Source organism: Perca fluviatilis, chromosome 5, assembly GCF_010015445.1.
Source record: "Perca fluviatilis chromosome 5, GENO_Pfluv_1.0, whole genome shotgun sequence".
Lineage (NCBI taxonomy): Eukaryota > Metazoa > Chordata > Actinopteri > Perciformes > Percidae > Perca > Perca fluviatilis.
Genome location: NC_053116.1, coordinates 2182259 through 2254347, shown reverse-complemented (window position 1 = coordinate 2254347; position 72089 = coordinate 2182259). Strand labels below are relative to the sequence as shown.

Sequence of the window (72089 nt, the reverse complement as noted above, 5' to 3'; positions counted from 1 at the left end):
AAGGCATTTTTTTCCTTTTCATGGTCAAAAGGGGATGGGAGAAATTAAAAATATGCTGTGATTTTCATTTTCTATTTCATATAACAAAAATAAAATCACTCGGAAACAGAAATGAAAAAAAGGCTTGTTTTTTTGTTTTTTTTTCATATTCAGAGACCGGATGTTGTCATTTCCAAGGCAACAGCGCCAGCCTAGCCTACCAGTGTTCAGCCCAGGCTGAAATTACTTTGGAAACCTACACTGTAAATAATTTTCCTGTAAAATAACAGTAAAGAGCTGGCATTTCAGGCGACTACGTCATGAAGCTCATTGAGAGAACACCAAGGGTAAACCAATGAGCTTCATGAGGTAGTCGCCTGAAATGGTTTTCACTTCACAGGTGTGCTTTGTCAGGGTTAATTTGAGGAAGTTTTTCCCTTATTAATAAAAAAGCAAAGGGTGGCTACTTTGAAGAATCTAAAATATAAGACATGTTTTCAGTTATTTCACACTTTTTTGTTAAGTACATAATTCCATATGTGTTCATTCATAGTTTTGATGCCTTCAGTGAGAATCTACAATGTAAATAGTCATGAAAATAAAAAGGAAACGCATTGAATGAGAAGGTGTGTCCAAACTTTTGGCCTGTACTGTACATCAATAAAAACATTTAGGGATGAAACTGTAACATCTTAAAATTGTCCTGTGAGGTAGGCTTGTATTTTTACCTCTTAAAATCGTCCTGTGAGGTAAGTTTGTGTTTTTACGTCTTAGTTCTTGTGGATCCAGGAGAGATGACCATCACTTTAGTAGCCGATGTTCATGTCTGTAGCATTATTCCAGTGTTGCCACTGTCAAACAACAACAATCATAATCATAACTAAACAATCAGGAATGTACAGTATACACTCCAAGCTAATGCTTATAAAGTTAATAATACCAGTTCTCTAGTTGCTCCAGAGGCGTGCGACCTCTGACATACAGTATATAGCAATTGGAGCAAAAGTTGCTTCGGATAAAAGTGTCAGCTAAATGACATGTAATGTAATGTAATGTAATGTAATGTGGCAATGCCAGACTGTCAAAACAAAGAGAGCGAGATTAAAGAGCTCACCGATCTATATGAAGTTCCATTCAAAGTCAAGGAGATTCTTCAGTAGCATGGCAACGTGTGTATTGACTGCAGAAGACTTCTTCTGGACGATCACACCTTTCTTCTTGGAGACAACCTTGCCCCTTTTGGCCTTTGTCCCTCTCTCTGGATTTATACCAATGAAGCGCCTGAAATCAAAATAGTCTTAGATCAGAGTGAGGTTGCAACAACATACTGTTTTGTCTACATTCAATTAAATGCAATGAATTGTTTTTTTGTCTTTCGTCATTGCACAAATAGAATGGACTTGAATGACATTTAGAAGTGACATTAAATGGAATTATAATAAATCCTATAGTCCAACAAAATACCCAGTGTGTGTGTGTGTGTGTGTGTGTGTGTGTGTGTGTGTGTGTGTGTGTGTGTGTGTGTGTGTGTGTGTTGTGGCTTGAAATATACAGTACTAATACCATTTTATGCAAAAAAAATACAAACACATTAATTTAATTGTATATATCCATATAATGATGACAAGGAATGAAAGGGTTTTACCTCTGAATGAATTCCAGAGTGCAGGCTGCCTCATCTTGATACTGAAGGTTGAATATGTAGTAGATTGCAAACACAGCAGCAAGTCCCGTTGCAAATGTTGGTGTGATGCCCTCAGAGATTACACGGCCCTCAAAGGTGATCATCCAACCTCTAATTGTTACTTGCCCTGTTGCACCTGAAACTTAAAGTCATAGCAACATGGGAATGCATGTTACCTTGTGTAAACATTTGTAAACTCAAGATGAATGGCCGATATGATATATACTGTGTCTATCAATGAATCTAAATGAAATCTATACCAGGCAGTATCAGGCGAGGACTTGCAGGAAGACTGAGAGTTGTCTCAACGTCAGCTGCAGTGGCAGACACCTGTAGGGAACAAATGCATTATGCTTACGATAATAAGATTTTTAAGAAGAAAAATTATAAAAAGGTCAATAATTAGTAAACACTAGGTGAGAGTAACCTAGAGGCGAATAATGTAGGCTTATACAGTCAAACTGCTATAATAGATTTGGCATTCAAAATTTAAAGGGTAACAGTTTTATTTGTACAGGTCTTGGGGAGACCCTTTTGTGGCTCCAGAGGAAACTGCACATAATCTGATAAATTGCCTCCAGGGATGACACTCAGTGGTCAAGTTGCATTGTGGATAATGTAGGCACCAGGTTTTGAAAAGGAGGAAGAATATGTGGAATAAAAAAGGTAATATTTCTGTTTCTGCTGTGTTGATTTGATCATTTGCTTTTAAAACGTTCAACAGTGTCATAGTAGGGCAAAGAAGACAAGTGAAATACTTTTTAAAACCTTGCACCAACCATACCCATAATTGCATAGCAACTATGTGACAACATGGAGGTAATTTATCAGCTTACATGCAGCTTCCTCTGAGCCATAAAATAATTTACACTACTGTTTTCACATATGTAGTAGTACTCCCCAAAACTAGTACACACATTAGGTATCTGGACACTTAAGACTGGTGGAGTCACCCTTTAAAACACAGGGGTTAAAAATAAAAATAAAACTTACATCTGTAAGAAGGATCAGCCCGTTTAGGTCCTCTCCAAAGTGTGCCATGAGCAGCTGAACAACACGGCGCGCCATCTCATTATCTTCACCATTAGAGAGGATATCCTTGACATCTTTGTTGGTAGGTTTTCCCCTGAAGTATTCTGTGATGGCTCTTCCACATTCCTCCATACTGAGTTCCACGCTACGAAGCACATTGATGTCTGTGAGCAACTCAAAATGTGCGTATATATACCTTGGCGTGAAAAGAAAAGGCCATTTGGTTTTCAAATCTTCAATGTCAGGTGGTGGAAGTGTATTTATATGGCGACGTTGTAGAGAGAATGTGAGCTCCATTAGATTTTTAACTTCTGCTCTTTCTGCTCCACCTGCACCCTCCTGTCTGTAAATCTCCTCCAGTCTCTGGCGGTGCTGCTCCACAGTGTCATCAGTTTCTTCTGGGGGTAGCTGTGGCTGAAATCGTGTACATCCATATGTGTCACTTGGACCCCTCTTGTCTGTAGAGGATCGGTGGTGTAAGAAGCTTCCGTCACGGTTCACATTCTCAATGCGGTTTTTCACTTGAATCAAAAGTGATGTATAACCTCCACCTAGAAGTGACCCATCTGGTGCAATATCAGCAAAACTCTTTGGGTACTGCCTGATGATATTTCGAACCACAGATAGGCACTGTGCGCGAGTGGGGTTAGCTTCATACCTTCTCATTTCATCCGCGAGTACTCGTACCATCTGGCGTCGCTCCACTGGTTTAGGTCTCTTGCCATCTGCAATTGCAGAACGAATTTCCTGTGGCATTTGTTCCCAAGGGACCTGGAATGTTTCTGGCCATGTTTTCAGTATCTGAGATGTGGAAGGTCTGTTGCTTGGTTCGCTGTTTCTTGCCTGGCTTGCACATGATGAAATGGGCGATAGCTGTGATGAGCTAGAATTATGCGGAGTGCATAATGTTGGTGATGAAGACCCAGACACCGAGCAATCACTACTCAGTGATGACGAAGATGGAATGACTTGAAAATCCAATGTAACTGTCTCGGTTTCTAAAAAACAAACAAACAAACAAATAGAATTAGGGCAGAAAACTAATATCAGACAATAAAATTGATTTATTTTGTCTTACTGAAACCTGGCTGGGCCATGAAGACTATGTTAGTCTAAATGAAGCCACTCCTCCCAGCCATATTAATACTCAAATTCCTAGAGGCTCAGGCCGAGGAGGGGGAGTTGCAGCCATCTTTGATGCAAGCCTGCTAATTACTCCTAAACCTAAATTACATTATAACTCATTTGAAAGTCTTGTTCTTAATCTTCAACATCCAAAATGGAAAACATTACAGCCAATTATATTCGTTGTTATTTACAGGGCTCCAGGTCCGTATTCTGAATTTTTATCTGAATTCTCAGAGTTTTTATCATGTTTAGTCCTTAAATCAGACCAAGTACTTCTTGTAGGTGATTTTAATATCCATGTGGACGTTGACAATGACAGCCTTAGTACTGCTTTCAACTCATTACTGGATTCAATCGGTTTCAGTCAGAGTGTGCACAAGGCGACGCACTGTTTTAACCACAACCTCGACCTTGTGCTGGCATATGGTATTGAAATTGAGGATTTAATAATATTTTCGCAGAATTCGGTATTATCACATCATTATTTAATCACTTTCGAATTCTTACTACCTGATTATATTAAATTAGATAAAAGCTCCTACACCAGATGCTTATCTGACAGTGCTATAGCTAAATTTAAAGAAGATATTCCAACAGCATTCGACTCTATGTCATGCCTTAACATAACAGAGGACCTGTATGTTAACCTCAGTCCCTCTCAAATTGATGCATTTGTAGACGGTGTTACGATATCGCCTACGGGACTATCTTAGACTCCGCGTCCCGAAAAAGAAGATGATGAAGCAAAGGAAACTAGCACCTTGGTATAACTCCCAAACTCGCAGAATTAAAACAAATCTCGCAAAACCTCGAATGTAAGTGGCGTTCCACCAAGGTGGAAGAATCTCGTTTGGATTGGCAAGAAAGTCTCAAAACCTATAGGAAGGCCCTAAGAAAGGCCAGATCAGACTATTACTCATCACTAATAGAAGAAAACAAGAACAACCGGCGGTTTCTTTTCAGCACTGTAGCCAGGCTGACAGATAGCCACAGCTCTACTGAGCCATCTATTCCTCTAGCTCTGAGTAGTGATGACTTCATGAGCGCCTTTCAATGATAAAATTACAACAATTAGAGATAAAATTCATCACCTTTTACACTCAACTTCTAACGGTTCACCTTTAAACGCAGAGTCGTTAGAAATAAAGACTAGTCTCGACATATACTTAGACTGCTTTTATCCTATAGATCTTCAACAATTAATGTTAAAGATATCCTCAGCTAAGCCATCTACCTGTCTCTTGGACCCCATCCCAACGAGACTACTCAAAGAAGCATTACCTGTGGTTAACACCTCATTACTAGATATGATCAATATGTCTCTATTAACAGGTTATGTACCACAGTCATTTAAAGTAGCTGTGATAAAACCTCTTCTGAAAAAACCCACCCTGGATCCTGAGGTCTTAGCAAACTATAGACCTATATCTAACCTTCCTTTTCTATCCAAGATCCTTGAGAAGGTGGTTGCTAATCAGTTATGTGATTTTCTACATAGCAACAGTTTATTTGATGACTTTCAATCAGGATTTAGAAAGAATCATAGCACAGAGACGGCACTGGTGAAAAATACAAACGACCTTTTAACTGCTGCAGACAAAGGCCTTGTCTCCATTCTTGTTTTATTAGATCTTAGTGCTGCATTTGACACAATTGACCATTCAATCCTGTTACGACATCGGAACACTTGGTTGGCATTAAAGGAATTGCTCTGATTTGGTTTAGGTCCTATTTCTCTGATCGATCTCAATTTGTGAATGTTAATGATAAATCCTCCAAGGCTAAAGTTAGCCATGGGGTTCCTCAAGGCTCAGTGCTTGGACCAATTCTATTCTCCTTATATATGCTTCCTCTAGGCAATATTATTAGAAAACACTCAATTAACTTTCACTGTTATGCGGATGACACCCAATTATACTTGTCAATCAAACCAGACGAAACCAGTCAGCTAGCAAAATTTCAAGAGTGCATTAAGGATATAAAATCCTGGATGACCTATAATTTTCTGATGTTAAACCCTAACAAAACTGAAGTTATTGTGCTGGGCCCTAAACACCTCAGAACTTCATTATCTAGAGATATAGCTACTCTGGATGGTGTTGCCCTGGCCTCCAGCACCACTGTTAGAAATTTAGGAGTTATCTTTGATCAGGATATATCCTTTAATGCCAATCTAAAACAAACCTCAAGAACAGCCTTTTTTCATCTTTGTAACATTGCCAAAATTAGGAATATCCTGTCTCAAAACGACGGCTGAAAAACTAGTCCATGCATTTGTTACTTCCAGGCTGGACTATTGTAATTCCCTACTGTCAGGTTGCTCAAATAAGTCTCTTAAGACTCTCCAGCTGATCCAGAATGCTGCAGCGCGTGTTCTCACAAGAACTAAGAAAAGAGATCATATTTCTCCTGTATTAGCTTCTCTGCATTGGCTTCCTGTTGAATCCAGGATTGAGTTTAAAGTCCTTCTCTTGACCTACAAAGCTCTAAATGGTCTAGCACCATCGTATCTAGAAGAGCCCCTAATACCCTATTGTCCTACTAGAGCACTGCGCTCCCAGAATGCAGAGTTACTGGTGGTACCTAGAGTCTCTAAAAGTAGAATGGGAGCTAGAGCCTTCAGTTATCAGGCTCCTCTCTCCCTACGGAACCAGCGCTTCGATCTGGGTTCGGGGGCGAAAACTGTCACCTCATTCAAGAATGAACTTAAAACTCTCCTATTTGATAAAGCTTATAGTTAGGGAGTGAGGAGTTGCAGTGTTCACCTAACTGGCCCAACTGCTTCTCTTCATAATTGTTAGATTAATAATACATAACAAAGTAGAGGGAGGCAGGCCAGCCAAGCCAGATCCGGCAGGGGGAGAGTTCTAAGCCCGAAAAAGCTACCTCTCCTTATGACCTGTCTCTCTTAGTTACCTGTTATAGTTACGCTGTTATAGTCCTAGACTGCCGGGGGACTTCCTTCCTTTGACACACTGAGCTGCTCTCTCCTCTCCCTTTCTATTACTGTTTCTATTACTGTTACTATTACTATTACTATTTGTGTGCAGCCCGTCCCAGAAATGCTTGTTACTAATCCTAGCTTCTGGGGAGTTTACTCCCCGGAGTCCTTATGCTTTTTTTTCCCCCAGCGTATTTCCTTGGAGAACGTTGGCACCAAGACCCTGGTTGCAGCTGTCGCCGTGGTCCTGCTGCACTCCCTGCTGAGCTCAGCGATGCCCTGCAATGTCATGCTGCGTCCTGCTGAACCCTGCAGCTTCCCACTACATCCAGTCACTGTTCCATTATTAATGTGACTACTATCGCCACTGTTCATCACACCCCCAACCGGCTCGTCAGACACCGCCTACCAAGAGCCTGGGTCTGTCCGAGGTTTCTTCCCAAGAGGGAGTTTTTCCTCGCCACTGTCGCACTGCTTGCTCTTGAGGGAATTACTGGAATTGTTGGAATTGTTGGGGCTTTGTAAATTATAGAGTGTGGTCTAGACCTACTCTATCTGTAAAGTGTCTCGAGATAACTTATGTTATGATTTGATACTATAAATAAAATTGAATTGAATTGAATTGAATTAATAAGCTATATCAGAGTCACTGCAGACATTTGGCCACACGTCTACTTAACTCTCCTTATATTAGGCATATTTGAAAAGTTTAAAGGTGCATTATGTAGTTTTAGAAAAAAGAAATTCCCCAACTGAGTAAACAAGAGAATATAACAAGAGAATGCCACACTAAATTAACCATACATTACCTAATTTGAATGCATCCAGGAGTTTTCGGCGCTGGATAACAGGTAACAGATCAGCAATATCCTCCTGTTGTACATATTTTAAGTCTTCTTTTGACTCCAAGCCGGAGCTCTGAAGTTTCGATATTATTTGCCACTGGGTCTCTTCAGACAGATTTGGCAAGGTCTTGCAGATGATCTCTTTGATTTCTTCACTCATGTTCGCCATCATTCTGGACTACAGGGAAAGAATGGTGAAGAATTATCAGTGGTGTGCCATGGACAGTGTACTCAGGCAAGGGATAGTAATCTATCAGATTCTCCTGATTAATACAACAGTAGCTTCTCTGCATCAGTGTGAGGCTGTAAACACCCATGTCAGGAATACGCAGGGCATGATACTTTTCAGCAATAAAATATACTGCTGAATCCTTATGAATGAGAACCACTTTGATTTTTCCAGTAACAAGCCCCTCATCATCATCATCAATCGCAATAAGCATGTTTTTTCTGTATTTTGTCCCCTTCACAGTCACTTCATTGGCTATCAGAGTATTTGTGGACTCAAAATTGTGATGTGCAACTGCTTCTCTGATTACATCATTGTAGTCATCTGAGAAAAATGGTGCCCCTCCCCCCACCCCCCCGCGGGAAAAAAGGCCCCCCCCCCCCAAAACCCCCCCCAAACTTTTTTTTTTTTTGCAAGAGTAGAACAAAAAAGAGAACATGGATTCTTAAAGTTAGCGCAATTTTCTCAAACACTGCTTAAAATATGTGTGTTTGCTCTCAAATCTTAAAGTCCATAGGCGAATAAGTGGCCCAAACTGGATAATGAGCTCAGGATAATGACTGACATAATGATGTTTGGGCTTCAGTGGGTTGTCAGGAAAGGTTTGCATTCGGCATTGCAAATATTCATCAATCAGAACTCTTAGGTAGGCTATCTGGCCATTTGAAATTGCAGGTGCACAAATGAGGTCCACAACTTCTCTAAGTTGCAAAACCAACTGCCATACTTTGTTGTCACCTGGATTTTTTACTTTGTCTCCGATCAAAACGGGCAACATCCTCAGCAAACACCAATTCTGCACAGCATGTCCCCCAAGTTTTCCACCCTCTGGATTAAACTCACATGGTTTTTCATTTGCATCCCTACAGAGATACTTGAACTGATTTATTCGTCGATTCAACTCAAGATAGCTAAACATTTTATCCACCTTAACAAGATGGTTAATGCATATTGCCAGATCAGAGGATACAATACCTTCAAAAAGATCGTGGCCAAGACATGGAGGCAATCCTGGCTGACATACATGGAAGTATTTGAGCGTATTAAACACAGAGTCAAATTTAACACCTCCACTAGATGTAGACTGTCCTTCACTGCTCTGAGCATGACCACTGTATGACTGCACTGTGCGTTTTGTGCCCCGGATAAGAGGATCTGCATGGAATGCTTCTCTGCTGATATCACAATATCTGCAGAAGTGTGAACTCCTGCTGAAGTTCTCCACAAAGCCCCCTATGTTATGTGAGCCTAGGTTGTCGCCTGCAATGGCAAACAATGTTCTCTTGTAGACCTTTCCATCAGACAGGGTAACACCATTGAGCTCAAGATCTTTAAGGTCATTGACGAGTGTGCCCATAACCAAGTCTTGACCAAAATACTTAAAATCGTGTTCTTTACAGAGAAGAACAAGTTGCATTTGATCAGTGCTGGATCTGTTGTGTGGCATTAAATCTGCAAGAGTTAGATACACTGCAAGTATCTTATGCTTTTTCTTTCCAGATCCCAGTGGGTTTACCACTTCAAATGCATCCTGATACAGGATCAAGCTCAGTGATGAGCTCTCCGTCTGGAAGAGCACATTCTCAGCCATATTTTTGCCATCCCAGAAATCCTTAAGAATATCCTTAGAACCAATACTGGAGTGTACTTGCTTGTATTGTTCCTGCACTGATTGGCAATGGAATAGAGAATCAATTGTCTGTTTAATAGGAACATACTGGGCAAAACACTCTTTGCCTGCCTCATTCTTACCTAGACAGATCTGAACTGGCTCAACATAGTTGAAGCTGTTCTTGAAAACAGTTTTTCTTTTCTGATCAGTTTTCAGTGGCTGAGTGTTGCAGGTCCTAAAGAGATCCTCAGTTTTCATGACTTCAATCACATTGTTTGTGTCAGCTTCAGAAATCCCAAGTGTAATCAACTTCTCTTTTAGTTTGAAAAGCAAATGTGACTGGCTTATATCATGTATTTCCTGAAAGTCTTCAATAATTGTTTGGATGACAGAGGATGGAAGCAAACACTTTGCTTGCAATTTCAAATAAAAAAGGGCTAAATTATTAAAGAACTGTGATTCATCAGCAATTTCTGGGTAAATCTCTTGTTCATCACCTGCATCACTGGGAGGATCAATCTGCATATCAGAGTGATCTTGTTCACGCTCATGGGAAACACAAGGATTTTCAACAGACTCAGCCAAATTTTCCTCAGCACCATTTTTATGTTTCCGACTCATGTGTGATGTGAATGTTGATAAAACTGTAAAGCTCTTGCTACAGTGTCTATAAGGACAAGTGACTGTTTTCCCCTCTCTAATGTGTGTTTTCAAATGAGAGTAAAATGCCGTCAAAGTCTCACACCTTGCACTGCAGAAATCAACATGACATGTTAGTTCAACACCAGACAAAGTAGGCCTAACTAAGTGTGACACTTGAACGTTGAAAAGTTTTGAAAAGTCTGACTGCAATCTGGCAAAACACACTTAAAAGTTAAATTAGGTGTATTTTTAATGAATTCTCATATGCCTTACGTATGTCAATATTGTGGCACAGTTATGACAACAGATCTGACAGGGGAACATTTTGTTACTGCCCGATGGTAAGTTCCTTTTCATCAACAAACATGCATTAGTCTGCTGGCTGCTTTTTAATGACACCGTATCAGTCTTCACGCAAAAATGTTTAACCTTAACCGAGTTGCAATGTTAAGATTGTGAAAGAAAAGCCACAGATGAAGCAAAACGGTTTGACAAACCCTATACTCTAAACAGTTGGGAGAAGTAGGCTGTTTGAGATACGCAGCGACAGATAAACAAAATGCATTCACAAAGCGTCCAGAAAGGCACTATTTTCACACCAATTTTCCGTTTTAAACAGAAAAATACAAAGCCTTGAGGATTCAAGTGTCTCTCTTTAACCGAACTAATTAGCTTACTTTTCTTGTTAACTGTTGGTAAAACACACTTCGTTAAAAGCCGACACAAAAAAAATAAAATTCACCAGACCCTCGGTTATCCGATGTTCCAATAATCCTATGGTTTGGTTGAAATAAATCCTTAATCACCGGGCAAATTGTAATTATTCCAGTAGCCTAATACTATTTTCCTGCTGCCTCCATCTGCCGATTGGCCTCATACCGGTTAACAAGTGTTGTTCCTCGGATGCAGACGTTCGGCTAATGTTACCAAAATTAAACAAAAAAACACCCACAAGTTATATTGTTTTGGCAATTCAAATCTAAGCCTCACTGATAAATAACATGTTCAAATGTTAATAAGATTTTAATTACCGTTTATTTGTAGATGCAAGACCCGATGGATGTTGATGAAGAACACTCGATGTGTAGCACATGTCATCTAAATGTTACGTCCTCTTCTGAACGTGCTCCAAATTCCCAAGTCAACAATCAGTTTCCAAAAAATACTGTAGTATCCTGTAATTTAAAACATCATCATACTGTTTAGGGCCTCTTTCATGTTGCTCCAAGTTAAGCAGCCCACAATGCATTGCTAATTACAGTACTAAACTGTTTAACATGAAAACAGTATTTTAGTGTTGAAAATTGGCTGTAATTTTACAGCAATTGCTTACAGTGTAGCTATACTCTTGATAATCCTTGGGGGGAATTTTATTTCATAATGTCACATGTATTTATTACCCTCTCTCCCTGCCTCCATGTCTCTACCCGCCGCAGACAACTTCGCCCGAAGAGAGTCGAACCAGCGGAGCAAATAGACTTTCGGTTCACGGCTGTAACGTTACCGTTACGCCACCGTTAACAATCCCAGCAAACGTTCTGTTGCTGCCGTTAAGCTTGCTGATCTGGCAGAGAGTCACCGGGGGTTCGGGATCAGATCATGGGGATCAGACCTCCGGTGCTGGGTCTAATATTCTAATATTAGCTGCTGCTGCAGCTAGCTAGCAGGTAGCCACCAGCCCTGTGACCTCGGTCCTCGCGGTTCGCTCCCCGGGACTGACTCTGCAGAGCTGGCGTTACCGCTCGCTATGATCAATGAGCAATGATCAAGGATTACCAAATGTCTCTCTCATATTGCTCCTCATAACCACTGAAAAACTAAAAAATCTAACCCAAAGTACAATTATTATGGACGTTAGCTGACATTAAGGGTTTCTGCTTCATTAAGGGAAATTGTGGGAAAAAGCTTAACGTGGTTAACCATTAAGCTTTTTCGACAGCGTTACATTTTTGATCACTGTTTATAAACAGTGATCAAAAAATCTAACCCAAAGTCGTTATGGACGTTATCTGACTGATAACTGACTGATATTTGATTGATCATTGTTTAGGTACATTAAAGTTAAGCTTTTTCACGTTAAGCGTTTTAGAATGTCCCGGCTGCTGCTGAGGGAATCTGTAGCCTAACTTCCGTTTTTTGCCCCCCTTTACATAAATATACATATGGCTATGAAATAGATCATGAAATACAGGCTTTAGTCATAATAGTTCAATAGCCTAAATACATGTATGTTTTACTATGTATTTCGAGGGACTTTTATTTATTCCATCTATTTATATGCACGTTATATTTAAAGGAAGTTTGGTTATCTCACAGACTCAGACTAAAAGCAGCAGCAAGCCTGCCTGACATCAGTGCATCATAGCATATCACTATCTGCAAATAAAATAAAATATGAATAAATCACGAGCGCGGCAGATTCCCAGCTCAGCTAGAGCGGGTAACGCAGCTCTGCAGACGGACCAGAGTCAGTCAGCACTGGGGGGCGAACCACGGGGACCGAGGTCACAGGGCTGGTGGCTATCTGCTATCTACACTGTAAAACCTAACAGCCCATCTTAATAAAAGAAGTAATTTAACATAACTTAAACCTCCCAAGAAGTTGGAGTGACTCATTCACATGAATTTTACCTGACTCAAAAATGAATTGTTGAAGTAATAACTGAGTTGTTTTGAGTACACTTAAATTTGTGGGAAAGTTTAAGTATTGGTAATATGATTCCAGTTTGTTCAATTTACTTATTATTATTAAGTCCTGCTTTTTCAATTTTGATGTTCAAAAAAAATCATCATATTGCGCCCATATTGTGGATATTAAATACAGTAAAGCTTAAGTCAAAAGTATAATTAAAGCTAAAATAAATGGAAAATGGCAGTTTATAGACCATAGAGCATTTAATTATGTCTTAAATACCATCAAGCCAGACAAAGATTGATGTCACAACTTGGTGAAAACCAGATGACATTAAATTGACATGATATACTGCATTTTTGTTTTCTTTTTTGAAGATAAATGGGTTATTAAAAAGAATTTAAGAAAGTGTAGGTTGACCTCTTGATCCACACTCCAGTCCAGATGGTGGCGGTAATGCACCAAAAAGCTGGTTGCCAACCGCCATACAAAAAAAGAAGAAGAAGAAGAAGTTGACTATGAGCAAAGAACTTCTAATATATGTAGACCGGCTTTGCTATGAGCACGAAGCGCCAAAAAGTTTAGTTCATCTCGGGTGGTTAAGGTTAGGGTTAGGGGATTGGTCAGGAGATAGGACCTGTACACTTAAGAATGGACTCCTGGCCAATAGTAGTGTGTGAATGCTATTGAAGGGCGGGTCTTGTCGGTCCCGCAGCGCTAAACAGAGAAGACGTGACAGGTTCCACCTGTTTGCACACGGCACTGGAATAACGGCGAAGCTCGGAACGAACGGCCTCTTGCACTGCTGCTGTGTGTGTTTGCTGCTGACGTATTTTTTTGCTGCAGGACACCGCTACACTTTTGTCTTCCACGCGAGGTAATGTTCTGTTATTTTATTAATCTTTCTGGTTTGCAAACTGTTTGTCATGCTGTTTGAATTGTGACGTTACTAAGTTAGCTAACATGCCAGTTGTGCAAACATGCACTAAGTACTACTTTAGTGGTTCAGAAAAAACTTTTACTTGAAAAACTGTTACTTGGATGTCGCTTTCAAACTTGACGTTAAGTTGGCTAGCTAAGTAACATTAACGTTAGTTTGTGAAAGTTTTATGTTAACGTTGGCAAACTATGTTGGCTTGCTAGCTACTAATATGACTTTTTTCTTATTTCGGTTAGCAAAGTAATGTTAAGGCTATCTTAAACGTAACGTTAACTGATGTAACATTAATATAAACTCGGGGTATAAACGGGGTTGCCGCTCACAGGCTGCTGCTAATTAACACACTTACACCCAATTACTCTTAAGTCCAGTCTGTTAACATTAACCTGTGTGTGATATGTTTTTTTTGTGTGACCAAACTGAGCAGGGCTGGCATTAAGGATGTTGCTGTGAATGCAGGAAAGTGCAGCAGGACCTATCCAGAAGGTGTAGCATCCAGGGCCAACATCAAAAGACCCAGAAGAGTAGAAATCAACTTCTGCCCAATTATCCCCAAGGAGTAACTAAGGACACACTGGACAACCAGAGGCTTGAGATGGTGGAGCAGTTCAAGAAGACAGTGATTGATGGAGACATGATTATGATCCATCAACATATGCAGTGCACCTTTGCGCTCAGGCATGAAGAAATTGTGATTTCAGCTCCTCCCATTGCTGAACTGAAAGACAGATGGCCTGCACTCTTTTGTGAAGCCCAAGTGAGTAAAAACTTAAAAAGTTGACAAGACACATATTGTCAGTCATGATTGCAGCACTATTTGATCTGGATAAAGAGCTTAAAATTGTTAGTGTTAACATGGTTTGTCTATTTGTCTAAAAAAAACAGTCTTATGTGGCTTAAAGTTAATGTAGTTGATTTAAAAAAAAAAAGAAGAAATTGTGCTTTTGTTTTCTGTGCAGCTCTGCAGTGAATTCCACAGGATCACCAATCAAAATCTACTGTATTTCTTATTTGCTGCACTTGACAAGTACACACCTCAGCTACTCTGCAAAAAGAGGAAGAATGGAAGTTTTGGCAAAAAGATACAAGACGTTTTGATGGCATATGAGGAACAGGTAAACATTTTTTTTTTTAATGCATTACATTGATGTTGAATGTGGACGGAACTGCAGACCCTAACGTGCATACCTTGTCTTTGTGCAACAGGACAAGAACAACATCGCGGCAGCTCGAACAGCAGCCCTGGCCGGCCTACCAATGTACTTAAAGGAGGATTCATCAGAGGTCTTCAAAACCTGCAAGGTATAGCTCAATACCTTCATCTATTTTGCAAAGAGAAATCACTGAACATAAAAATTAGAAACTGCCTTCTGCTGTGTTGCAATTCTCAAAATTATTTAATATTTACTGTGTAGTGTGACAGAGCGTTAAAAGGATGCCAGACTCTTCCACTTAATGAAATGGTACAGGTCTTTTATTCTGAAGTAGCCTTAAGTAAATAATAAGAATGAGATATGGGGGGGGAGAGAATAATTAATTAAATAGTTAAGTTTATTTTATATGAGCCCTCTGGTTGTATTGTGGATTTCTCTTTTTATATTAAGGCTGGCCAGAGTTGTTCATCAACATTATATAATTTACAGTCAGGCAGAAATGCTTCTAAATTCTATAATTCAGTTATATAAATATGGTTGACCCACATGTGAGTCTTGTATAAAAGTTGGTCAAGATTTTTAAAGACTATACTTTAAGTGGTGTTCAGGTAAAAAAAAAATGTTTTAAATTGCATAAAAATCAGGTCTCATCATGGACAGACACATTAAACAAATTATCTGTTCCCAAATTTGTAACAGAAGTTAAGTTTATAAAATAACTCAACACCATAGACCTCCTACTCATCTCTTTGTATTTTGTTTGTGCCTTTAAACTCAGAAAGCTTCTACATTAAGTCCAGATCAATGGGTTTTAAATGCTCAAGGTAGCCTTGATTATGTCTTGAAGCAGTTAAAAAAAGAGGAAATCTTATCTGTAAACCGATCACTTTATCAGATATTCTGAGCTAAACCTTGGTAACAAGTGAAGACCCGGACTAGACCTAGACTTTTATGTGCGAAAAATCCCGATTTATCGTAAACCTACTTTTTCTAACTCCTCCTAGACTGCGACCGATCTGCACGAAACTTGGTAGGTAGCATCTCCAGACCAACCTGACAAAAAGTTATATATCAAAATATTTATTGGATAAAAATTGCACAAATTACGCCCAACCAAATTTGTGTAGCTAGCTACGAAAACACAACCTTTTTTTTTTTTACACGTTAAATGTCGAAACGTAGGTACCTGAGCGCGTAAGCGCAAGCTTATCTGTCCTCTCTGAAAATTGACAGAGAGCGGTGCTCCGACACAAGCGCACACGCGCGCAGAGGTGCGATCGGCGCAAACTACGTCGGCTGTTTTGTTGAAGTCACAGTGAGTGATGCCGATAAAGTGGTTTCAAGTATGGTTACAGTTTTTAAAAACTTCACGCAGACAGCATTTGCTGCGATATGTTATTAAAAACAGTCACGGTGCTGTTGACGTTACACTTCCTCTGAGACAAGCAGCAGGCTCAACAGTGTGCAGCTGTGCCCTGGTGACTGACTGACAGGCTGAGGTTGTAAGGCAAGGCAACTTTATTTCTACAGCTCCTTTCAGCAACAAGGCAACTCAAAGTGCTTTACATGAAACATTAAAGAGCAATTGAAAACGGTCATGATGAAAATACAACAGGCTAAACAAGTTACAGTGAGTAAGAAATTAATAATTATTCAATTTAATAGGTTGTAGGGATGGGTTTGGGAGGAGAGAGGGAGGGGTTTTATTTTTTATTTTTGTTTAATTTCTTTAGAGTGTAACATATTCTTATAAAATAACATAATGTTCTAACTACACAGGATAAATAGGTTTTGAATTATTTTTACAACTGAAATAATTGTTTTGTAATTACAGAGGGAAAGTACCGAAAAAAGTACCGTTTTATAATTTCAGGTATCTGTACCAATATTGGTTCAGATGCGAAAGGTACCCAACCCTAAGGGTAGTAGCCTAAACAATGCATGTTTAATTTTAAGGTGAATTCATTGTAATTCTAGACTAGAGTTGGTATATTTTTTAAACATTTTGTTTACTGTCATGACAGCAATGGTGCCTTCTATGTTGCATCTTCAAAAGTGACACTGAATTGTACACATTGTAATTTCTGCATCTATTATCAAAGTATTTATTAGTAATACAGTGGAAATTAGTATAAATGTGAATATTTGGTTAGCATGTTGATTTACGGTGTGTGCCCCTAAATTTTCTGGTTGCGCCCCTAAAATTTTCAGTAGGTGGCCACTGTGCTCCTAGTGAAAAAAGTTAGTCTGGAGCCCTGCAATGCAATCATCACAAAACTTGAGATTATTTTTCTACATGCCACTCTGTGGTTCTACACCAGATTTGTTGATGATCTGCCTTTAGGAGGCGCTATAATTGAGGTAGAAGTGTTTGGGCCTTTTACTCAGTGAATGGGAAATTTGCTATTGCATTTCACTACAGACTTTGGAGCTCGCACTTAGGGAAATTTCCTGATTTTTGCCTCGCCGCCATCATGCTTTGGGTTCCGCTTTCGTAGGTTCCGTGTGTCATCAGGGGTGACTCGCGCTGGGGATGCTTGGACCCAATCATAACTGCTTGCAGTTCTAGTTTGATATTGCTTCTACCTGCATGTAAAAACAATGTTTTCTTTTACATCATTAAGCTTTTTGTAAGCTTAATGATTTGTACAATTACACTCCCGCACCCTGAACATGTATTCCCTTTGCAGGATGAGTTGGAGGCAAACCAGGATGGAGCAGTGGCTCTGGTGGCAGTGGTGAATGAAGAGGAGGTGCCTGCTGAAGTTCCCTTTGAAACTCACCATGTGTCATTTGTCCTTGAGGATCAGGTTGTAATGTCTCACAGATCTTGGACTTATTCAGTGGTGATTTTGTTTGGACTGATCTATGCCCTTCATTTGAGCTATCCTGAGAAGCTAAGTGGCTTCTTTGAGTTCATCCAGGTTGTCCTCTTAAACCTTGATGGAAGAAAGCAGCTTAAACCTAAGTTACAAGCCTTGAGAAATGAGCTAGATTAAAGGTGTTAACATGCTCTTTTGTTGAAGGTCAGTGTTCTGAAAATTATCTTTTGGCTTGCATGCCAATTAGGGTTGGGCATCGAGAACCGATTCCTACTTCGAATCGTTTCAAAAATTACAATTCCATCAGAATCGTTTCTATATTGGAATCGTTTGGAGGATTTGGTTTCAAATCTGATCACGGGTTCCAGATTTAACATGTGCAAGTTTTGGTTTCCGTAGCAGCCAGGCGCTTGTTGTGCTGCAGCCGTGCAAACCACCATTGAATCAAAATAAAACTTTCCTTTTATTTGTGAAAATAGGCATGTGACCCATTTCAACTCCGCCACTCAAAGAATCGGAATCGAGAATCGATAAGAACCGGATTCGAAAGGAAGAATCGGAATTGGAATCAGAATCGTTAAAATCCAAACGATGCCCAAACCTAATGCCAAAACTGTTTCTGTTTTAGATTTGTTTAAACAGATTCTGGTCTACACAATTACAACTGGGTTGGTTGGCTTTCTACTTAAGCTGTAGTGAGAAATGCGGGCAACGATTAATAATGTTGTAATGTTTTCAGTTTAAAGATATTTTGTACTAGATTTCTGTGTTAAAACAGATACTTCAACACAATTAGAGCTGGGTTGGTTGGCTTTCTACTTAAACTGTAGTGAGAAACATGGTCACTTTCAGTTTAAAGGTATTTTTGTACTAGATTTCTGTGTTGAAACAGATTACTTGTCCACACAATTACATCTGTGTTGGTTTGCTTTCTACTCAAGCTGTAGTGACAAACACGGGCACTAATTAATATTGTAATGTTTTCATTTTAAAGGTATTTTTGTGCCAGTACAAACATGATCAATAATAGCATTTATTTAATTGTTTTTATTTTTATGTGTGTTCATTTCAGTGTTTCTGGCAAACACGTTATTTCTTTTAAGAGCTGTGGACATTGAAATGTTTTAACATTGTTATTCAGCATTCAACTAAATAAATAGTTGAAGTTGTGTCAGACAATTGTGTTTATATTGTGTTAATGCCACTTAAAAGGTTTAAGGCGATCAGTTTCCTCAAATTAATTGAGTAGCCACAACTAATTTTAAGGTTGTCACAACTAATACATAATAATTTTCTTTAGTGGAAATGAACTGAGTAAATGAAACTTAAGTGGTAACCTTTGTATAAAGAAGATGGATTTAAGTTAGTCGTACTTGAATCAGATAAATTATATTAACATATTTTTAATAAGTTTGGAGAAATGCAACATTTGAGTGAAAAATACTTGATAGAAGTTATATAAACCGAATGGAATTAGTACTATTAACTTTATCTACCCAAGTCATCTTAACAATAAGTAATTGAGTTACTTGGACACAAATCAAATATTTGTTTATGCTTAAATTGTTTGAGTTAATAAACTTAAATTATTTAAGGCAATCGGTTTCCTCAAATGGTTTGAGTTGAACTAACTCATCAGGTTTTACAGTGTAGCTGCAGCAGCAGCTAATATTAGAATAGACCCAGCACCGGAGGTCTGATCCCCATGATCTGATCCCGAACCGCCGGTGACTCTCTGCCAGATCAGCAACAGAACGTTTGGGATTGTTAACGGTGGCGTAACGGTAACGTTACAGCCGTGAACTGAAAGTCTGTTTCCTCAGCTGGCTCGACTCTCTTGGGGCGAAGTTGTTCGGGGCGGTAGAGACAGAGAGTCAGAGGGAGGCAGGGAGAGAGGGAATAAATACATGTGGCATTATGAAATAAAATCCCCCCACTACTATCAAGAGCACAGGTTTCCAAAGTAATTTTAGCCTGGGCTGAAAGCAACACTGGTAGGTAGGCTGGCGCTGTTGCCTTGGAAATGACAACATCCGGTTCGTGAATATGAAAAACAAACCTTTTTTCATTTCTATTTCCGAGTGATTTTATTTTTGTTATATGAAATAGAAAATGAAAATCACAGCATATTTTTAATTTCTCCCATCCCCTTTTGACCATGAAAAGGAAAAAAATGCCTTGTATTTCGATTTCAATTGTTGTATTTTAAAACGAATATCAAATAACCATTCGTTTTTTGTTTTTTAAGTCTGATTATGAAATGAAAATCGAATGAACGAAAAAGTACACGGACCGCGCCAGCATAGCCTACCAGTGTTGCTTCAGCCCAGACTAAAATTACTTTGGAAATCTGTGCTCTTGATAATGCTTGGGGGGAATTTTATTTCATAATGTCACATGTATGTATTCCCCTCTCTCCCTGCCTCCCTCTGACTCTCTGTCTCTACCCGCTGCAGACAACTTCGCCCCAAGAGAGTCGAACCAGCTGAGGAAACAGACTTTCGGTTCACGGCTGTTACCGTTACGCCACCGTTACCAATCCCATGCCGTTAAACTTGCTGATCTGGCAGAGAGTCAGATCATGGGGATCAGACCTCGGTGCTGGGTCTAGTATTCTAATATTAGCTGCTGCAGCTAGCTAGCAGCTAGCCTCCAGCCCTGTGACCTCGGTCCCCGTGGTTCGCTCCCCGGTGCTGACTGACTCTGGTCCGTCTGCAGAGCTGCGTTACCCGCTCTAGCTGAGCTGGGAATCTGCCGCGCTCGTGATTTATTCATATTTTATTTTATTTGCAGATATAGTGATATGCTATGACGCACTGATGTCAGGCAGGCTTGCTAGCTGCTTTTAGTCCCCTTTTGACCATGAAAAGGAAAAAATGCCTCGTATTTCAATTTCAAATGTTGTATTTTAAAAACGAAAATCAAATAACCATTCGTTTTTTGTTTTTTAATACCTGTTTATGAAATGAAAATTGAATGAACGAAAAAGTACACGGACCATAAAGAACCCAACACACCAGAAACTCCTCTTGTATCACAGAACGTTCAGACAAAATTGTGATTTTATTTTCTATTTGGACATTTTAAAGATTAGTTTTTGGCCATTATTTTTGACAGGACAGATGAAGACATGAAAGGGGAGAGAGGGGGGGAACGACATGCAGCAAAGGGCCACAGGTTGGAGTTGAACCTGGGCCCGCTGTGTCGAGGAGTAAACCTCTATATATGGGCGCCTGCTCTACCAACTGAGCTATCTGCTATTTGGATATTTAGTTTGGATGAGAAGATCGTCACCACTCATGTCTGGTAGGTAGATGATGCTACCTTTAGACAGAGCCAGGCTAGCTGTTTCCCCTTGTTTCCAGTCTTTATGCTAAGCTAAGCTAACGTTTGCTTGAAGGGAACTTCATAATTAATGTACAGACGAGAGTTGTATCGATCAGAACATTAACTTTTAGAGAGAAATCAAATAAGTGTGTTGAAGTTTTTCTTATCAGATCAGTGGACGCAGTTTATAACAAAATCAAATGGAAAAGATTTCTGAGTATTTTAATGTTTTCTGTATTTAGTTTTGTGTTATTCACTAGATTAAAAGTCCAATTACTGATGATGTTTTGGCCATCTTATAGAGTCAGACTGTGCATGCTTACATGCTCACCGTAGCACAGGTATATTACAGGTTTGTCCATTTCATCTCAGGTTAATTTATCTCTACAGTTAAACACAAATCAATCAATACTGTTGACACGGTAAAAAGCTGTTTGTCTTCCCTTTTGCCAAACACCTATACCTGTAGCTGTTGATTTCTATAAGCATTTCCTGTGTCAATGCTCCACCCGGGGTTACACACAAAACTGTAATTTTGTCCCGTAAGAGAACATTCATGACTCAAAAGAAAAAGAAACTCAACCCTTTAAAATAAACTTTGTCATTATTTAATCTATTCATCAACGTGTTTATTTGTATATTGGATTAGTATTTTAACTTTGTTTTTATTGTGATTATTTAAGCAATAATATATTATTCACAATTATATAACTATTTGTCCCTTTAGAGAAAACAACAGTCAATAAGTCAGGACCAGACACTGTGACAATATGTCTTTTATTATTTAATGCTTATTGATTATAAAGTGAAGGAAAACAGATGAAGAAGAAGTGCATGGCTCCAGTGGAGCTGCTCAGTGGCCAGCAGATCAGACTGTGGTTGTACTGGGCATCTTCCAGGTATGAATGTGGAACTGTGTGAATGTGATCAGGGCGTTCCTGCAAAAGAGAGGCTGCCTCTCAGTGAACTCCCCCTGAATAAATAAAGGTTAAATAAAAAAATAAAAAGAAAGAACCCAACACACCAGAAACTCCTCTTGTATCACAGAACGTTCAGACAACATTTGGATTTTATTTTCTATTTGGACATTTTTGAAGAGAAGATCTTCACCACTCATGTCTGGTAGGTGGATGTTGTTACCTTTGGACAGAGCTGACAGGCACTATTCAGGAAACTAAAATGGAAAAGATGTCAGAGTATTTGAATCTTTTCTGTATTTCATTATGTGTTATTTACTAGATTAAAAGTCCAATAACTGATTATGTTTTTGTCCAGCTCAGAGAGTCAATTTCCTTCTAACGTTAAAACTCAAATGTGAACTGTTTCCTAACTCTTCCGAAAATAAACAAGTGAAAGTGAGTCTGTCAGCGGAGAGCTGTTTCTGTCTGCAGAACAAACTGAAAGTGAATCAATGATAGAGATTATAGATGAGCTGTAGTGAGATCATGATGGCGGGAAGCCTCACAGGTTCTTGGCGCACAGGAAAGGAAATATTATTACTGTAGTACGGTCACATGGCGCATCGTTCCAGTTCCTTCCTGTTGAGAGAGTTTCCAGAGAGTTTTAGGCCCCGTTTACACGAAGGGAAGACGCAGATATTTTCCTGCCGTTTGGCCTCTCATTTACACAAAAACCCTGTTTTTAATCACAGAAAACGATTATTTCTAAAAACTCCGGCCAAAGTGGAGATTTTGGAAAACTTTGTTTGTACGTTTGCATGTAAACTGAGACAAACGGAGGTTTAGGCAGCCGAGAGAGAAAGAGGACGTAATTGGTTGCTGTTGTTGCTATTGTCGGGATTCTGATTGGCTAACGTGGGCTTGAGCTTCTCGTTACACCGCCACCTACAGGTCTGGCGTGCTCTTGACTGCGTTGACGCCATATATACACGGGTACATGTAAACAAACACTTTTCTGAAAACTGAGAGGTTGAAATGTCCGTTTATGAAAATAGCCAGCCACGTATAAACGTAGTCTTACTGTCTTAACTTTTTATCTTTCAGACTGGAACATACAACCACCTGCAATAAGTTTAGAGATAATTTGTGGATCATCATGTTTATTTAAAAGACAAGATATTTCATATGTTGTTGGTTTTTACCCTGATAGTTCATCTCAAGACAGTTCTCTTCTCCATCAAAGTTGTCAGGCTGCCCCACATCCCAGTTTTTGTAGTCAATTGTGGATCCATCAGACCACATCCACACGCCCTTCTGGAGGAGAAAGATTGGTTCAAAGTCAAAGTGAAATCAAAAGAGCATCCTCCTTTTTTCTGTTTTATTTAGTGTAATTTTCCTCTGTTTTTTATTTCTTTCATCAAATTTCATTTTCTCGATAGCTCGAGAGACGAGTGACATCACTTCCTGTGATGATAAAAGTCTCACCTTCACTGAGTCAAAGCCTCCAATCCAGGCCCGTCCGTTTGCACCGGTCACTTGCTTAATGTAGGTTTTGAGGAATACGTGTTCCTCTTCTGAGTGGACTGAAGCCAGATTCCCACCGGCGGCCTTGCAGAAGTTCTAATGGAGAAAATATAATAAGTAAAAAACATTTAAGAAAAAAACATAAACCTAATCACAATTTTAACAGATGCAATCTCAGGACATTTCATTTTCATACTGACATAGCTTTGGACAATGCAGGACTTTTACTGTAACAAAGTATTTATATTTTTAGAGACTGTCCTCCCCCCAAAAACAGTCCCATAAGTTGGTTGTTCAAGCAGCAATTAGGACTCATATTTAGGTTTATAGTGGCGGCGCCCTCTAATGGCCATAGAAGTTATGACGCCAGCAAATTAGGAAGTGATTTATTTTTTGCTCCTGTCATAACTACTATGGCCACTAGAGGACACCGCCACTAGAAATCTAAATATGAGCAGGACAGTCTTGATAAATCTGCTGTACCTCTGCATCGATCCAATTCTTTCCTTGGAAGTTGAAACTGAAACAGCGAGAGCCGAACTGAGTCCAACCAGGAGGACAGGGACTTTCAAGACAATGTTGGAAAAAAGAGAAAGTTAGATTCTTGTTACGTAGCAGTTTGTATTTTTTGTTGCGTGTGTGTGCCTCCTCCCTCCCTTCTCCGGCTTGGTTGGTTATTGCTTGTGCTCACTCAGCTCCCTGGATATAAAGTCATTGTGCCGGCCGGCAGCAGACTGAGTGAAGCATGTGAAGCTCGCTTTTTTTTTTAACTTCTGTGAGGCAGTGTTGCGTGTCTTCTGTTTGTATTATTAATAAATTATATAGATAATTTTGCTACAAGCTCCTCCCATCCTTCCTTCAGAAACCTAACATAATTCTTTTCTCCCTAATCCCTATCAGGACTAATAGATCTTTCTGCATGATGCAATCAGTCAAGAGCAGATGTACGGGAAGTTATCATCTGGGCGTACAGCCAGGGACACCGAGGTCAATGGCCTTATGTGGTCCCTAATGTTAAACACATGATGTACTGATATGGCCCCCATCCTCCCAAATGTATAAATGACTCACATGCTAAAGAATGTCTTCAGTTTCTCTGCAGAGTAACTCAGGTCTTTGGTTGAATAAAGATCTAATGTTTTGCAACATATTGGTCTCCCTGAAAATTCCTTGATTAGTAAAATCTGCAAGTTTAAAAATCCAAGACAAACCAACATGGAGAAGAGAGGAAAAAGGTGCACACAAACGCACACAAAAAATACAAACCCATATGTAACACTGTATGAACAAACAAGTCAAATACATAAGATCAACGAGTCAGAGATATTGTACTGACCTGGGCAGGAGGTTTGTCCACGACACTGTGATCACAAAAAAACATTAAAAGGGGTGATAGAATGATTATATAGGGTATTTTACACTGTTCCTTAAGGTCTCCTAATGGGGTATGTAACATTGGTTGGGCTGAAAAATGCCCGAATACTATTTTATTAGGCCCTTAACTACCCTGTGAATATGGCTCTATTTGGAACAAGAGCTTTTCTTCCAAATATGGTATGCTCATGAATATTCCGAATGAGCTACGTGCTGATTGCACTGCAAAGTTATACATTGTTTGTCAGGCTATTTTGTTATTAAATTCACTTCTGAGACTTTTTTAAGCGAGAAATCAAGTATATAAAGCTCAAATATGGGCCGTTTAGCATATAGCAGATGAACAATGTATACAATTTCTGAGATCTGCCCGACCTAGAGTCAGAAGACTAAATGATCTCAGGTCAGTTGTGTAGCCTATGCAAATGTTGGGGCGTGACAAAGAGAGAGACTAGAGCCAAATGAGGAGGAGCCGCAATAGTTGACGTCAACTATGGGGCTCGTTGAGATTTGCCCGTTTTCAGAGGCAGTTTCAAATAGTGAGATTTGCAGAGAAAAGAGGTGTCAATGGGATTTAGAGGTTCTATGCATGTCCTAGTTACCCACTAAACTGTCATTATTCAACTATGACAAGGTAAAATCAGTTTTGCATTCTATCACCCCTTTAAACACGAGCAGTCTAATTACAAAACTACTCAACTCAACTTTATTTACATTCATGGCAGTTTGTGTAAATGTGACGTTATTTTAATCTATTGATACGTGTTCACGGAGACGTTTGTTGTTTTTTATGTGGTGGACAACACGAAAATGTGAAATAATGTATTTCAATGAGAAGGATATTTTGTGGCCACAGGGGATGTCGTCCCGCGTGTGGCGTTTTGTCCCGCGTGTTACTGTGGCACGTCTAATTCAGATAGATGCGCGTCCACGGCTTTCCTCAAAAGACCGCGAGGTCGATCACAGATTTACTGATGCCAACATGGAGAATACGCGTTGTACATACTTTACACAGAGTGAGCAGCAGCTTCTTGTGGAAGTATGACGACGTGAAATACATTATTTGTTTAAAAAGAAAAGAAACACGGCCGCTGTAATGAAACAGCGAGAGAAAGCAAGGCAGACGATCACGGACCGACTGAATGTGTAATTGTAGCCTAAATATATACATTAACTGACCACGGCTCTGAAATGAAGCGTCATAATCATACCATTCAAGGATTAGGCTACTAATCATTTGCACAAATTAACAGTTGTACTCTTTGCCTTAAAAGTAAGCAGAAGATAATGTTACTCAGGAAATTTACAATGCTAGAATATGATGCTTAAATATCTCTTTCACTCTGTTCCTCCCTCTCTCTCTCATGGGCTAAAATATAAGTTTCCTAAGTCATATTAACTTCCACTGCTCGCTTTTAATGCAAAGTGTACAATTGTTCGTTTTTGCAAATGACAGTGACTCATTGAATGGTTTCAGTTAAGAGCAGTATTTCATAAATGTATATTTTTAGACTATCATTCAGTTGGTCCGCTATTATCTGCCATGCTTTTTCTCACGTTTCATTTTTTTTTTTTTTTTTATAGAGGCAGAGTTTCCTTCTCTACATATTATATGCCTTGCTCCCTGTATATATAGACATATAAAATAAAGACACTGAAGAAATTGGTCTCTAAAATCTAGAAACTATGAAGATAATTAAGTGATAAATTCCATGCACACTTACATGAATGAAACAGAGTGTATTCACCAGTTATTTCCCCCCAAATATAAGGTCAAAAACCATTGAGGTGTCCTCTCCCTGTTGTTACATGAATGTACAGTAGCCTACATCACTAGATAGTTACTGGTCCAGTGAACTAAGACTATCATTTGGGAGGATTGTACAATTAGGATATGTTCTTAAATTGTACAATTCTCCCAAATTTTATTCCCAGTTTACTGGACAACATAAATTGTGTGCTAAAAATGCCAAATACAATGCACATGGAAGTGGAACAAACATGATCCTTATTGTTAAAGAATTTAAAACAAAATTAATCAACTAAAATAATTCAAGGTGCATTGGTCAACTATAGAAATGTACAGCATTGTATGTATTGCTCTTAGTAACAGACTTCATTTAAAACACATTTGAAATTTCATCAGCCTAATTATCTCAACAACTGCCATAATATATTCATCAAACTTCTAACAATATGAACAGCAGTCTTCATACAGCAATATAACAGTAACAATGACTGTCACATGAATAATTATAAATAAAAAAATAATGGTCACAACTTTAAATAATAACAGTACTTAAAATAAACAGCAAAATGCACCTGTTGTATTTTAATCCAGGCTGATAATAACAATAGGGTAAAACCACTGCTGGGTGATCAGAAAAGGCTCCAGGATTAAATAAATCCTGGCTGTTAGCCTGGTCGGGAGCAGGCTAGCTGTACAGAATAAATCTCCATGGTGATTTATGTGCCTCCGCTTTCGTGAAACCGAATCAAGGCTAAATTCATCCAGGATAACTGGGAAATCCCGGCTTAATCCCTTATCTTGGTTTTGTGAAACAGGCCCCAGGTTGTATATATACACACACACACACACACACACACACACACACACACACACACACACACACACACACACACACACCTGGTCAAAAGTTTTAGAACACCCCAATTTTATTTGTTTTTTATTGAAATTTTAGCAGTTCAAGTCCAATGAATAGCTTGAAATGGTACACAGGTAAGTGGTGAACTGCCTGAGGTTAAAAAAAAAGTAAGGTTACCCAAAACTGAAAAATAATGTACATTCAGTATTTTACAAAAAGTCCTTTTTCAGGGAACAAGAAATGGGTTAACAACATAAAGCTGTTCTGCAGCAATGGAGGTTGATCAAGCTTTGAAAGTTGGGTCTACCAATTCCCCCAGGTGTTCTAACTTGTCTGGATTACTTACAACCCCCTCTGTTTGGATAAAAGTATTGTTGGAACACACTGTGGTACCGTACCCTCGTGAGCATTATATGAACAGTATTGTGCAGAAAGTAGTGTGTTGCTATAAAAATGGTGGGAAAATGGCAATTATCAATGGAAGAGAGACAGACAATCAAAAAAAAATTTTTTTTAAAAAAAAAAGAAAGAGGGGAAAAAGTCAAGGTGTCAGTGAATACAGCATTCTTCACCATCAAAAGGCACTTAGAAACTGGGGGAAACTCTGACAGGAAGAGGTCTGGCAGACCCAAAGCCACAACAGAATCAGAAGACAAGTTTCTGAGAGTCAACAGCTTGCGTGATAGGCGGCTCACAGGACAACAGCTTCAAGCACAGCTTAATAGTGGTCGTAATAAGCAAGTCTCAGTTTCACCTGTAAAGAGAAGACTTGGAGCTGCAGGTTTGATAGGTCGAGTTGCAGCAAGAAAGCCATTGCTAAGACGTCAGAATAAGAAAAAGAGGCTTGCCTGGGCCAAGAAACATCGTCAATGGACTACTGAAGACTGGAAGAAGGTGCTATGGACTGATGAATCAAAATTTGAAATCTTCGGTTCATCACGCAGGATTTTTGTACGCCGTCGAGTAGGCAAAAGGATGGTTCCTCAGTGTGGGACATCAACTGTCAAACATGGAGGAGGAAGCGTGATGGTCTCGGGCTGTTTTGCTGGATGCAGGATCGGTGATTTGTATAGAGTGAAAGGCACCCTGAACCAAAACGGCTACCACAGCATTTTGACCCAAAACATAAGTCCAAGCTATGCCAGAACTACCTTAGCAAAAAAGAACAAGATGGTAAGCTTAAAAACATGGAGTAACCAGCACAGTCACCAGACTTAAACCCCATGGAGCTGGTTTGGGATGAACTGGACAGAAAAGTGAAAGCAAAGCAACATACAAGTGCCACACATTTATGGGAACTTCTGCAACAGAGTTGGGAAGAACTTTCTGAAGAATATTTGATTTCCATTGTAGAAAGAATGCCACGAGTGTGTTCAGCTGTTATATCTGCCAAAGGGGGCTACTTTGAGGAGTAAAAAATTTAGAATACATTTTGGTTTATAAATTGATTCCATGATTTCTTTTTTAACTTAAATTGTTCATTTGTTCTATTCTTTCATTTCAGAGTACATTTAGACATTTCATTACAAACAGACATTAAACTGCAAAAATTGGGGTGTTCTAACACCAGTAGTGTACATACATCAGAGTGAGATTTGGTGGGGCGAAAAAATGTTTTGCCGCGTACAAAGCAATTTCTTTTGGCTCATTCAGCATCATTATCATACAGCAAAAAATATATAATAATAATATTGTTGTGTGGAGCAGGGGATAATGGACCCAAATGCAGGGAGAGGCAGGCAGGCAGGAAAAGGTTGAACATAACGATTTATTCACAACAAAAAAGGCAGAGTCCCAACAAACTAGAGTACCCAAAAAGGCATAGGGAAACACAAGGTGTCCAGAGGAGGAAGGCAAACAAAAGGAACAAAAGGCAGAGAAGTGCTGAGCAGGGGCCTGTTTCACAAAAGCAGAATTTATAAATCCAGGATAACTGATAAAGCGAGGCTTGACCTAGTCTAATCTGTGCATCCTGGCTTGGTGCGTTTCACGAAGGCCAAGCCAGGCTGAGGAGGAGCGACTAGGTTGAGCCAGGCTGAACTAATTCAGATAGATGCGCGTCCACGGCTTTCCTCAAAAGACAGCGAGGTCGATCACAGATTTACTGATGCTAAAAAAAAATGGAGAAGACACGTTGTGCATACTTTACACAGAGTGAGCAGCAGATTCTAATGGAGACATATGAGGAAGTCAAAGACATCATTAATAAAAAAGGCAACACAGCCGCTGTCATTAAACAGCGAGAAAAAGCGTGGCAAACCATTGCGGACCGCCTGAATGCGTAAGTAAGCCTATTACCCCAAAAATATATATTTACTGCACTGAAACAGTTAGGCTATATTAACACCATTCATTTAGTACTTTATTTGCAGAGATTAACAGTTGTACATCACATCATCCTTAAAAGTCAGCAACGTAAGTTAATTGGCTTGTCAATGTAGCATGAAGATTAAATAGAGTATAGGCCTACACAGTAACGTTAAATTAAAATACTCAAATGATACGCGCTCTCTCTCTCTCTCTCTCTCTCTCTTTCTAAGTATACATATTAACGTGCAAGGCTGTTACTTGTTATGATAGTCTGGCGGTTTTAATGTAATTTCTGTTACTCATGTTCACAGAGCAAACATGACTGGCCAAAAGAGGACCTGGCAGCAAGTCAAAATCAAATACAAGAACATCTTGCAGACTGGTAAATGTTTAATGTTAGTGAAACAATGTAGGCCTACTACAAATGAGGTGTATAGGTTACTCGTAAGGGGACTGCTCATATTTGATATTATTTTGTACTGATTTTAGCAGTAAAAAAAAGGACACATAGGTCTGGCACGGGGGGTGGCCCAGCTACCCCAGAATTTACCCCAGCAGAGGAGGTGGCCCTCGACCTGAACAAAGGGAGGCCTATAATTGAAGGAATCCAGGGTGGGACCTCCACCGACTCTGTCCCACCCACAGAAAGTGCCCACTTCATACAAGGTAGGCTACATTATTCCTATACTGTAGTAGCCTGAATATGAAACATAATAAACCATTTAGCCTACAAGATATCATGTGGACTGTCTGACATTGTCTTGCAGTGTCTGGCAATACTATCACTCTTCTGGAGCCCCTTTATGATGACCTAGATCCGGTGAGTATTAATTCTTAATGCCCCCCCAAGGCCTGGCCCCTGTCAAACCTTTGTCAATACAATTCTGTGGAATCTGGTATAGGGTGAAGGCACATCTGCTGCACAAGACGAGGAGGAAACTATTTCAGTGGATTCAAGAAGACAGGAGGTACAGTATCATGTCACTCTTGTGGAAATACTTATTTAGTACATAATGGATTATAGTGATGTGGTGCTCATAGCAAATATATTTTTAATAGGACCCAGACACTGTGCAGGCCAACACTCAGCCTGCCAACATCGTAAGTATTACCCTGAAGAACAAATTCACACCATGCACAATTCCTGCTGTATTTAAGAAAGTCTCACAGCAGCCAAGTCATAACTGATATGTGTTCTACAGAGTTCCCAAACAGTCAGGTCCCTGTACACAACACACCTACAGAAACAAATAGATTTGGCAGAGATAAAAATTCAGTTAAAGAAACGAAAAATGCAGGAAATGGACCTTGATATGCAAATCAAAAGACAAACCCTGAGGAAACTGGATTTGGAAATCAAGAAACTGGAGAGAGAAGTAAATGATCATTTAAATGCATACTTTAAGAATGACAGCAACACAATGTATTCATCTTTTTTTGTTCTTTCCCCAAGCTCGCAGCAGACAAGTGAGACATCTACAAAATAAAAAGGTCAAAAAACATTGTGGTGTCTTTTCCTTGGTATATAGGCCTACTCTATACAATTAAACCAAAAACAAATGTCCACTTCAAAAGCCAAATGAAACATACATAACTCAGGAATCAAAAGTAATTGGCAACGTATTGGTCTCTGACCAGCCTGCCATTGACAGTGTCTTGGAATATTGCTTCATTGTCCCAGTCCATATCCAAGGCTACTCTGGGAGCCCTTTCCTTCCTCAGGCAGGCAATGTTGTGCAGTGCAGTGCAGGCAACAGTGATGTCACAGGCCCTCTCTGGGGTGACTCTTAGGTGGTGAAGGCACTGGGAAACGGGACTTTCAAAAGGCCAAATGCCATCTCGATGGGGCCCTTGATCTTGCATGGGCAAGATTATAGGTGTGCTGTGCTGCTGTCTGGGGTCTGCAAATGGAGTCAGAAGAAATGGCTGACATGCATAGCCCTTGTCACCAAGCAAAACACCAGCATATTCCCCTGAGAACACAAAATGTAATAGTTAGAACAAGAAGTATAGGGAAACTGTTGACACTATCATGATGTTCAAGGTGCTTATCAATAAAATGCCTGGGGCTTGCCTTGTGAAAGTCGCTGGAAAATTGTAGAGGCCCTAAAGACTCTGGAGTCATGGACCGAGCCAGGCCACTTCGCCTCTACATTGCTGAAAGTGCAGTCAGCATCACAGATCATCTGAAACAATAGGTTGTGTCAAGGTCATGTCATGCTCAGAATTAATTTAGGCCTATGCAGTTGACAGACAACATAAGTAGCCTACTTACCTGAACATTGATACTGTGGTAGGATTTTCTATTCACAAAGTCTCCCCTCATGAACACCTGAGGGGCGTTTTATTCTAATGTGAGTGCAGTCCAGTGCACCTATCACATTAGGGAAACCTGTAACACGAAATAATGAGTAATGGCCTACTGTGAAAGTAACACGATTCTGTAATCTGTAATTCATGTTAGGCCCACCTGCAATTTTGTAGAATTCCTCCTTAATGAAGCATGTTCGTTTGTGTCCAGGAAAGGTGATGAAGATGTTCAGGAATCCTTTAAGCGCTAAATACATTTGTCTGATTGAACGGCAAACTGTGGCTTTGCTCAAATTTTCGGCATCTCCAACTGCATATAAAAATATGCCACTGGCAAAGAACCGTAGCCCTATACACACCGTCTGTGGGATGGTGAGGGCATGGCTCCGAGATGTGCGCGGTGCTGAATTTTCGGACCCAGCAGTCTGCACAGATAGCGTATGCCATCTCCACAAAATCTGTATCGCTCATACAGATGGCTGTGTCAAAAGCCAAAGGGTCCGACCCGGTCCGAAAACATCTTTCTCGTCGGAAAGCTCTTCTTAGTATTAGTGCTTCTTCGTCCATTACGTCGTCTATGAATGGGCACGCCATAGTAAATCGAAAAACACACACGCAGCCAGGGATCTTTTTTATATTGTTCATATAGGCCTATTAATGAGTTTATCGAAAACAGCCTTGGAACTTCAGCCGCCATTTCAACTTTATATAAACCTCAAAAAACACAGTGCAGACGTCTTCATAAATGTAGGCTATAGTTTAACAGTAATGAATATCAATAGGCCTACCTATAAAAAGTAATAGGCTAATGGTTGTTAAATTAATAACAGGAACATTTATAAATGTCAGGATAGCAATTGCTTTATTCGCCAAATGTAGAATATAGATCCGCCAATCTGACGTGGTGATGATTGTTGAAACTAATAATTTAGGCTATAGTCCAAAAAATGAGTATTATGTTGACAGAAATGATTCTACAATTCCTATTTAACTCAAACGGTATCGAACATAATAATAATAAGAACAACAAACTTGTGGTAAACTGTGAAATTTATTAACTATTAATTTGAAAAGTGACGATAAAAATTTGGCGCGTCTCCACCCGTCCAACGTCCGTAATCAGCTATGAAAACATGGAATAACTAGGCCTATTAAAGAACACATTCATTTCGTTGACCAGAGTGACTGCTAAGTGAACAGAAAAGGCTCCAGGATTAAATAAATCCTGGCAGTTAGCCTGGTCGGGACCAGGCTAGCTGCACAGAATAAATCTCCATGGTGATTTATGCGCCTCCGCTTTCGTGAAACCGAATCAAGGCTTAATTCATCCAGGATAACTGGGAAATCCCGGCTTAATCCCTTATCTTGGTTTTGTGAAACAGGCCCCAGGACGCCAACAGACAGGACGAAACACAAAACAATCTGACAAGACACAAAGGGAAACACAGAGGCTAAATAAACTAGGTAATGAGCAAACACAGGACAGGTGACAGCAGGGCTGGGGAACAGGTGGAGCACATTAGACAATCACACAGGCGGGAAAACACAGGAAGCAGAACTAGACATGACAAGACAGAAAACGGACTATCACAATAAAACAGGAAACAGAACATAATACAAAACAAGACCAAAAATCACTCAATGACAAGGAGACAAAACCCACAGTACAGAAACAATCCATAGGGACATACATTAAACAGAAATATACAAATAGGGAAACAGAACCTAATACAAAGAACAGGAAAACAGGATAACACATAAGAGGGAACAGAAATACAAAGCAAAACACTGAAACCATGACAAATATATACACACACACACACACACACACTAACACAAACACACGCCAGTGGTTCTCAGTGTAGGGACCAGGGTCCCAAAGTTAAATTAACATTGGCCTACCAAAGGGATCTACTAGGACCACTGAAATTTTAAAGAATGAGAACCACTGATTTACATAAATTCTAATCCTTCAAAACTAAATAAATAGAAATAACCATTTTTGGGCACCGGGGGGAATGGTGGCCAAAGACCAAACCTCATTAGATTAGGCAGTGAGGGAAATTCATTCTTCAATCAAGGTCTTTCCCCACCACAAGGTCCAGCAGAAAATAGACTGAAAAATACCAACAGCAAGACAAAAGACACAGCTCATTTTGTGCATGTGTTATATGACAGCCTTTCTCAAACTTTTTTTGTGCCAAGGCCCAGTAATGTTTGGCCCTGTGCCCCACTTACTGTATGTCATTTTTTGGGAAAAGAAAGACTATTACATGTAGGTGCTAAATAACATCTGCAAGCATTTAGAGATACACAGAGGTTAGAGAAGCACAATAGTGGCCCAAAGTTTCCCAGTATCTGCCCCCCTGGTGAGCTGGCACAAACATCTGGACCAGTCACAGCTGCATGGCCTGGCAACCTAATGGCATAGGTTTTGTTTTCAGATTTTGTGAGGAGACATATAATTTTGAACATTAAACACTGAATTTTTATGCACCTATTTCTACCCTTTTCTACATCAATTTATGCTGGAAACAATTGAAAATATAGAACAATAAGACCCTCAGGCATTCTGTATTACTTTCATCTATTCTCATGTAGACCAACTTTTTCTAATTGAATGTTATCTCTGCTGAGTCAACACATATGTAGGCCTAATTTACCTCCTCTTTTGCATCTTTTGTTGAGGAAGTAACCTCTTTATATGTGCATGTGGCACTTATTCATGTGAATCATACATCATTTTAATTAATTTATAAACCCCTGGACTTCAATAGCTCAGATGTGTTTCAGCAAGATGTACAACTTTGTGCACATTCAAAATGTATGACTCTACGTCATACAGTTCCTTAGCTGTGAAAGGGGGCATGGCCAAAGCATAGGGGTCGAGACAAGGCTTTACCAAAAAAAGGAAGTCTCTGCTGAGTTCAATGATAAGACTCTACCTTAAACGCATCACCAGTAATGAAAGGGGGCTTGGCTTAAGCATAGGGGGGGCGGGCCAAACCATCACCAATGAATAAGGAACTCTCTGCTGAGTTCAATGATACCTCACACAAGGGTCTGCCTTAAACGGGTCATTAGTTATAAAAGGGGGCGTGGCTTAAGCATAGGGGGCGGGCCAAACCATCACCAATGAAGAAGGAACTCTCTGCTGAGTTCAATGACACCTCACACAAGACTCTACCTTAACCTGTTCAAATGTTATGAAGGGGGCGTGGCCTGAGTAAGTAGGTGTGGTTAAAGTGTAGGGGGTGGAAAAGCGCTATATAAATTCAATTTATTATTATTATTATTATTATTATTATTATTATTATTATCACATGTAGACCACACATTATAAGTTTCATGTAAATTGGATGATGTTTGTCATATAAGGCTGCTTTCCTGTTGCCAGCGGGGGGCGCTATGACGACAAGTCAATTTTGGCCTATAAATGTCCTTAGGCCTGGACCCTTGTCAATTGTGACATCAACAAACAAACATCAAAAACTATACTACCTTAGACACTGTGCAAAGGTCATTAACGAACAAAATAAAAAGTAATGGGCCTAAAACGGACCCTTGTGGAACTCCACATATTATATCTTTAAACTCAGATATTTGACCATTTATTTGAACAAACTGCTGTCGATTGTTGAGATAACTATTGAGCCATTGATGAGCTAGACCCCTAATGCCAAAGTTGTATGATTTTAACAATAGCAGACTATGATTTATAGTGTTGAATGCTTTGATTAAGTCGATGAAGACCCCCACTGTGTGTTGCTTATTCTCAGTTGCAGATGTCATTTTTTCTATGAGTTCAATTAACGCCAAAGCTGTTGCTCTTTTTGCTCTAAAGCCATATTGTTTTTCAGTAATTCATTTATGTTTTTCTAAAAAAATATTTAGTTTTTTCAAGGATTTTAGAAAACTGAGAGAGCAATGACACTGGTCTATAGTTATTAAAGTAATGTACATCTCCCTTTTTGAAAAATGGAACAATTTTGGCGACCTTCATCTTCTCAGGAAAAACACCCAAATGTATAGACAAATTAAAAATAAAAGTCAGAGGATTAATAATGCAGTCAATGTCCAGTCCGTCAGTATCAGTATATAGTTTATTTTCACATTTGCTAACAATAGACGCAATTTCATTTTCCTTAACCTCACCCAGGAACATGGACTGCATGCTTCTACTTTCCATTCTACAGGTAGCATTTTGACTTTGGTTAGATATATCAATTGATTTGGCAATGTTTTCCCCAATATTAATAAAAAATGTGTTAAATTCATTGGCCACATCTATGCTATAATCTTAACAGTTTCATTGTACACAACATATTCAGGTAACTTAATATGTTGTGAGTTTGGTTTTATTATATTATTTAATATTTTCCATGTTGTTTTCATATTTACTTTTTTATCTTTCAATTGTTTATTGTAATAATCCCTTTTAGTTTCTCTTAAAATTGTCGTCAATTTATTTTTGTATGCTTTATATTTGGCCTCACAATTAGGTGTCCTGTTTTTTACAAAGTCTTTATACAATCTATTTTTCTTATTACATGCTTTAATTAATCCTAATGTCATCCAAGGTTTATCATTTTTAGGGGGTTTCTTTGACAGCTTTAGTGGGCAAAATGTATCATAACTAGATATATACATGTTTAAAAAGGTTTCATATGCTGTATTCACATCAGTCACATAAACACCTGACCAGTTCTGTTGTGAAAGCTCACTCCTAAAGTCATTTATTGTTTTTCTCGGTTCTCACTCTAAAATATGAAGGCTGATGTGAGCTCTTGTATATCTCAGGTTGCATGTCACATATGGTAAAAACAGGTAAATGATCGCTTAAGTCATTTACCAATAATCCACTTTGAACAATTGTTTGAACATCATTTGTGACAATATTATCAATTAATGTAGCACACGAGCTAGTGATTCTGCTAGGCTGTGTAATTAAAGAAAAAAAGAGATCTTGTATGCAATGCATCTAAGAAATCTGAAGTAAACTTACATTTAGATTGATTGAGAAAATCTATATTAAAATCACCACTTATTAAAAGTGTTTTCTGGTTATTCTGTGTATCAAGTAATTGTTCAAATTTGTCCTGCAAAACATCTATTTTGGATCCTTGAGCTCTATAAATGCAAGCAACAATCACATTCCTGTTTTTTCCCATATAAATTTCAACAGCTACACATTCAAAGATTCCATCGATTGCAATGGACATTTTTTCAAAGTTTGCATTTCAAATGACTGTCAACATACAATGCCACACCTCCTCCTCTTTTTTCTGATTATATTTACGTGGTATAACTTGTATCCTTCTAGTTCAAAGTCTACACCCTTTTCATTACTAATCCATGTTTCAGAAAGTGCTATTATATTGAAATCGACTTGTAAATGTAGTGATATAATCCTTCATTTTATTGAAATTTGCATAAAGACTTCTGATGTTGAAATGAACAAGCAACAGATTGTCCCTTGAATTAACATTTAAATTAAATTCATAGTCAGTATAATATTTAGAGGTGTCACCTGTTTCATTCAACCCATGGCTATCAGGGTCCAGGTCCTTATTAAAATTATGCATGCTTTGCTCTCTAGTATGAAATCTTGTCAGTGTTATACTTATCTAGTTTTAAATAATAACAACAAAAAATCTCCATATATCCAAAGATGTATTCACAAGATAGGTAGAAAACTAAATATTGGTGATTGAACATTCCCTTCCCACTCTTCCCCCACTCATCCCAGGTACAGGTACATGAAAGCACACGGGCTAGAAATTAGCATGTAAACTGTCCGAGCTTACATGACTTTTCTGTCAGCAATTACCTAAAGTCAACGGTTAGCCCAGCCAGGTATCTAGCAAGAGTGTAGCTATACCGTTAGCTAATGTTGTCACTCTCCACAATGCATTGAACAGTAACGTTATCTCCACTAACGTTTTCAGTCTCAATCTATCAGTAGCAGCTAGGCTAACGTTATGAAAGGGGCTAGCTCTATTAGCTAGAGTAGCCTACCAAAAGTTATTACCTCCTCATCAGTAGCTGTTGGTGCATGTAGGATGACGGATGGAACCGCATTCGTTGTCAGTGACTTGTGGTCCTTTAGATTGCTAGGTTTTTCAAAGTTGTCTGGTCTAAAATGATCACTATACATTTCCCACTTGAGTAGAGTCTTGGCTGGTGTCTTGATGTCCAAGCCAGTTGCAAGAAGCCACAGTTGGTTCCTTTGTGGATCTCGCAATGGAAATTTGTGGAAACTTTGTGGTGCCCATCTGTTTGATTTATTTTTACAATTTCTAAATGCACATTGAATCACCATGTTGCCTAGTCCTTAGTTTCCAATCCAATGCTTCAATAGCAATGTACTAGGTTACTACTAGGTTTACATTTTGGCTACTAACCGACGCTAAGTAAAATTCCACCGCTGCTGAGAAACTAGTCCCTCAAAATGTAATGCAATCATTGAGATGCAAGGATAGATATATTTCTAACATTATTTTATCAACAGACATTTACATCGATAGTCTGGCGTTATAATATATTTGCCTCGGGTGTACTGTGGAGTGTGTAAGACTGCTTTTAATGGCAGGCTAGCAGATACTGTTGACTTGCGCTAGCCTAGCACCAGCAAACTCTGCAACTGGAAGGACTGGATCAAAAGTGTTAAAATGTCTCCACTGATAAATAACACACTGACTTGGAAATTTGGTCCTATGTCCAAAATTCTGCACCACCCCTTTAAACACACTGCAGGGGCTCTAATTTGTTTTTTACTTTGTAGGGGGCACTAGCAAGCCATTTTTGTGCGCCTATTCTCAAAACCCTTAAAATACGTAGATTTTCAGCAGGATTGATGCAACCGCCAATTTTGGTGAGTTATTGAGTATGTTAAAGTGGCCATATTATGAAAAAAACACTTTTTCTGGGATTTGGGGTGTTCTTTTGTGTCTCTGGTGCTTCCACACGCATACAAACTTTGAAAAAAATCCATCCATGCTGTTTTGAGTGGGATACGGTTTCTGAATGTGTCCTGCCTTCAGTCTCCGGGTGAGCTGTTCAAAATCGGCACGGCTTGTGAAACGAGCTGGCTAACCGTAACCGTTAGCTCGTATGCTAATGCTAGCATGCTACCTCGTTCTCAATAGAAAAGCACAGCTACAACACACACAAGTTCACTATAATCTACAAAAGAACTACTTACATGTGCGCCCTCATTTAGAAGTCTCCCAGTTAATCCTGCCTTGTAACTGACCAAAGTTGGAGAAACAGCCTTTATTTTACTGTCTCTAGAGTTAGCTAGCTGACATGCTCTACATCTGAGCTACTGCACATGTGCGAGTGCAATCAAAGATAGTACAGAAGAAGAAGAAGAAAAGAGGTCTCACTCTGTAGTTAAAACAGAGACCAGGTGAAAAGAGGATCTGCAGCAATGAGAGAGAGCTGTGCAGTACAACAACAATATGGTGTTTTTTAAAAGTTAAACCATGTAAACCTATTCTGCTACAACCTTAAAATACAATTATGAACCTGAAAATGAGCATAATATGGGCACATTAAGCCCCTCAAAAAGGTGATTCATTTGCCGGGAAAATAATTCCTTCAGTTTCAATAGGGCCTTCGCGCTGTCGGTGATCGGGCCCTAATAAAGAAAATAGGAGAGGCCCTTAGGAGTTTATCGGTGTTTTAAGCCCCCAATGTCTCTCCTTCATACTAGCATTAGGCAATGGTTATGATTAGGGTTAAGGTTAGGGTTAGGCGCCTTCAAGTCAACGGTCGCAGCGCTGCCTGGAAGGAGACGTTTGGGGCTTAAAACCCCATCAAGCCCCGAAGGAGGAGAGGGACACCTTTCTCCATTATTAAGGACAGTGATACACAACCATGAAAAGAGACACGGTGACGTCTACAGTGAAGATAATAATTAAACCAGAGAACAGACTGTTTAGAAAAGCCTATCACATATAATTTGTCAAGAAGCATATAATGATCGACCATATTGAAGGCCTTAGTGAGATCTATAAATATTGCACCAGTCGATATGTTATTGTCTAGGGAGGATCATTGGTACATTTTAGAAGAGCAGTAGTTTTGTCTGAAACCAGAATGATTTGGGGACAGAACGGAGAAATTATTAATATATTTGAATAATCAGTTTTTCAAACATTTTTGCTATACTACTGATGATGGAAATAGGTCTGTAGTTGTTAAGATAAAGTGCATCGCCACCCTTGTGTATTGGTCTAACTCTGGCAGACTTCCACATTGATTGAACCACACAGGTGGATAACGATAAATTAAGTAAATCCGATAAAGGAAATGCCAGTACATGAGACGCAAGCTTAATAAACTTGATCTCCAGGCCGTTAGGATCAGTACCATTGCCTGACTTTAATTCAGAGATTTCCTGCTGAACATCAGTAGGATTTATTATAGCAAATGGGAAGGAGCTGCTAAACCCATCTGCCAGATTAGAGTAGGAAATCTAGAAAATTGTGAGCTAAAGTGTTGGTTAAAAACATTGGCAACCGCAGCAGGATCACTAATAATATCATTGTTTACTTTGATTTTGGTAGAAATGCTTTGAGTAGAATTGTTTAGTAAAGAATTAAGACTTTTCCAAGACTTCTTAGGATTATTGAAGTTATTAGACAGAGATTCTTTTTATAATAATTCGATTTAGCATTTCTTGTTTTTAGTTGTAAATGTATTTCTTAATTGTTTATATACAGACCCATCTGCGGAGTCCTTTGACAGGCGGCACTTTTTAAAACAATGTATTAAATCAGCATCAATCTATGGTAAATGTCAGCCCTTGACCCTTACTGATATCCAAGGGGCATGTTTGTCAGTTACTTTAAGAACTTCAGTGTAGATAAAATTCCAAGCATCTACAACAAAGGGAATGAGGTGAAGCCTATTCCAATGTATATCTAATAAATCTTGGATGAAAAACTCAGTGTTAATATGTTTACTCTGCCTTACCCTTATTACCTTGGGTGGTAGGCAAGGTAATCTAATTTTCCTTACACAGAAAACCATGGAATGATCACTAAAGCAATCGGGTAGAACACCAGATTCAGTGATTCTGTCAGAGTGGGTGACCAAAATCCAGTCTAATATAGATTTGGATCTGTGGTCAACCTGAGTAGGTTCTCTGATTAGTTGAGTCCGGTTTAAGCTTTCAAAGAAGTTTCTGTTGTTTAGAGATGAACGATCTAACCAGTTAATGTTAAAGTCACCAAGTATAATCATCTTGTTTGAGCTACCAACAGATATAATAGTAGTGCGTATGCAGTGTATTGACTCTATAGGGAGTTAGGAGGTGTGTAGATGTTCCCTATGGTCAGCTGTTTATAGACACATTTTAACAAAAAGAAACAGGGTTTACAATGTTTCCCTTGGGGTTACAAGCTCAGATAATAAATTTGAGGAGACATAAGTGGCTACCCCTCCTCCACTAGCACCCCTATCAGCTCTATACAAAACATAACCATCCAGTTTGATTTCCTCATCTGATATTTTATTATTCAACCAGGTCTCAGACAGTGTGATAACACTAGGTTTATTATAGACAAACCAGGCCCTGAAAATATCAATTTTAAGTGGCAAGCTCCTAATATTCAGGGTTTGGACATATATTTAGAAATGATGGTGTGGTTCGGGTCAGGCTCGGGCACATCAGCGCAATAAGGCATTTGTTGTAAAATGGTGCTGCGCTCCTTTAAGAGAGCTCAGTGTGTGTGTGTGTGTGTGTCTGTGTGTGTGTGTGTGTGTGTGTGTGTGTGTGTGTGTGTGTGTGTGTGTGTGTGTGTGTGTGTGTGTGTGTGTGTTAGAGTCCGGATCGGGCCGAATTTTTCTGTGCAAGTCGGGCCTGCGTTCGACAGAGCACGCACAATCACAGACTGGCTGACCATAACAGAATACAGATACCATCTGCTAAATTTCTCACTGTAGTTACATGAAGTGAAAGCCTAAAGTGAAATAGTTATTCATCCAGAAATAATCATGAGTCGGGGCGGCCTCTAGCTCACCAGTAAGAGCGTTCGCCCCATGTTGGCTGCGGCACAGGGTTCGGGACCTGCTGCCCTTTGCTGTGTGTCATCCCCCATCTCTCTCCCCCTTTCATGTTATCCACTTTAAAATAAAGGGAAAAGCCCCCAAAAATAATCTTTAAAAAATAAAATAAAATAAATAAATAATCATGTTAAGTTAAATCCCAGCCCTTAATGATAATAAGATTAGTATTGGCCAATATCATTCTAGTAAAGAAGAAACAAAAAACAGCTCAATAAAGAGGTAGCAGGCGTAGTTAACCATCAAAGAAGAAAACAGGAAAAAAATATTATCATGGCCAAAATTAGGCTAGTCAGCCTGAGAGACAGGTAGCCCGACTACTCAGATGAAATAATTGAGTTCACTTCAAGAGATATATAAGCCTTTCATGCCACAAATAACAGCAACATCGAGATCAAATCAGTTAGTCTTATACCTCAAGTTAAATGAGACGAGTGAAATCAATCATTCTGGGAGTGATATAGCACCTACAAACATATCGCTAATCTAATCTAATGTTTCAGCTTACAGTTTTCACTCAGTCTACATTAAAACTAGTAACATTATTTAAAACTAGTAACATTATTTAATAACTGTCTCATAATCTTACATGTTGGGAAACCACTGCATTATTCTTCATGTGCAACACATAGAATTGCTTTTTAAATTAATAGTTGCATAGTTTTTACTTACAGATGGAGCCAACAGTCCGATGGACAAACAGAGCAACAAAGCAAACGGAAAGCCTGATGCCATCTGTGGAAAGACGTTAAACAAAGTCAACATACTGCAGACAAGGACATAAATGCAGACAATTAATTACTGTGATCAATGAGCCATTTATCAAATTAATGTATCCTGCTAATTATAAGTGTATTATATAGGCTAATATAAATATAGTTTAATATTTAGATTAATATTTAAAGTGTTGTCAAAATATAAAATGTCCTCTCAATGAAATTGTGATAATAAATTGAAATAGAATTACCTTTGCTGAGGTGATGATTGGCTGACACGGAACAACAAGCTGATGACTCTCACTCAGTAAAAGAAGATATTCTCTCTTTATATAGTTAATCTTGATACCTAAAAAACATGTTTGAATCACTGATCGATATTGGTGATGCTTGGAAAGGATCAAGGAACAAGTAAACACTTGTTCCATAAATTATTTACCAGTTAGAGGTGAAACATTGACAAATTGCAGCCTACATGCCAACATAATTGTGGGTTCAACGGTTTTCTTTTCTTTTTTTATTTGTTAGGGACCATGTACAATTTTTAACATAAATGTTGCCATTGCATTGTAACAGAGTTAGCCTTAGGCTAAATTACATCTGCAGTCCCCACTTAAATCAAGTATTGCCTTTTTTCACTGTATACTCATACTCCACCAATACTCAGAGGGAAATATTGTACTTTTTACTGCACTCCATTCATGTGACACAGTTAATGTTTACATAAAAAAATTATATGACGCTGTACTTATACTACTAATCTAGACAGTAGTATGCAAAGTATCTAACTAAATTGACTCCACGTTAATAAACTACAACATTGAAATGCTCTTACTTGATACAGAAAATATGATATTCTATGATAATATAACACTTTGAAAGGAGCTATTCTGCATATTTATTATGATGATGACTTTTGATTTGAAGAATATGTTCCTAATACTTTTACTTGAGCAACATTTTGAACAGGTTATGTACAATTTAAAGTAGCTGTGATAAAACCTCTGCTTAAAAAAACACTTGATCCAGAGGTCTTAGCCAACTTTAGAGCACAGAGATGGCACTGGTGAAAATTACAAATGACCTTCTAACTTCTTCAAACAAAGGACTTGTCTCCGTACTTGTCTTATTAGATCTTAATGCTGCATGTGACATTGACCATCACATCCCATTACATTAACATAGAGACATTTAATTGGCATTAAAATAACCGCACTAAGCTGGTTGAAGTCCTCAGTTTGTTCATGTTCAGTGTTGGGCAAGTTACTCAGGGAGTGTAATATTTTACTTTTTCTTATTGCTCTTTAAAACGTATTAGAACTACCTTACTTAATACTTAGTATCAAATGTTAATTCTGCTTTATTGGAACAATAATTAACCTTACAGGAGGAGTCAACAATCAGCCAAACTGCTTAACTGCAAACATTCTGCATTCAGGATGTACACAGGCCTATTGAGTTCGCTCTGCTCACAGTGACATGTTGGATTATCAAAGCTTTTATATAATGACAATACTTCCAGCTGTTGAAAGTTTTCCTCTCTCTATAATCCTTCTTTTAGCTTTTTGGCTAGTAGCCGAAGTGACCCGCCCTGGCCTGCCACGCCCTAAATTATGACAAGCGTACATATTAACATCCCCACTCGCTCGTTCTGAATTCTGTGGACTATTTTGTACTTGGGAGCTGGCAGCGTAAAGACCGCTTAAAGGGATACTTCACCGATTTAGCATTCAGCTTTGTATCAGTAGAAACCCGATAGTATTTCTGAATGACCGTGCCTCCCTCCCTCATGTCCCCCTGAGACGAGAGATCTCTGCATTTGGGGCCTGGAAAAAATCTTCCGATGACGTAAAATGACGATTTTTGCGTCATCGGAAGATTTTTGGGCCAGAGGCAAGGACTACAGCCAGTAGTAGGATCTACTTCCGTATGTTTTCAACATGCCCACAGGGGGTTGGACTGCCGAGTCTGGCCGAGGTATTCCGAATGAAAACGACTGTCAGCCATCTTGAATCTTCGCTAAACAGGCTCTCGGTTTTCAGCAGAAAACATTTACAACAATTATGTGCATTCAAACTACCGGACGTGTGTACCACCGGGATACATCGGTACAGATCTGAGAATATGGAGGAAACGTTATTACAGACGCAATACTCGGCACACTACGTGAGCTTCGCCTGCACGGAGACCAGCGGTGTCGCTCAATGCCGATAGCCGGTTAGTGGACATCCTCATCAGCTAGATGGAAAGCTAACGCTAGCTGTCCACCTGTCCCATCCATCCTGCTTGCAAGTGTCTGCTCATTAAACAACAAGCTGGACTACATCCTCCTTCAACGAAACTCCCAACGCGAGTTCAGAGACTGCTGTGTTTTTGTTGTTGTGGAAACATGCCTGAACAACAGTGTACCGGCACCGGGACTATCCAGCTACCAGGCTGCTCTCGCCGGCCCGTGGAGATGGGCTGTGTTAAACGGACTGGTGTAGAAATAAAATCCAATTAGCTACTGCTAACTGCTGGTGGAGTGTCCGCTCATTTAGACCACAAACTGGACTACATCCAACTTCAACGAAACTCCCAACGTGAGTTGAGAGACTGCTGTGTTTTTGTTGTTGTGGAAACCTGCCTGAATAGTGTACCGGACTGTCCAGCTACCAGGCCTGCTAGCCCTCTGAGCTAGAGATGCTCTGTCGCCAGGTAAAAGAGGTGGGCTGTGTTAACACCGAGTGGCGCAGAAATGTGGTGATTTGTATCCATTTAACTGCTAACTGCTGGTGGAGTTTGTGACCGTTAAATGCCGACCATTCTACATTGCACGCTAATTCACGGCTGTGTTTATGCTCGGTGTTTACAGCCCACCAAGCGCTAATGCTAGTATGTGTTAGCTGCACTTTACGGAGCCTATAAAGTGTGTGTACTAAATGTAGCCTGTTTCGTATGTCGTTTTTATATAATGTCGTTGAGTCACGATGAAATGTTGTTTCATGTATATGGTTGCAATAAAACACGCTTGAGTTGAGTTGAATGCATCGGTCTGTCTGTGAAGCGGTAGGTGTGGCTTGGGAGTGGACTCAAAGCAACGAAGCAGGTGCATTCTGGGATTTGGTGTTTTTCATCCATATAAGACCAAAACACATTTTCTGGCTTTTCTCGGACTAGAAGGCACCAATTTAAAAAAAAATTTCACATTTCTACTACATAAGTGACCCAATTTAAAGATATATTCAGCTTTCCAGCGGTGAAATATTCCTTTAATGTCCGATCTAACTGATACAGACATTCGCATTCTGACCATCAATGTATAAAGAGAACTGGATACATCGTTAGATATGGACCCCTGTTCATTCCTATAAGAGTTGCTCAGTGGCACATGAAGCCAAAAAACTATCCTCTCCACTTCTTCCCACTGTGCAAATTGAAGCCAAAATCTTACGGATACGGGCGCTGCCATATTGTGGACATTTTGGAGCCAGAGTCTGCGTAGTAGTGATCGAGTGGTGGATCAATGTCCCGCCCACACACCCACTTAACCTCAGTCTGTCATCTTTTGGAAAATAAAAATAAAAGAATAGACTCAAATTTATGTTATTATAGTTTATAGAAAAGGCCAGGAACGATTTTGACGCCTATGAAACAGTGGCCAAAACTCTTACAGCAACTGATGAATACAAGGCAGATAGCCAACGAAGTCGAGTGAAGAAAGTACCGTTCAGTGAGACACTTATTGTCATATGCGACTGTTTTTCACAGGAATTGCCAAGACGTAAGGACGCGTGCAAAAATGTGTAGGAGAAATTTACCAAAGCCAGTCATGGACATATACGTATCAGAAACTCAGAGAGCTTGGCCTAAAGGATGCTTTTCCTAACGTGGACACATTACCAATAACAAAGTGTTCCAGAGGACTTCTTCTTTGTTAAACATGTGAAAACATACCTGAGATCGACCATGAGGGGGAAAAAACTGGCCGCCTTTGCCCTGCTGTCAATTGAGAATGGATTTCCAACCTCCCAGGACTTATATAACATCATTGAGGACTTCACCTCATTAGGTAGGCTAGTACTATATTTTAGGTCATTTAGCTTAAATAAATGAACAATTTGCATTTGAATAGTTAAATATAGCCTAAATTACGGTTATGATGCATTCACATACACTGAATAAATAAGTTAGCATAATAATCATGTGGCAGTTTAAAGTAATCTTGTTTATTCACCAAATAAAGTATCTGTTTTGAAGGGGGCCCAAAACAATGAAGAATGCCTAGTGTAATTGTTATGGTTGTGTATGTTCCTGTTTTATTTTGTAGTTTGTTTTTCTCCCTTATCTTGTCTTGTTTTACTTCCTGCCTTATGTTTTCCCGCCTTTGTAATTGTCTGCCCCACCCTGATGTGTTTCACCTGTTCCTGAGTCCTCGTGTCACCTGAGGCCTATACTACGAATCAAGATCAACGTGCCCTGGATTTATTTCAGTTACCCGGCTTCACCTAACGTTACAACCGTGGTCCCGCATAAGCTGTGTCACGACGGTATGGAGTGCTGTGGGCTGCCAGCCGTGACAGAGCTCCAGCTACCTCACAGCAGGCCGGGGTCTGTGGAGGAAGGCAGACCGGGCAGCAAGGCAGCAACACAGGCAGCACCAGCAGCTGAACTCCGACACACAGTCTTACCAAATTTGCAATAAGCCATCAATTTTCGTAAAACGGCCCATATTTGAGCTTTATATAGTTGATTTCTTGCTTAAAAAAGTCTCAGAGTGAATTTAGTAATGAAATAGCCCGACAAACAATGTATAACTTTGCAGTGAGACCTGCTGTCGAGTCTCCCATGTGTTTCTATGTAGTTTGCTCAAACCAATCAGCGCGTAGCTCATTCTGAATATTCATGAGCATACCATATTTGGAAGAAAAGCTCTTGTTCCAAATAGAGCCATATTCACAGGGTAGTTAAGGGCCTAATAAAATAGCATTCAGGCAATTTTTAGCCCAACCAATGTTACATACCCCATTAGGAGACCATAAGGAACAGTGTAAAATACCCTATATAATCATTCTATCACCCCTTTAAGTAAACAAACTCAACATATTTGACTGATGTGTACTTAAAACAATGACAACACAAACTAATAAACATTGAGTTTGGTTAACATAAAATGGTGTGGTTGTGTACTTATTTTTTAAAGTTCTGTGAACTTATTCCTGTGGTTTGAAAACTCAAAACTGTAAGTCATAATAACTGCAAATATTTGAGTTGAGCTAAATGAGCACTTTTAATTTAACTGTTATCAAAAGGTACAAGTAGCAATTCATCCAACCTTTTAAATTCTGGAAAATTTTGACTTTTAAGTTAATCAACTTAAAAAACAATTAGGCAATCGATTGCCTCACTTTTTTGAGTTCTGGTAACTTATTCGGGTTTGCAGTGTATAAGCATTTCCTGTGTCAATGCTTCACCCAGTGGTCACACACAAAACTGCATATCCATTAATGACACCAACCTGCAATATAAACAAAACAAAGTTACATTATGGCTCCAACATGTATTTTGATGCTGATACTTTTGTACCTTTTTACAAGTAATATTTTCATAATTTGTCTCTTATAACTAGAAGTAGTATTTCTGCACTGTAGTTTCAGGTACTTTAAGTTCCACAGTGTGTCACGATACCTCGATACAGACCTACATGAAGTTACACTTGTTTTGGGGATTTTGTTTTTCTCTCATACATTCCTTAAAAAGTCTAAATTTACTTTATTATCCCGTAAGCGTAAATTCATGTGAGAAGAAACACAAGACTTTCAAATAAACTTCATTATCTTATTACCTAACCTATTCATCAATGTCTTTATTTGTATTTTGGATTAGTATCTTAGCTTTGTTTTATTGTAATTATTTAAGAAAGGAATAAAATATAATTCACAAATATATTATTATTTGCCCCTTTAGAAAAAAACAGATTCAATCAGTCAGGACCAGACAATGTTTGTGACAATATGTCTTTATTTTTGAATGCTTATTGATTATATAATGAAGGTAATCAGATGAATAACGAACCCAACACACCAGAAACTCCTCTTGTATCACAGAAAGTTCTGACATTTGGATTTTATTTTCCATTTGGACATTATTGAAGATAAGATTGTCACCACTCATGTCTGGTAGGTGGATGTTGTTACCTTTGGACAGAGCTGACAGACAATATTCAGTAAACTTAAAATGGAAAAGATGTCATAGTATTCAAATGTTTTCTGTATTTCATTTTGTGTTATTTACTAGATTAAAAGTCCAATAACAGATTATGTTTTTGTCCAGCTAAGCGAGTCAGTTTCCTTCTAATGTTAAAACTCAAATGTGAACCGTTTCCTAACTCTTCAGATAATAAACAAGTGAGGAATTACCATATAGTACAGGAGAAGCTTGCAGGCAGTTTGGACTTACATAAGGTGTTTAAGTTTAATTACTAATGTTAACTAGCATTTTAGTTGGCAATAATTAGCCTGTGCCCATGTTATCTCCTTACATATACCTTCGCTCTCCATCTCTGCAAGCTTGGGAATGATTGACTCAGTGCTCACCAGAAAAGTGCTTCTAATAGCCTTCACTGGTCTCCGTCCAGAGCAACGGGATCTTTTGGTTTTTTTATTTTATATACTGTCTATGATGTTTAATCATTCTTAAATACAGGAAATTTGCTGCTAATGTAATGGTTAGCCTGCATACACTTCAAACTAGCAGATGTTATTGCTAATGTTAGCAAACTCAAATATGTTATAACTTAGGTGCAAGCTAAATTGAGATTTTACTGTCTATGCATTTTACAAGTAACTGATGCCAGCTAGCTGTTACATTACTTTAGATATGGAGCAGTAGTTAATGGTTTATTTTGACGTGACGGTGGTCAATACTTTCTCAGTAACAGTTAGCAGTCAGTGCACAAGGTAGGCTAACAATTCCTCTTGCTTCAGGCCATCATTGCCGTGTAGCGTGCGATTAATAGTCTTTAGCCAGGCATTTAGCCATGTTTACCTAGCATAGTGTCATTTGAGAACGCATATTTTGGCGTTTGCAATGCATAATAAACCCACGACCATCTTTAGGATTGTGATTCAGTAGAATTCAGCAGAATGTAGGCTACAGTCTCACACACAAATTAGGTGAGGTGTGGTTGTGCAGTGGGACAGAATAGTAAGTAAGTAATTTATTTGATATAGCACCTTTCACAGACAGAGTCACAAAGTGCTTCACACAAAAAACATTTGATTAAAATACAATAGAATCCAAAATAGAAAATAAACAAGCAACAACAAATGCAGTTCGAATGAGGATTAAAAGAATAAAACCCCAAATTACAAACATTAGACAAAAGCCAGTTGAAACAAGTATGTTTTCAGTTGCTTTCTAAAAGCATCAACCGAGACTGCAGAACATAAGTTAAAAGGAAGAGCATTCCACAAGGTCGGAGCTACCACTTCAAAGGAACGATCACCTTCAGTCTTTAAACGAGTACGTGGGACCACCAATAGTCCCTGGTTAGAAGACCTGAGTGACCTGTTAGTGATATACGTCTGGAGCAGGTCAGAGATATAAACAGGCGCCTGTCCATGCAATGCTTTATATGTAAGAACTAGAACCTTAAATTGGATCCTGAACTTTATTGGAAGCCAATGTAACATGGATAACACAGGAGTGATGTGTGACATTCTGTTGGACCTGGTCAACAGATTGGACTGTACCACTGAAGAAAGGGACCCCAAAAGATTAACAACTTTGGAGCAACAATAACGACTTCGGTCTTATCTTAATTAAGCTGCAAGAAATTGTTTGCCAACCAATCCTTAATGGAGGACAAACAATTGAGCAGTGCTGACACTTTGTTAGTTTCCTCCGGCTTAAAAAAGACATACAGCTGGATGTCATCAGCGTAGAAATGATAACATATATCTCCAAATTGCCTAATTATGTGGCCTAGGGGAAGCATATACAATGTAAATATAATTGGACCTAACACAGAGCCCTATGGCACCCCACAGGAAAGAGACACGTTTTCAGAGGAATAGGGGCCCAGTGACACTGAATAGGTTCTATCTGAAAGATAGGAGGTGAACCAGTCCCTGGCGCTCCCAGAGATCCCAACCCAGTGCTTAAGTCTGTCAAGCAAAATGGTGTGATCCACAGTATCGAATGCTGCGCTAAGGTCCAACAGTAACAGAACAGAACATTTACCCGCATCAGAAGACATCATTAGATCATTGGATACTCTAAGAAGAGTGGTTTCTGTAGAGTGTTTCTGACGGAAGCCCGATTGAAATGTGTCTAGTATGTTGTGAGTGGCTAAAACAGCAGAGAGCTGATTAGCTACAACTTTTTCTAAAATTTTTGAAATAAAAGGCATCTTGGAGATTGGCCTATAGTTTGCGGGAATTGAGGGATCCAGATTTGTTTTCTTTAAAAGTGGCTGAACCACTGCATGTTTAAAATACAATGGGACACAGCCGGTTTGCAGAGAGCAGTTGATTATAGAAAGTAAGCAAGTACTTACAGACCCGAGGACATTTTTAAGAAGGGAAGTAGGTATAACATCTACCGGGCTCGAGGAAGGCTTCATACTGTTCACCAAGTCAGTGAGTTGTGAGAACAGAGAAATAGGAGCAAAACAGTTCAAAGTTAACGGCTGAGTGAACTGAAAAGAACATACCGTAGCAGTGGGGATGATGCTATTCTTGACATCTCTGATCTTATTTTCAAAGAACAAGAGAAAGTCACGGCAGTCATTGTTCGAAAAGACTGGCACTTCAGGAGGAGAGGGATTTACAAGATTGTTAACGGTGTCAAAAAGGATTTTGGGATTACGCTTGCTAGAAGCAATAAGGTTAGTAAAGTACGATGTCCTCGCCTCCTTAACCATGTTATTATATTCAAATAATAGCTCTTTGTGATGGATCCGGTGCACCTGAAGTTTGGTGGTTTTCGACTCTCCTTCAGCCCTCCGACATAAACGTGAAAAAGAGCAAGTGGAGTCAATTAACCATGGGGATGAATTAACAAAAGGACTTTTTCAATGAATAAATCATTCAGAATAAAAGACTTAATGGTGATGGAACGAGCATTTATCAGCGCCATCCTGAGAGGCACGGACTGACTGCTAGGCACAGCAGAAGCCCGGGCCAGTGGGCACAGATACCTGGACACTGATCTGCTGGTACACTTCCCAGGGAGTGAGGACCTCACAGTTAAAATAGTCTGTATAGGAGAAAAGAGAAGAGGCTGTGTTGTTGCCAGTGACTGGCAGTACGAGGGGTTAACACTGTTTCCAAGGCCTTGAGAAAAAGGGGGAAGTAACCAATTTCACCCGCAAGGGTGTTAATGGCAAGGGAAGACAGTAGGGGGGGCTAGTGCTGCAAACAGTGTCCTGAGGTGATGCCATAGAAGGAGAAAGGGATTCCAGGGTGTGTGTGTTGTGTGAATAGTCAATCGTGTGGTGAGGACTGCACAACACGCTGGACGTTAGCGGCTAGCACCTGTGAGCCCAGCCTGTTAAGATGAATCCCGTCTCTCATAAAGAGAGAATATCGATCCCAAAAAAGATTAAAATTGTCAACGAAACCAACATTGTGTGCCCCACATGCAGACTGCAGCCAGTTGTGAAGGCTAAAGACTCTGCTGAAGCGAGTGGAACCACGGCCCAGTGTGGGAATCTGCCACATCGTTTTAGAAGCTTAAAAAGTTGGTCAGCTCCGGCAGTTGGCGGACTGTATTGTTGGTTCCTACGTGGACAATGATCCTTTTTATGGAAGTCGGGAGTTAAGGTAATAGATCCCGTAGTTTATCCCAGATGACAGTGACCATGGCCCCGGGGAGACGTTGTGCTGCATTGAAGAAACGTACACTCCTGATAATGGAATCACCGACGATCAACGTTGTAGGGGGGAAAAGTGGATGAGGGGATGAAGACTGGGTGCTGACAGCCCCGTGGGTGGACCGAACAGAGGGTTGTAGTGGTGAAGAACGGGGCTGGGGACTTTCTGGAGGATGTCCAGCAGCACACTCGGGACGAGGGACACCACTGGATCTTCTGGCAGCATCCCTTATGAGCTGCCGGCGAGCAGAGGAAACCCCTTCTGTTGGAGGTCAATCAAGGCATCCGTCTGATTGTCAGCCACGGTGGGAGCCAGAGCCAGGTGGTCACCTGCCATTGGCCCATCCAACTGGAGGAACCTACAGGGGAGCTGAAACCTGGAAGGGAGCCTGAGGTGGGGTGTCGTCGGCCAGCTAGTGAATCGAGGCCAGTGGAGGAGCCGGAGTCAGAGGATCATCAGTAGCCAGTAGTGCAAATTGGTTCGAGAGGTGCAGGCTAGGTGGTGATGCCCTGATCGCACCCACTGTTTGCTTCGGATGACCACGAGTCTGCACTATAGACCACGACGACTGCGGTGTACAGCAGGCCAGCTGAGGACAGGTGGAGGAATCCCAGTGGACCGTGTCCTGCAGCGCTGCTGTGAGAGACGCCAGCCGCTTGAATTGCCCGGCAGCCAGGGCATTTTCCCGGTGGGCCGACGCACTTTTGGGCTGAATCGCCGATATAAATAGGCCTTTTTTATTTTTGGGCCGAGCCGGCCCATAAAGAACTCACAGCGGCCCATTGGTTAATTTTCTTTACTGGCACTGGCCTGACCCAATCAAATCCAGGAACCCCCTTCCCCACTCCGGGCCGCAAATTTACGAATCCCACTATTGCCACGCCTCCCGGCCCTGAGACACGAGCTGTAATAGTGATGCTGGAAGTTTAGCATTCACGTTAAAATGGACAAACGACCACCAAAGCGCAAGGGAGGTGCAGAGAAATTACAGGAGAAAAAGATTAAGAATCTACAGGCGGATTCCTCAAAATGTGCCAACATTTCGGACATGTTTGGGGATGTAGTAGCTGCTTCAACATCAGCATTACCTGAAGCCGAGGAGGAGGAGAGGTGGCTGGCTATACAGAGAAGCAGAAAGACAGGGATGAAGACGAGGAGGAGGAGAGTGACCATGACAGGATCATGGAAGCGAGTGAGGAAAAGACGTAAGAGAGAGTAGATGACGATGTGGTAAGGAGTAGGCAAATTAACAGCGACTCTCAGGAAGGGAGGGAGGCTGTGTGTGTGTGTGTGTGTGTGTGTGTGTGTGTGTGTGTGTGTGTGTGTGTGTGTGTGTGTGTGTGTTTGTGTCTCACGTCATAACGATAACAAGCGGTTTGGCTGTAACATTAAAGATAGTGGCTGTCATTGAAAATGCTAGCGGTTAGCCGGTTGGGTAGCTGAAAAGTCTGTGATCTATAAAATCAGTGTTGATATATGAAGGTAAATATGGTGCAAAACGTGAGAGCTTGTAGAATACAATGTGAGAACTTGCAGAACAAAAAATCTGAACTTGTATGTTAAAATTTGCACTTGCAAAATTAAAATTTGCACTTGTAAAACTAAAATGTGCACTTGTAAAAAATATTCACACACATGTGATCTGAATTTGAAGTCACAAAAACAAAAAAAAACACGAGAGCTTGTAAAAAAAATCTGAACTTGTAAATTGAAATTTGCACTTGTAGAAAAAATATTCACACACCTGTATTCTGAATGTGAAGTCGCAGAAAAAATATTCACAAATGTGTAGATTTATATGACAGTGTTGCAAATACATAAAAAAATTCAATATATTCTGAGTTTATTTTCCCTGTAATATCCTGACCTTTATTCTCCAAATATTCCAACACTGCTACCGGGTGTGGGGCTCTCCGTGTCCCGCTGGAGCTCCGACGGTTGCGGTCGGTACGCAGCGCTGAGCTTTCTGGTGATAATAGCAATGTTGTTACGGCCTGACCGGTACGGTCCGCGCCGGCAGGACCTGGAGCTCACCGCCAGTGTTTCAGTCTGACTGTTAAAAAGTGTTAAGATAATTAAAAGGTATTTATTTAGAAGCAGGCTGGTTGGTTAGTTAGCTAACGCTAGCTTGCTATTCCACCAAGCTTCCATGCTACATAGCTAAATAAGCCGGACAGAGTTGTCCCTCATCTGGCGATAGAAACCCTGCTTTCCCCGTCCTGTTGGCTCAGAGCTCCACAGCCTAAATCCACAGGTACAGATTAGTTTTGCACCAAATGTATCACAACAAGTGTTGCAAAGTCGAGGTGCGGATTCGCCTCTTTGTGATGCGAGAGAGCGCATACAGTGACAGATTCGAGAGGTTGTAATCACTGAGTTGTGGTTGTGATGGAAAATTAACCTGAGTAAAACAAAAAGTACACGAGTAAAATGTTGCATTACAAGTTTGCAGCTGTCATTGTGTTCATGCAAATATCAATCTACACATTTGTGAATATTTTTTCTACAAGTGCAAATTTCAATTTACAAGTTCAGATTTTTTTTACAAGCTCTCGTGTTTTTTTTCTTTTTGTGACTACAAATTCTGATCAAATGTGTGAATATTTTTTACAAGTGCAAATTTTAATTTTACAAGTGCAAATTTTAACAAACAAGTTCAGATTTTTTGTTCTGCAAGTTCTCACATTGTTTTCTACAAGCTCTCACGTTTTGCACCATATTTACCTTCATATTGATACAAGCATCAGTGTTCCTTGAATGGCTTAATTAGCTTCTCTTGTGTTGGTTGTGTTGGCCTTTTCCAGGGCATATACTACTCTCGGCTTTATTGTAGCTTTTGGGAAGGGTTATAGTTATTGTTATAGTATTTAGCAGACACTTGTGTCTAAAGCAACAAAATATGAATCTCAATAGTTAAAATTATCAGTAAACTGTTTTTAAAGTTGCCACTATTAAGCAAAATAGTAATAATGGCAATACTATATCAAATATCAATAATAAAAATACTATAAATATACAAATCATAACTCTAAGAATGAATGAATTATTTAAGTGTAAGATCAACAGATAAGTCTTGAGACCCCTCTTGAAGGATCCAAAACGATCACATGAACACAGAATACTAGGCAACTCATATCATAGCATGCACGCATATTTTAAGAGGACTGTCTGCAGGGAATGTGTCTGACCAATCGGTGGGTGTGGGCCGCCTGGGCCAAAAATGCCAGGGCCAATTTTTTGTCCCAGTCCAGCCCTGCCGCCAGCTACGTCCATGAAGTTAAACAGGAGAGCCTCTTTATGCTGCAGCTCGTCGGTTAGTTTTTGGATTTCATTTTTGAGGTTGATGATCTTCTCTTCAGCTTGGTTGAGTAATATAGATTTGTCAGGTGTTGTTGCCATGCTGAGTGTAGTGTAACTAATTGTCCTCATTACTGTTCTCATTGGCTGTATGCTTTCAGTTTAAAATGTTTATAATTTTTTTCGGTATAAGATTCTTTGTTTGAATATTTTGTCTCTTTCTATACTAAAATCTTTTTCTTCATATTTCTAAATGAATGCAGGGCCAATGCTGATATACGTATGAGGAGGAGCACGTGGCCAAGAGGAAGATACAGACAACGAGCAACCATCTACAAGCAGTTCAGGCCCACATCAACCCAAGCCGGCCAGCAGGTCTGTAAACTCAGTTTGCACTTTCAAATGTGTAATGTGTGTTGGCTATTCTACATAATATGTTTACAAAGTCAGCAAAGCTGTGAAGATTTTACTTTCTCTTTTTATTGTTCTTAAGTATTATACTGTGACGGTGATATTGTGTTTTTGGTTTTGAGTTATCTGAAGCACTTCTGCTTTTCTTATTTGATTTGATTGATTTTGGAAAATCTTTGGTTTATTTTGATAATATTATGGACTTCTCAATACTTGAATGTGTTTTAGCTGTTCTACATAGTGTGTTAACAAAGTAAAGTAAAATTGTGTGACTTTTCTGCTTCTAAATCTTTGCTTTATTGAAGAAGCTTCTGCTTTTAAGTTTGTATTTATGGATGATTATGTAATTTCTACAAAGATTTTGCACATCCCAATACTTGTGTGTATGTATGGTTTGGCTGTTCTGTGTACTGTGTTTACACAAGTATGCAAGTTGATTTTCCTTTGTAGTTTTACTGTTCTTAGGTGTTACATTGTGCTGCTGTTATTGTGTTATTGGTATTGAGTTATATGTTTGGTAATAAAAAGTTGCAAAAACAAAGTTTTGGGGGGGCACCATGAAGTGCTTAGGGCACCAAAATGACTAGCAGCGAGCACTGCATTTCAAGTAGCTGTGATAAAACCTCTGCTTAAAAAGACTTTTGATCCAGAGGTCTTAGACAACTTTAGAGCACAGAGCAACTTCTTCAGACAAAGGACTTGTCTCCGTACTTGTCTCATTAGATCTTAATGCTGCATGTGACCTTGACCATCACATCCTATTACATTAACATAGAGACTGAAAGATTTAACTGGCATTAAAAGAACTGCACTAAGCTGGTTTAAGTCCTTATCATCAGATCAATCTCAGTTTGTTCATGTTCAGTGTTGGGCAAGTTACTCAGTGTGTACTCAGAGTGTAATATTTACTGTTTTTATTACTTTTTAAAAACTATGAACATTACCTTACTTAACACTTAGTATCAAATGTTACTTTTACTTTATTGGAACAATAATTAACCTTACAGGAGATAAGATAAGATAGGATAAGATATATTTCATTGTCCCTGAAGGGAAATTTGTTATATAAAATACAGAAAATAAGCATCTCTCAAGACATACTCTCATGCAACACAAAACATGCTCTCATATACTGTACATTAGACAGGTACATATAGTAAGCACAAGAACTCCTTTCAGTGGCAGTTTTTAATTCAACAACCCTGTTGGCTGCATTCTCCGCAATAAGTGTGGCACAGCCCTTGCACAATGAGATATTGTACAACTAACATTTTGCCCAACCCCAATAGCCCACATATTGCACAAATGACACATTTCCACATAACCTATGCCGTACACAAGGGCATATTGAACAATCCAACAGCCCATGTTTTGCACCACTAACATATTGCATAACCCCAATAACCTACTTTTTACACTATGACATAGTGCACAACCCAGCCAGCATACATGTTAGTGTTGACAAGCTTAATGGACATAGGCACAAATTAGTGTTTATGTCGGTTTATCCTGCATTTAGGAACCCTGAATCTTCTACCAGCGGGTAAAAGCTGAGATTATGTGTGAAGTATGTGGGTTGGATCGGAAACAATTTTTTGTGCCTGTCTGATCACCGACTGCTCATAAATTGTCTAGGGGGGCAGATGTTTTTTGACCCCCATAATCTTCATAGCTGTCTTTACCTGACGGCGATCTGTGATTTGAAGTGTACTGTCAGGTAACCATACCAGGCTGTGATACTGTATTTTAGAATAGTCTCTAGTATTGCATGATAGAACAACATACATTTTTGTTAGACTCCATACACTCTAAGTCTTCGTGGAAAATGCATCATCTTTTGAAGTCTGTAACAGAGAGTATTCACGTGGTCGTTCCAGCTGAGTGCATTATCGATACGTACACCAAAGTACTTGTAAACGCTAACCTGAATAATGGGTAAGTTGTTGATCACTACAGGCCTGGTGTCGCCTATGGCCTTTGGGTCAATCACCATCTCCTCAGTCTTGGTCACATTTAGCACAAGATAGTTGTCGTTGCACAACTAGACAAATTCCTCAATTTCCAAATGATACGCTGCTGGGCTTCTATCTTTGTGCATAAGGCCGAGGATTGCTGAAACCAGAGCACCCAGAGGAAACCCACACAAACATGCAAACTCCACACAGAAAGGCCCAGAGCGCTCTGGATTTGAAGCCAGAACCTTCTTGCTGTGAGGCAGAAGTGCTAACCAATGAGCCACCGTGCTGCACTGTGTGGTCACAACTATGAACAACATAGTATGTCAGTTTATCACAATAACAACTGTCTTCATCCCCCTGTTCTTTGTCCTGTACACCTATCTACGTATTCTGCTTGTTTGCAGAAGCTGGTCTGAATTCAGAGGAAAGGCATTACAGCCTGCCTCACATCGTAACATTCATGACCTATTCTTTCTCCCTCTTCTGTGAGCTGTCAGTGACTCAATTTGAGTCTGATAAAATTAATCCTATCATCACAGTTGTTTTATCTTTAGAGTATTTGATCATCCCCCCAATTAATAACCCTTTAGTTTACGGCCTGAGTCTGCCTCAAATCAAAATAGTGATTTTTTGATTTTTGAGTCCTTATGTAAAAATATAAGACTCAGCACGACTGGCAACAATGGAGCTCTTAGTCACAAAATGTGCTTCTGAAAATGAATCCGTCCATAGATTTTGTTTGCTATCACATTCTTTTTACGGGAATTTGAAAAGATGTTATCAACAACAATGGAATCATCTGTTATATGAAGGCATGGCACTGAATGAAATGCCATTGCAATTACTTCCATACATTTAGCTATAGCACTATAAGATAGACATGTAGTGTAGAAACTTTTACCTAATGACGTATAGTCAGGAATTAAGAATTCAAAAGTTATAAAGAATGGTCTGATAATATAGGATTTCGATGCCATATGCCCGCACAAGGTCGAGGGTGTGGTTAAAACAGTGAGTGGCCTCATGCACACTCTGATTGAAACCAATTGAATCTAGTAGTGAGATAAAAGCAATACTAAGGCTGCCGTTATCAACATCCACATGGATATTTAAATCACCTACAATAATTACTTTGTATGATTTAAGATTTCAGAGAATTCAGATAAAAATACAGAATACGGATTTGGAGCACGGTCAACAACAACAAATATAATGTAATGTTTTCGAGGTTGGATGTGAAAGAGTAAGAACAAGGCTTTCAAACAAATTATAATTTAGTTTAGGTATAGGACTAACTAACAGGCTTGAGTCAAAGATGGCTGCAACTCCCCCTCCTCGGCCAGAGCCTAGAGGAAAATGAGTATTAATATGACTGGGAGGAGAGGATTCATTTAGACTAACATAGTCTTCATGGCACAGCCATGTTTCAATAGCAAATTCTCATTTGTCATAGAATAATATTTCAGTTTAATGAATGAATGAAGAGTTGTGTCCGGATTAACAAGGCTCACAGATGATAGAGTTTCAACATGTTTCCATAAGTAAAAACTTTGCAATTGCAAATAACCTTCTATTACAGTTCATGGAAGTTGTCCACTTTGATATCCTATAATGAGCTGAGATAATCAGTACATATATCAGTCAACACAATACTATGTATATAGTATTTATATAAGTCCTGTGGATAAAGACATTCAGAAAACAGTCGTTGTATTAGTGTATGTAAATCTAGGTCTCAGAAAAATACACAGTACCCTCCCCTGACCTACAGCAGACTGAGGCAACAGATTAACTTTTATCTTGTTTTGCTGTCACACTGAAAGCTGCCACCTGTACACGCAGGGTCCAAAGGGAGCTACGGTGTGTCACAATATTTCTATGTTGTGATGCATCAGTATACCCGAGCCCAGACTTTCAAGGCTGGTGATATACTTGCTTTTCTACTTGCAGAGACAACTTGCTGCGTCATGAAAGGAATTCAGGAGTTCACATACTTGCCCATGTACTACGTACTATGTACTTCCTGGAGGATTTCACTTAAAGGAGAAATCCGGCCGATTTTTACCTGAATCTTGATCGCTAGATGTCTTTGCGTACTGTCAATAGGAAAAAAAAACGACCAAAATCGGTGCTTGCAAACTGGAGTTGCTGCAGCTAATGGCCAGAGCTCCCTATTTACTAACTAGAACAACATAAAACAATGTAACGGTATAAAAAACAATAAATGAATATAACAAAATATAAATATAACAATGTATTGCAAATTGGTGGTGTTACTACAGTGGCAAATTACTTTTTGCACACATCACATGTGGCAGTGTCCGTATCAGCTGGAGTGAATAAACTCCACACAGCGCTTCTCTTTCTTTCTGCCATCATCACAGGCTTCTCTCACTGTTCTGACTCTCCGCTCTCCGCCTCCGGCAGAGCAGGGAGGGGGAGGGGGCAGAGAGAGAGAGAGAGAGAGAGAGAGAGAGAGAGAGAGGTGCGCTGTTTGCACACTGCGCACAGACTTGGAGAGACGCTGTGCTCGCATGAACTCGGAGAGAAACTGCAACAAAAGTATCGATCTCACCACGACGTATTGGTATTGGATCGATACTAATACTCATCTTGGTATCGATACTATCGATATTTAGATCGATACGCCCAGCCCTAATTCAGAGTTACATTACATTACATGTTATTTAGCTGACGCTTTTCTCTAAAGCGACTTACAGTTGCTACATATGTCAGAGGCCACACCCCTCTGGAGCAACTAGGGGTTAAGTGTCTTGCTCAGGGACACATTGGTTGAGTTATCGCAGTGGGAATTGAACCCTGATCTCCCACACCAAAGGCATGTGTCATATCCACTGCGCCATCACCACCCACAGTCGTGTCCACACAGGAGAGCTGAACCGCAGGCCAGTTGGAACAGAAAAGCCGATTCAGTTTATTGCCACACAACAGTAATCGAACAGTAAGGAAGAGACAGAAACCCACAGCAAAAAAATCACTAGATGTGTTACCATCTTAAGTTAAGATCTTCTATCATCAAACAAAACAGGACTTTCACCCAGGAGTCCGGGGATCATCGTGTCCTGCGTGTCACATCCTGTCACATCCTGTTCTTCTTTTCCAAAACCCAACCGTCCCGTTGTTGTCCTGCGTGTCATGGAAACGTAAGCCCACCCACAACCTCTTCCTTAACTTAAGGGGCTGTGTTCATTTCACGGAATTCTTCTGTGGGCCCAATTTTCAGTAATTCTGGGAAACTGCCACAGATTTTATAGATAGATAGATAGATAGATAGATAGATAGATAGATAGATAGATAGATAGATAGATAGATAGATAGATAGATAGATAAGTAACACATTTCAGATAGTTCAGAAAAATATTAAAAAAATAGATATGGAAGGAAAAAGGTCAGTGTCACATGAACTAAATGCACAAGCAACCTCACATTTTTCATTGAACAATATTACGGTTGAATGAATGAAAAAGAGATGTATCCAGGTTAACAAGGCTCATACATGCAGGGGCGCCGTATAGGGGGGAAAAGTTAGGACAATTCCAAGAGCAGCACCCCAGTCTCCCCCTAACTGTGCCCCTCCCTGTCCCAGTGAAGAAGGTGAGCAACATTGTGTTCAATGACATGCCAGTTATTTGAGAGAAAAGTTTGGGTTTCCAGGAGTCCTTTGTTCTTATTCATACCCAGGGCATAAAATGAACACCCGCCCACCCACCAAATGCGGGTTAATTTTGCAATTGGCGGGTAACACTGTCAATCTACCTGCCACTTTGGCGGGTAGCCAATGAGAATTGAGTGATTCAGATGCGTAACTATCAGTAAGCAGGGTACGTGGTTGCTTACGGGCCTGGTCCAATCAGGGGCCTGCATCACTGGAAGACATTGATTGACAGCCGGGGCTCGCTATCGCGCAGCCACTGACCAAGCGGGAGGGAGAACGGGTTAAATTAATTTCCTTTTTTATGTTATGAAGACGAGACGTGTGTGTGACTCGAACATCTCACATTTACCAACCAAACGTACAGCGAAAGACCGTGCAACACTTTTTAGACCGCCCTGCCAACATGTAGACATTGTAACATCAATGTACGCTGGAACCATTTTTCACTCTTAAGTCTCTGAAAGTTGCTGCTGTTTCATCTTGTCAGCTGTCTGCAGCGGGCGGGCCCGATGCTCCGTTTCCCCCGCAACTGACGCGCACACTCACAAAAACACACACAATCACACAAACACACACAATCACACAAGGTGGATGCAGGAAAAAACGCAGATGAGACCTACAGGATGACCTAAATTGAGGACAGATACTTTATTGTACGTGCAATGATAAGTTAAAGTCCAATATGAAACCGTATGAATGTGAGTCCCAGCCCAGGATAGGAAATTAACTAACAATGTAAAGATCAACAAGCCACTGACAGATATGTTCATATTTGATTAATTCAATAAATTATTATTTTGTGTCTTAAATCCACCAGCCACCAACATCATCCTGAGCCTTTGGTAAGGTTCCTAGAAAATCTCAGCCCAGAGTAATTAATTAATATTACTAATTATTATTCTCCCCAAAACAAGTTTCCTTTTTATTTATTTTTTTTATTTTTAAGAACTATACAAAAAAAGTTGCAACAACTCATGTGTTATGGTCCACATTCACCAGTGTTTACTCCTGATTTTGTCAGTCCTCTCATCTCTTATATGCAGTGGTGTAACGAGCCAACACCGGACCCCTATGCAGTATTATCAAGGCGGGCCCCCCTACTACAGCACGTGATGACGGCGCAGTGTCCCTGAGTAGGCTACCATGAACAGGACAGGATAGGATCATAGAGACACAGCAAGTCCTGTTTTTCACCTTTTATGAGGCAAAAAAAAAAGTGGTTGGTAAAAAGCCACTGTGGCAGGTGGATTTAAAGGGGTGATAGAATGCAAAACCGATTTTACCCTGTCATAGTTGAATAACGACAGTTTGGAGGGTAAATAGGACATACATAGAACCTCTAAATCCCATTGACACCTCTTTCCTCTGCAAATCTCACAATTTGAAACTGCCTCTGAAAACGGGCAAATCTCAACAAAGCTGGAAGTTGACGTCAACCTCCCAAATCCTCCTCATTTGGCTCAACCTTTGTAACGCCCCCAAATTTACATAGGCCACTAACTGATCTGAGGTCAGTTAGTCTTCTAAATCTAGGTCATGCAGATCTTTGTTATTCCATTACAAAATTCACTTCTGAGACTTTTTTATGCGAGAAATCAACTATGTAAAACTAAAATATGGGCCGTTTTATGAAAATTTATGGCTAATTGCAAATTTGGTAAGTCAGTGTCGGACTTCACAAGCTCCACAATCTGCCGAGACAGGCGGCGGCTGCTGGCCGGGTTTGCTGCCTTCCCTGTCGGCCTCACCGCCTTCACAGACTCACTGAGCTGGAGCTCTGTCAGGATCTCGCACACCAGCTGCGCTGTGTACTTTAGAAAAGAAGAACGTTTGGAGGTTTTGCAAGGATATTGAAAATGAACCACGGTCGTAAATGCAGTGTTCCAGACTGTACAACGGAAGAGCCTACTGGCCCAGAGAAAAGGGTTTAGAACGAGTATATCCAGCCCGGTCTCATGGAAGTTTGTGTAAATGTGACGTTATTTGAATCTATTGATACGTGTTCACGGAGACGTTTTTGTCGTTTTTTACGTGGTGGACAACACGAAAATGTGAACTAATGTATTTCAATGGGAAGCATATTTCGTGGCCACAGAACGAAATTGTAGGGAGTAATATAAAAAGCCGAAAATCCGCATAGGGAGGTTGGTCGGGGTGGTGGATGGGTCAAAAACACAGGACTTTCACCCGGGGGGGGGATCAGGCGTCCCGTTCGCGGCGCTTTGTTTCCGGGATGGCGTCCCTGCGTGTGGCGTTTTGTCCCGCGTGTTACTGTGGGGCGGCTCCGGCGTTTAAAGCCCTTTCTCCGGCGTTTAAAAGCGCCTTTCTCCGGCGTTTAAGGCCCTTTCTCCGGCGTTTAAAGCGCCCTTTCCCCGGCGTTTAAAGGCCCTTTCTCAGGCGTTGGCGCGCCTTTCTCAAGCGTTTAAAGCCCTTTCTCCGGCGTTTAAGGCGCCCTTTCTCCGGCGTTTAAAGCGCCTTTCTCTCCGGCGTTTAAAGCCTTTCCCCCGCGTTTAAAGCGCCCTTTCTCAAGCGTTTAAAGGCCCTTTCTCCGGCGTTTAAAGGCCCTTTCTCCGGCGTTTAAAGCGCCTTTCTCCGCGTTTAAAGCCTTTTCCCCAGCGTTTAAAGGCCCTTTCTCAGGCGTTTGCGCCTTTCTCCAGCATTTAAAGCCCTTTCCCCGGCGTTTAAAGGCGCTTTTCCGGCGTTTAAGCGCCCTTTCCCGGCGTTTAAAGCACTTCCCGGCGTTTAAAGCCCTTTCCCCGGGCGTTTAAAGGCACTTTCCCGGCGTTTAAAGCCCTTTCTCCGGTGTTTAAGGCGCCCTTTCACCGTAAGTTTTTTCCTAAACCCAACCTCCGCCATCCTGTTATTGTGGGGCGTCCCCAGCGGGCCGCCTCGCGGGCGCCTCCGGCTTATGGAGCGACCTTTTCGGCCGCCTCCCGGCGTCCTTTCCCCGAGAAAATAATGTGACATTTACACGTAAAAAATAACGTGACAGTTACACGTAAAAAATAACGTGACAGTTACACGTAAAAAATAACGTGACAGTTACACGTAAAAAACGAGAAAAACGTCTCCGTGAACACGTATCAATAGATTAAGAATAACGTGGTCATTTACACGAACTGCCGTGAGACCGGGTTGGTATATCGGACGAGAGGGAGTTGTGGATCTAACGCAGCGCTGCAGAGGACAGGCTTGCAGGGGTTCACTCTCTCTCCCGACGCTTACTAGCTAAAAAGGTGAGTTAATTATTTGGTGGAGGTTTTTTTATGTCGCAAGAGTAACGTTAGAACAACACTAGTTATAATGAAAGTGTCAAAACTTTTTTATTTTGTCTCGGCTGTTTTAGCCGCTGCGGCTGTCGCCTGGGCATGTCTGGGCATGTAACAGACAGTGTGCCTGTGTGCCTGTGTTTGTGTGTGTGCGCAGCGGTGTGTGAGTGTGTCAGTGTGTGTGTGTCTGTGTTTGTGTGTGTGCGCTGTGCACAGGGCAGCAGTGTGTGTGTGTGTGTGTGTGTGTGTGTGTGTGTCTCTAATGTGTGTGTATTGGATTCGCTCAACCAATCAGCGCGTGTCTCTAATGTGTGTGTATTGCAATTCTCCTCAACCAATCAGCGCGCAGCTCATCTAAATATTCATGAGCATACCATATTTGGAAGAAAAGCTGTCGTTCCAAATAGAGCCAAAACACAGGGATGCATAAGGGCCAAAATAAATAGCACCTGGGCCATTTTCAGCCCAACTAATGTTACATACCCCATTAGGAGACCATAAGGAACAGTGTGAAATACCTTATATAACCATTCTATCACCCCTTTAAAAACCCACCTGCCACAGTGGCTGGTGGTCAAAAAAGTTAACTTCATGCCCTGTTCATACCTTTTTGTTTGTTAAGACCATATTCCAAACCTCAAAACCTTTTCATTTAGTAATCACTTGATCTGTTTTGTAGCACTATAATAACCCTGGTGTGGAAATTCCATTTTACATGTCCACTTTATTTTCTTGTTGGCATATATGTGCAGCTAAGTTAAAAAATCTGCCGTTTTCATTCAGGATGATGTAAATTTATTTTGATTGAAAGGTTACTATATATTTAAGTTTGTTCGTTTTTTTTTTTATCTTTCATTAATAATTAATTTCATTAATAATTATAATTATTATTATTAATAATAATAATTTTGTTGAGAATTTTCCATTTTGTCAAATTTTAAAATAAAAATACATTGAGACTGTAAAAGATGGCCTTCAGCACATTTTTTATGATATTTTAATCTTGCATCAAATAGTGAACTGCATACTAGACTTGCATGCATGTACAAATCACCAGCAGTAAATATTGTGCTAGTACTAGTATTGAACTACAAGAAGCAAGACAGTTGCAAGCCTTTAATTAGAGTTATGTAAAGCTTTTGGACAGTTAGGTCCTAGAGATGTGGTGACAACAGCTGCGCAGAGGGGGCCCGATTTGATTTTTTGTCATGGGGCCCAAAATTCCTGGCGGCGCCTCTGGGCGGGACTCCTGGCGTAGCCTACTACCGAGTGAAGCAAAAGAGCCGTGTGAGAAGTTTAGACTGAGAAAACACTAGTTGAGAGTTGGAGGCAGAGATGGACTGGGGCTAAAAAACAGCCCTGGACTTTCTCCCAAACAGACCCATCATCCGGCCATTCGCCCTTAGCCGTGCGCAACAGACACTAGCCAGGATGTCTACACTATACTATGCCACAATACTGTAGCCTATCAGACAAGGTATTTACAACAAGTAACATCAAAACCAATGATGATAATTGGGATTGTGTTTATTAATGAAGCCTCAGCCTTCAAATAAAAACAAAAAATATACAATGCCATTACATCTGCATTGAAAATAAAATACAAATAATGAAATGTCACTGGCTACAGAAACCCCAAATTACACGAAGTTGTAATTATAAAACAATACAGAGTATTATTGACAACACTTTCAGGGATAGTGTAGGCTACTTGCTGGACCTTATCATGGGGATTAGATATACTGTAGGCCTATACCAAAACTACACTGAGAGTGTTAGTTACTATATACTATAACAACTATTCAAATATAATGTAAATGTATATAATATGTGTTGCTTTGTGTTCTTCAGTTTTATTTTTACACGTAGCATATAAGTGAATAAGTTAATAAGTTAATATCACTTCACTAGACTTTTTTTTGTCCCGATGGCCGTCGGTTGGACTTTTCCTGAACGATTTGTTTTTGAGATTGTCAGTCCGTCCCTGGTTGGAGGAATAAAAAAAAAAAAAAGATGGAATTGGTTTCAATGCCAAACGCGACAGCTGCAGTCTTAACCTGAGCAAGTCGGTATTCTCTCTCTCTCTCTCTCTCTCTCTCTATCTCTAACCAAAAGGTCATAACTGGCAGTTTTTCTCAGGCGGAAGAATATAGTACTTGGGCGGAGTGATATGCTCGCAGCAAGCCTGTCTGAGAATATAGTTCCCGGTTTGTTTATGGTTAGAAGATGGCTGTGTCTCATGTTACGTTGTTTTTTGTACACGCTGTGACTCTACAAATCACAACATGTAAATAGGAACATGTTGGAGTTATTTTGTCACAATTTGGAGCAGTAGGATTACTGGAACCATTCACCTGCAGGATCTGTGCTAGGCTAAGCTAATGCTGAAACCGTCAGGCAGCATTACAGCACGCACGGAGATGAGAAGAGTATGTATGGACTAGTCTAACTCTGGGGGTTACGGTGAATAAGCTAATTTCCCAATAAGTCGGCGTGTTCCTTTAAGGCTGATTTATGCTTCTGCGTCGAATTGACCCCTCTGCATTGCCGCGAACCCCCCTCCGGGCCCCCCTCCGTAGCTCGACGTGCACCTCCAAAAATGTGTAACTTTGCGTTGAGGCAACGCAGACCGCCAGGACTGTGATTGGTCAACTGGTCCTGTGTGTTGATAGTCGGGGTTTCCAGCAGACTACTGTGGGGAGTAGCAACATGCTAGTTCACTGACATAAGCATTGCAAATAAACTCAGACATATTGTGGTTACAATGACGGGGTTATCCGTTTGTAAAGTGTCTATATGTCAGTAACGTTTTGAAATTAGCACTTCGCCAGCAAGCAGTACTTTGTGGGCAGTCATGCTAAAGTTTGCTTGCTAATAGGCATGCACGATTCAGGGAAAAATATGAATCACGATTTTTTAGCTTAGAATTGATATCACGATTCTCTGCCACGATTTTTTTCTCACGATGTGTAATGTTTATTGCATGATATACACATGAACCATGACAAAACAGAACAAATTGGCAGGAACAAACAGATTTTTAGCACCTATAGCACATTGTGCATCACCACAAGCATGTAAACATAGAGGCTTCAATGAATAAAGAAAATAAAGTAAATACTGGGCATTTAAGTACAGTAGGCTACCAAAAATAGTGACCTAACATATTGAACTAAATATGGCCCTGATACCAGCTCTATCTGAACTCCTTGAACATGTCTTTACATAATTAAAACATGTCAACATACTGCAGCTACAGCTTCAGTCTCTAGAGAAATGGAGTTTGTCAATTGCCAATTAAGTACACTATCAAAAACAGAATGATTTCTTAGCACACTCTTTAACTGCTTGCCTTTTATAGAATTAACATTCAACTGGCCATTCAAGTAGGTTACCAAAAATAGAAGTTTAACGCACTGCGCTGAACATGGCCGTGAACATAGCTGTAAATAGGCTAATTGAAACGTCTTTCGGACCTCTTGCCTTGTACAGCTTCATCACGTTGCACTTTGCGGTGACGTTTGAGGTGCTGGTAAAGTCTTGTGGTGTTATGGTGCGTTCTTTTTGTCCACCGAAGTCGATTTACGAGTCGTTTTGCGGAGTTACGAACCACACATAGTAAACATTGTGGTTTTACAATTTTAAGCACTTTTGTCTTTGTTGTAACCAAATGAAGAAGTCGTACACATAGCACTGTATACTGCTACCTATAGACATGTCTCTACAGTCTTATTAGGAGTTAAATACCGCCTGATTAGTTATTTTGTAGCTTGTGCAGCTGAAATTGGCTAGAGACGCTCGGTTGCTATATGACAACAATGGCTTTAAGCAGAGTCTTGAGCAGAAAGCAGAGCAGTAGCCTAACGTTAACGTTAATCAAAATGTAATTTTCATGTATCAAACTGTATCAAATGCTCTTATCAACATGGAAAGGTGGATCGGCTTGCTTTGTGCAAATGTTTTTTTTTTTATTGAAAACAAAATTGGCATATACGTAGTGTTCAATTTCACACTAACATTCTCACTTGGAACTAATAATCTGTCACATAATGTAACACTGTTACAGGGCTCCAGACTAACTTTTTTCACTAGGAGCACAGTGGCCCCCAACTGAAAATTTTAGGGGCACAACCAGAAAATTTAGGGGCACACACCGTAAATCAAAATGCTTACCAAATATTCACATTTATACTAATGTAGGATTCTCGTAGGGTACAGATTTGATCATTGGCAAATTATCAAAGATGTTTTATCAATATTAATAAAGTTATGAATATGGTTATTAATAACTTTATCAAATCGACAAACAATCAAAACGGGGCACCACCCTGCTAGTCAGGGACCAATAATCAAACTGTGGAACAGTCTCATTTCTGTGGTAATCCTTTAAAAAGGAAATAAAGGAAGGGGTGAATCCAAGCAATGGACCTGATCGACCAGCAATTATTACAACAAGTACACACATAATCACAAGCAACTGCTAATTAAGTATAATAAGATTTATTAACTTCACAATTATCAGTAGCTAAACAATAATCCTTCAATAATAAACTCATATACCTTTTTATAATATCACAACCAAAAACAAAGCAAAATCAAAGCAGCATGTGTCATGGACACGTCTGTGTCTGTGTGTGTGTGTGTGTGTGTGAGAGAGTGAGTGACAAAGGAGGGGGCGGTGTCGGAGTGTAGTTCTAAACACCAAAACAACTCCAAAGATGGCTACTCCTGTGAGCTGCACAAAACTATTTAGCCTCAAGAGGGCGGTAGTGGTGCTGCGTGCGCGGAGAGGGCTGAAGAAGCCGGGGGGGGTTGCTAGGCAACGAGAACGCTTAGCCGATCTGGTAGCTAGTTCCTGTTTTAGCTCTGTACGAACGAAGGGAGATCCCATGTGTGAAGCTACAGCGTTAGCTTGGTAATTGCGCGGCTAGCCTGTGTCGTGTGTGTGTGTGTGTGTGTGTGTGTGTGTGTGTGTGTGTGTGTGTGTGTGTGTGTGTTAGTAAAGGAAGAAAGAGAAGGAGAGTAAAGAAAAGAGGCACTTCTGATCTTAAGATATTGATAACGGCCAGCTCAGTGGCTTAACAGCGGATTCATCGCGATTATCTTGCGGACAGTAACTAAAACTCCTGAAAGGAGTCAGCAGATAGCAATTACGGTTTTAACCCAGCTACTTTAACACAACCAGAATCAAACGATATAATGATCAGTTATATATTCACAGAACAGATTAATAACCAGATATGGCCCATACATGATTACAATCAGATCACATTAATGGCACAGCGGTAGCGAACCCTTTGCTCATTAGTAACAAACCAAAACGCACTAGTTCTAATATCTGCCCAGAACTGTGTAAGCCTCTTACTGTACATGCGTTGTTTGTCAGTTAAGTCTCTCGCCAGAGCTTAACGATCCGTTTCGTCCGAAGCAGAGGGGGCGAACGTAATCCAGGTCGACCAAACAAGAAAAAGAACAGTCCTTTTCTTGAATCCAGGCTGATTAAGCCCGCTGCAGATGAAGGAATACTTCGGCCAGTATTCCCTCGGATCCCCTTTGTATATCAGGCCGATATAAAGTTTGTACCAGCTCGAAACTCGACCAGCGAGGTGATGCTAGTTTGCTAGCTAGCTAGTCTGGACTAGAGTGCTTCCTGTAGCGACGTGAGTCACGGTGGAAAAAGCGAAGAAACACACAGTGCCGACAGCTTTTATCCTCCCTCCGCCTCCTAGTGGCGGGGTGGTGCATTCAAGGACCCGACGACCAATGGGAAAACTGCAACCTGGTCACAGGTGTGAAGCAGTTCTTTGTCTCACCACCAGTCTGCCTTGCCGTCCTCGTGTTGGATGCACTTTCTCCATTTTGCGAAGTGGCGGCTTTTTAGGAGTTTCGTGAAACTGGCTTTGGAATTCACATGTAGGCCAAGATCCTTTGTCCTGCCTCCCCTGTGTCTCTGCAGTCAACTCAATCTGAGCCAAATCACTGTTTAACCAGCTTCTTGGTCCCAAACACTAATTTCCACTGTATTACTAATAAATACTGTAGCGTTCACGGCTCTGCCGCACGGCTGGCTAGGTAGCTGAATGACGAGGAGACAGTGGCTGAAGTTTAACCGGATGGACCGGGCTTTATTACCCTCGAACACAGGCTAATAACAGGGTTGGAAGAGTGCCCAAAAACAACAACCAAAGCGCTGCTGGCCCCGACTACTCTCCTAGCTTCCTCCCCTCTCCGTAAAACTTCCCCCTCCTTCCCGCCTCCTCTCCAACCTGACCAATCAGCTGAACTAGGGCAACATCTTCCCCCAATGAACACCCCCCGAATCTCTCCCATATTAGTCCTGCAGGGTCGCTACACTGCCCCCCGCTAATTCCTTGTCCCCGAGGAAGCTCAAAGTCTTGAAAGCGACCCGGCAATCTCCGCACCCTCTGCGACCTCCTAACTCCTTGACCCTCCGGGAGAGGTCTAGGAGCGGTAGAGGCATTTCTTGGCACTACAGCTCCAAGCGGTGTCACCACCTCTCCTCGAAGAGCATCCTGCTGCCGTATTGGTGGGCCTCTCCTGCGGCACGGTGATCCTACACTTGCCCCGGTCTGTGTCACTGGGAAAGCCGGCTGTTGGTTACCTCGGTATGGTGCCATCCTATCCCGGTGTAGAACTACTGTGCGTCCTCTTGGAGCCAGTTTGATGCGGTACACAACCTGGCCCACCCTTTGGACCACGTAGCAGGGACCAATCCATGTGCTGTCCAACTTAGGGCAGCGGCCCTTAACTCTCTTGGGACCATACACCCAGGCAAGATCCCCTGCCTGGAAGTCCTGTCCTTTGACGTGCACGTCGTAGC

At 40.2% G+C, this 72089-nt stretch overlaps 2 protein-coding genes across 4 annotated transcripts; one reads left to right on the top strand and one right to left on the bottom strand.

Annotated features, from left to right (window-relative positions):
• Nucleotides 1–13249: 13249 nt before the first annotated feature.
• Nucleotides 13250–18058, top strand: LOC120559402. Its single transcript, XM_039801098.1, has 5 exons — nucleotides 13250–13601; nucleotides 14092–14421; nucleotides 14624–14779; nucleotides 14871–14966; nucleotides 17509–18058. The coding sequence occupies exons 2-5, from the start codon at nucleotides 14260–14262 to the stop codon at nucleotides 17815–17817; spliced, it is 723 nt and encodes a 240-aa protein (XP_039657032.1). The 5' UTR covers nucleotides 13250–13601; nucleotides 14092–14259; the 3' UTR covers nucleotides 17818–18058.
• Nucleotides 18059–21725: 3667 nt separating this feature from the next.
• Nucleotides 21726–43172, bottom strand: LOC120559409 (galactose-specific lectin nattectin-like). 3 transcript variants are annotated; one of them, XM_039801109.1, is made up of 7 exons: nucleotides 43032–43172; nucleotides 42737–42799; nucleotides 24727–24751; nucleotides 23874–23956; nucleotides 23352–23486; nucleotides 23069–23180; nucleotides 21726–21940 (listed from the first exon to the last, which is right to left on the bottom strand). In XM_039801109.1, the coding sequence occupies exons 2-7, from the start codon at nucleotides 42797–42799 to the stop codon at nucleotides 21927–21929; spliced, it is 432 nt and encodes a 143-aa protein (XP_039657043.1). In that variant the 5' UTR covers nucleotides 43032–43172; the 3' UTR covers nucleotides 21726–21926. The 3 variants fall into 3 exon arrangements, with proteins under 3 accessions (XP_039657043.1, XP_039657044.1, XP_039657042.1); XM_039801110.1 differs by having other exon boundaries at nucleotides 21726–21905; XM_039801108.1 differs by lacking the exon at nucleotides 21726–21940 and adding an exon at nucleotides 22019–22505.
• Between the last annotated feature and the right edge of the window lie 28917 nt (nucleotides 43173–72089).

Excerpts from the sequence above, each read along its gene's own strand:
- LOC120559402 (XM_039801098.1), top strand. The coding sequence starts at position 14,260 with ATGGTGGAGCAGTTCAAGAAGACAGTGATTGATGGAGACATGATTATG. Across the intron at positions 14,422-14,623 it reads CACTCTTTTGTGAAGCCCAA|CTCTGCAGTGAATTCCACAG; the intron begins GTGAGTAAAAAC and ends TTTTCTGTGCAG. Across the intron at positions 14,780-14,870 it reads TGATGGCATATGAGGAACAG|GACAAGAACAACATCGCGGC; the intron begins GTAAACATTTTT and ends TTTGTGCAACAG.
- LOC120559409 (XM_039801108.1), bottom strand. The coding sequence starts at position 42,799 with ATGGCATCAGGCTTTCCGTTTGCTTTGTTGCTCTGTTTGTCCATCGGA. Across the intron at positions 24,752-42,736 it reads TCGGACTGTTGGCTCCATCT|TGTCGTGGACAAACCTCCTG; the intron begins GTAAGTAAAAAC and ends TTGTGATCACAG. Across the intron at positions 23,487-23,873 it reads AGAATTGGATCGATGCAGAG|AACTTCTGCAAGGCCGCCGG; the intron begins GTACAGCAGATT and ends TTTCTCCATTAG.